This window comes from Rhineura floridana, chromosome 2 (assembly GCF_030035675.1).
Source record: "Rhineura floridana isolate rRhiFlo1 chromosome 2, rRhiFlo1.hap2, whole genome shotgun sequence".
NCBI lineage: Eukaryota > Metazoa > Chordata > Lepidosauria > Squamata > Rhineuridae > Rhineura > Rhineura floridana.
The window spans coordinates 170,763,931-170,835,604 of record NC_084481.1 but is presented as its reverse complement, the minus strand read 5'-3'; the positions used below and the strand labels follow the sequence as shown (position 1 = coordinate 170,835,604).

At 42.4% G+C, this 71,674-nt stretch overlaps 2 protein-coding genes across 9 annotated transcripts; both read left to right on the top strand.

The window, feature by feature from the left end:
* Positions 1-5,282: 5,282 nt before the first annotated feature.
* On the top strand, positions 5,283-21,585 carry LOC133377412 (small kinetochore-associated protein-like). Of its 7 annotated transcripts, none has more exons than XM_061611445.1 (9): positions 5,283-5,874; positions 6,839-6,917; positions 13,465-13,597; positions 14,468-14,536; positions 15,505-15,607; positions 17,763-17,877; positions 18,740-18,810; positions 19,134-19,208; positions 21,245-21,585. In XM_061611445.1, the coding sequence occupies exons 1-9, from the start codon at positions 5,713-5,715 to the stop codon at positions 21,377-21,379; spliced, it is 942 nt and encodes a 313-aa protein (XP_061467429.1). In that variant the 5' UTR covers positions 5,283-5,712; the 3' UTR covers positions 21,380-21,585. The 7 variants fall into 7 exon arrangements, with proteins under 7 accessions (XP_061467429.1, XP_061467432.1, XP_061467433.1 ...); XM_061611448.1 differs by having other exon boundaries at positions 5,799-5,878; XM_061611449.1 differs by lacking the exon at positions 5,283-5,874 and adding an exon at positions 5,884-5,958.
* Positions 21,586-30,513: 8,928 nt separating this feature from the next.
* IVD (isovaleryl-CoA dehydrogenase) lies at positions 30,514-64,628 on the top strand. Of its 2 annotated transcripts, none has more exons than XM_061611443.1 (12): positions 30,514-30,699; positions 38,416-38,505; positions 43,314-43,365; positions 45,017-45,186; positions 50,354-50,447; positions 52,106-52,242; positions 53,866-53,962; positions 56,232-56,325; positions 58,412-58,493; positions 62,976-63,080; positions 63,894-63,966; positions 64,224-64,628. In XM_061611443.1, the coding sequence occupies exons 1-12, from the start codon at positions 30,550-30,552 to the stop codon at positions 64,355-64,357; spliced, it is 1,278 nt and encodes a 425-aa protein (XP_061467427.1). In that variant the 5' UTR covers positions 30,514-30,549; the 3' UTR covers positions 64,358-64,628. The 2 variants fall into 2 exon arrangements, with proteins under 2 accessions (XP_061467427.1, XP_061467428.1); XM_061611444.1 differs by lacking the exon at positions 30,514-30,699 and adding an exon at positions 31,685-31,747.
* The last annotated feature ends 7,046 nt before the right edge of the window (positions 64,629-71,674 follow it).

Genomic DNA, 71,674 nt, shown 5'->3' with positions numbered 1-71,674 from the left:
TGGGGAACCTTTTTCAGCCAAAGGGCCGCATTCTGAGCGCCACATGCCAGTGGGGATGGGGCTAGAGGCAAAAGTAGGTGGAACAGCTACTGAACATTATAGTTTTGTACACTAGGCTTGTTCCTAAACACACTCACTGGTTGGAATTGTCTGTACAGTACTTCACGTTCGCCTTGAGCCCCAGGATCGGTCTCTTTCACACTGAACTATACATATAAGCAGCTATTTCCAAAACTGCTCCATCACAGAACATTGATACACGTAGCAGAAGGGGAAATGACGTTACTGTATGAAAGTTTTGGTTTGGTGGTGGAAAATAACTGTGCTTCTGTTGACCCACTTAAAAAACTGGCTGGAGATGCCTTAAAGCACAAAAGAGGGGAAGCACACAAATCTTCCAAATATTGAAATAAATAAATGCAAGTATTCCAAAATGTCAGGTTGCTGGGAAGGGTATAGACTTACAGTTCCTCAAATCATTATATCTATCTATTGCGAGAGAGAGGTCCCACACTGAAGAGGCACAGTGGAAGAGGACACAGGTTCTCTGTTTTATTTTATTGTTGAAAAGATCAAAATAACATTCACAAAAATGGTGACAGCAGAGACTGTATGCTGCTTTTGACTAAAGGGTTACACGTTTTTTAAAAGCAGATTTTCCAACTGCACAAATCCCCCATCAGCCCCTGGAAAAGAAAAGCCAAGTGAACATAAAGTGTGCTTTGCTCCTTGCTTACACCATGTATCGGTGGCAGTTTCTCCATAGGAGTCAGTAGTTCTTGCTATACAGCAACGATTCATTTATGAATTTGCCTTAGCTCAGTAACTAACAGAATAAAAAAGGAGTACCTTAAGGGTAAACAAGGATGCAATGAAGATGAAGAAGAGGGGGTTCCAGCCCTAAAGAAGAAGGTGTTTTAACATGGTTTGGGTAGTTTGTTTTAAGTACAGAAACGGAGCATATTCTGTTCATATGAACTGCCCTGGACCCTGCATTTGTCATCTGAAGCCCTTCTTCATGTGCTCCCTCCACAGGAGGCTCAGAGGGTAGCAATGGACCTTTTCAGTGGTGGTCCCTTGGCTGTGGATTGATCTCCCCAAGGACGTCCGCCTGGCGCCTTTTCTATTCATCTTTAGGTGCCAGGCAAAGACCTTCCTTTTCACTCAGACTTTGATACACTGTCTTAGTCCTCTTTGTTTGGGTTTTAAACTTTATATATTGTATGTTTTTAAATTTGTTTTATATTGTATGTCTTTAAAATATGTTGCAATTCACCCAGAGACCATTGGGTATGAGATGACTAACAAATTAATTAATTAAACAACAATATTAATGATACACATAATTTGTACACATGTTGTCCCTGACATTACCTGTCATTCAAGTGCTTAGTAAACATTATATGTCTAATGTGTCTAAGTCCCCACAGCCAATTTTTCAAGCTATGATGATGATGATGATGATGTACTGCCTTCAAGTCGATCCCGACTTATGGCGACCCTATGAATAGGGTTTTCATGGTAAGCGGTATTCAGAGGGGGTTTACCATTGCCTTCCTCTGAGGCTGAGAGGCAGTGACTGGCCCAAGATCACCCAGCGAGCTTCATGGCTGTGTGGGGATTCGAACCCTGGTCTCCCAGGTCGCAGTCCAGCACCTTAACCACTACACCACACTGGCTCTATACATTATCATATTTCCAAGTGCACAGTTTTTTTCCAATTTTTGTGTCCAACCTTAAAAAAGAAATATTTTTAAAGGGAGGGCTGCTGCTTGCTTCAGCTGCCCTCCTGGAGGTCTCCACTATCAATAATACCAAAGGCCCCTCCAGACTGGTGGTTTTTCTGCAGGTGTATTTCGTATGTCATTCACACAATCATAGTGCATTAGTGGGGGATTTATACTGGACCGTCCACATATCATTCTGCTTTATCCGTTGTTCCACGATGTTTCACCAGTGTTATCGCATTATTGCTGTCTGAAGGGGCACTCTTGTACTCTCATGCAACAAAGGCAGGACAACACCCCTCCCCCCCCCAACATTTGTGGTATGAAAAGTTACGGGATTTAGACAGGAAGTTAGGGACATGAACCGACTGGAAATGAAGCAGCATGTCCGCCCTGAAACTTTTGCAGGTGGAAACAATATTGAAATCAGAATAACATGGAACTGCCCTGAAACCATCAGCAGCAAAAATGGGGACGGTGTAAAAGCCGGAATGGAACGGAACAGGCCGGAACGGGCCCTTTATAAAAGAAATTGATGCCAAAAACACTGGGATGTGTTACAGACACTTGAGAACAACATTTAGGAACAAAAACCATTCCAATAGCATTTTTGATTAACCCTTTAACAACCAAAATGCCCTCTGGAACAGAATGAAACAGCCCGGAACGGCGACTTCCCAGCGAGCCAGACCTCCGAAATTCACCAGTCCCACATGACTACATGAGATGCATGCAATAAGACACAAAACTTCCACGCAAACCACATTCTGATACCCGTTCCGGGCTATAATACGCTTTTACATAAAACAGCATGGAACGGCGACTTCCCAGCAAGCCAGACCCACCAAATTCACCAGTCCCGGACTTCCGGAAAGGATTGCTTCGCTTGTGCCTGCCTCTGAGACAAGCTCTCGTCTCAGAGGAAGCTTTTTCAGTTTTAAAACCAGTCAAAAGGTTTTTTTTTGACTGGTAAAAACTTTCTCCCAGGCAAGGGAGAAACGAAGAGATCATCCACAAGCTTCGTTGTGTTTGTTGGGGGACTTGAATTCATTAGGATTGCCTATGAACGAAGGACCAGCCAGCAACGTCGGATGGAGCCAAGGAATTTCAAGCAAGCTCAAACTGATTAAGCGAGACGTTTTTCTTTTCTTCAAAGAAAAACAGATTTTAACAGGCAAGCATTCTTCTTTCTATCCTTATCATTTGGCTTAAATTGTTGCAGTAAAAGAGATTTGTTAAAAGAATCAGCAGTAAAGAATCCCTGGGTGAGTTATAACTTTTCTCTTTTATACACAGAATTAAGGCGGAAGGAAATCGAAATAGCTTATCTTTGTTTTTATTGCAAAAAGCTGGCCTGGAATTGAGAATTATAAAGATACAAACGGATGAGAGATATCTAATCTGAGGAGAAAAATTTTGATTTATATGAACTTTTGAGTATTATATGTCTGGGACTATTTTTTCTGGTCTACTTCATTTTGACGAATCTGCTTGTTCTTTATGCCACTAACTATTTGGATGCTGTGAACTAAATTTGTTTTGCATTCTTGGACACATAAGAGATAAGGCAGTTTGTGCTGTCTACATTATGATGTCATCAGGTTTGGAATATTAACTCCTTTGTTGCTGGAAAAAGAAATAAATTGCTCTTTGCTTGGGAATAGTGCTATATTGGAAATTGAAGGGTTTTTTTTTTCTTCTTGGTTTTAAAAATGACAATTAAGAAAGTGGCTGAGACCCTGGAAGTAAATATGTTTCAGAAAATAATGGATGAGATTGAGATAACGAAACAAGAACTTAGACATGGCAAACAAGAGATGAAAATTGAATTTGGCAAAATGAAGCAGGAGCTGAAAGAAACAGGGGATTTTATGAGAGAGGAGGTTGATGAGATCAAACATATAACTAGACAAGCAATAGAAGAAGAAAGAAAAATTAAAGGGAAGATGCAAGTCCTGGAGATTGGAACAGATATATCAAATGTGGAACTGGAAAAAGATTTGGAGTTTATGGACCTTAGAGATAAAGATTACTGTTTGGAATTCAGCGTTGTCCCTGAAGAAATTGATGAATATATCAGAGATAAAGCTATCAATGTTTCGAAAAAAATTCTGGACTGGAATGATGTGATGGAGCTTGAAATAGAGAATATTTATAGAATTAATTACAGATATGTGACAATGGAAAAACTCTCAAGAGATGTGCTAGTGCATTTCGTAAAAAAGAGGAACAGAGATATGACTTTACAACAACATTTCAGTAACACATTCAGAATTGATGGCAAGGAAATATTTGTGAGGAAGGAAATTCCCATCAGACTCTTATTATATGACTGTGACAGCAAGATTATTATGGATGCAAGGATGGAAGATGGAATTAACACTGATAATGGAAGAATGGCTATTGAAATTACTGGACCTAGCAGACTTGATGAGATGGATTAATCGACATGTTTATTTGGAGAAAAATCGATGGATATATTTCTCAAGGACTGGAAACCTCTCTTTGACTTTTTGCGGAAAGAATAAAGTGATGTTAATGAGATTTGATGATTAATTAAGATAACTACTGGAGGAAAGTGATTTTGTAATATATTAAGAGACAGGTTTGTTATATATTATAGACCTATAACTGATCTGCGACAAATCGGAAGTCAACATTTTATTTTATTGTATTAGTTATTAATTTGTTTTTGTTTTGTTCTGTTTTGTTTTGTTTTTTGAAACTTTGAATAAAAAAATTAATGGAAAAAAAAACAAATTCACCAGTTCCGCATGACTACATGGGATGCATGCAATAAGACACAAAACTTCTGCGCAAACCATGTTCCGATACCCGTTCCGGGCTATAATACGCTTTTAGGTAAAACACCACTTTTACGTAAAAGCGTATTATAGCCCAGAACAGGTATCGGAACGTGGTTTGCGCAGAAGTTTTGTGTCTTATTGCATACATCCCATGTAGTCGTGTTGGACTGGTGAATTTGGTGGGTCTGGCTCGCTGGGAAGTCGCCGTTCCGGGCTGTTTTACGTAAAAGCATATTATAGCCCAGAACGGGTATCAGAACGTGGTTTGCATGGAAGTTTTGTGTCTTATTGCATACATCCCATGTAGTCGTGTTGGACTGGTGAATTTGGTGGGTCTGGCTCACTGGGAAGTCGCCGTTCCGGGCTGTTTTACGTAAAAGCATATTATAGCCCAGAACGGGTATCAGAACGTGGTTTGCATGGAAGTTTTGTGTCTTATTGCATGCATCCCATGTAGTCATGTTGGACTGGTGAATTTGGTGGGTCTGGCTCGCTGGGAAGTCCCCGTTCCGGGCTGTTTCATTCCGTTCTGGACGGCATTTTGGTTGTTAAAGGGTTAATCAAAAATGCTATTGGAATGGTTTTTGTTCCTAAATGTTGTTCTCAAGTGTCTGTAACTCATCCCAGTGTTTTTGGCATCAATTTCTTTTATAAAGGGCCTGTTCCGGCCCGTTCCGTTCCGGCTTTTACACCGTCCCGCAAAAATGCATAAGAAAAAGGATGTCTGGAGGGCTCTTAGCCTTACGTAAACGAGTGTCGGGCTGTTGCACGTCAGGCAGGCAAGAGCGTAACAAGCTAAACCAAGTCAAGAAATAAGCAGGTTGTCTTTTTTTTATTTCTCCACTGAAAACAGCTGCGTGACAAACAGAAATTCAACAGATGAAGCTTTTGCTTTCACTGTATCGACTACGGAGGGGGAGGGAGAATAGCGGGCACTGCTAAGTATCAGATAGACAGGAAGTGCCAACGCCAGTATACGAGAGCCTGGCTTGTTATGTCCACTTGCCATCCTGCATCAGGGACGCATGTTCTGTACCTTCACAAGGGCAAGTTTCAGCAGATGTGGTTTCCCCTATCACCAAACGGGAGGCGATACTTGTCGCATATCTGCTTTCTCGAGAGCATTAAAGGTATAGAACCCCCTAGGCTGGGTGCCGAATATTCCACCCAAGTCTGCAATGCGAGGAGACGCACTTACTTCGGAGCAAACCCCATGGAAATTAATGCAATTTACTTCTAAACGGATACATACAGCCTCGCTACATTTGGTTTCGTCACACTGCAACCCCTTGGAGCAGCAGCCAAAATCCAAACGGCGAAGGGCAAAATTCGTCTTCAGGGTGGGTGAGTTGGTGCTTCCCTATCAATTCTGCGCACGCGCCAATACGTCTGACGGAAGAAGGTTGTTTGACGGGGAGAGCTGGGTATTTAGCGCCTTGCATGGCTGATTCATTTCTTGGCTTTCTACTCTCGCGCGACATCGCGGTGGGTGGAGGCGGTTCTGATTCAAACTGTGGCGGGACTGGGCGGCGTAGTTGCTGAAGAAGCGTCTGGGCGGGTGAGCTGGCTGATGCCAGGAGGAGAGGTGGTGGAGAATCGGTGCTGCCAGGTTTGGGGTTCCGGAGCTCAAGTTTGTTTAGTTCATTGCTCCTGAACCTGGGGTGGAGGGAAGATTGTTCTGCGACTCCTGCGGTTAATGCATTGCTCTCTGCATATGCACAGGAAAACTTACCTTGTTTGATACTTGTTACGCTTCCCTCAAATCTCTGAACGCTTGAAAGTTCCAGGGGCGCTGCTTTTACTTGGGTTTGGTCTGGAGGGAGGTCTCTGGAGGCTTATTGGTATGCTTGTGTGTTTTATTTACAAGTAGGTAGCAGGTGGTGCAGTATGAAAACTAATGGCCAAAGTCTACTGCATCCTCCTTTTTTCTTCACCTTTTAAAAAAAATGTTTTTAAAGATGTTTTGTAGTAATATACTTTAACGTTTGTTTTTATGATGTTTTAGAGTGTTTTTAGTGTTTATGTTTGCCACCCTGGGCTCCTACTGGGAGGAAGGGCGGGATATAAATCTAATAAGTAAATAAATAAAAAAGCCCTTAGTGTAGTAGGGAAGCTGTAAGAATAGGATTGGAAAGAGGGAATGACCTGCTGCTGGCCTCTTTGTTCTTCACTGCCTGCTAAAGGTTAGAGTGCTGTGTTTATTGTCCCTGAGATGGCCTCTTTTCACTCGCTTGTGCTTTATGCATCCTATGCACCATAGGTGTTAGTTAGACCAGTGTTTAGTACTTCTTTTCTGTCTTTCAGGCTTTAAATATGGAAAATGAGAACTCCAAGATCCCTGTCTATAGTTTCCAGCACCCCAAAGTGATCGGTATGCCAAAAGGTCTGTTGGGCTCTTAAGACAATTACTGTATATTTGTATTTTTCCTATGTTACAAAATATTTTTAATAAAATGTTTCAAGTTTTCATCCTAATAACTGTGGCAGCCAGGATGAACCTCCTATGGCAGGCCTGGGGAACCTGTGGTCCTCCAGATGTTGCTGTGGACTCCAATTCCCATCAGCCCCAGCTAGCACTGCCAATAATCGGAGATGATGTGGATTGTAGTACAGCAACATTTGGTGGGCCACAGGTTTCTTATCCCTGTCCTTGCGCTTTCTCATAAGCTGCTTTGTGTGAGTTGGTATCTGTTGTGCAATCAAAACTTAAGTTGGCACTGTGTGCCCAGACTAGGGTTACCAGATGTCAGGTTTTCACCAGATACTCCAGCTTTTGGGGGTCCTCTCCAGGTGAGTCACCTTAATCTCTGGACTCTCAGCTTTAATTTTTTTTTAAAAGTTTCTAGGTGGTCTGGTTCACTAGATATACACTAAAACATAAGCCACCCCTCCCCGTGACTGTTAATCTGTTTAACAGATCTGTTACAGCAGCCCATAGCTCTAACCCTGCCCTTTCTGGATTGTAGCCTGTAAGTAAAGCCAGGGTTGTGGTTTGTTGACCTCCATGCAGTGCGTAGACCTCATTGCAATGCCAGAAAATGGTGGGATTTTTCCTGTTTATCTGAAAATCTCATAAATTCAGTAAGTATATCATTTTCGGGTTTTTTCCCTTGTGTGCAAGAGTCAGATCCTGGGCTGTTGAAGAGGGCAGTGTTTTGAAAACCTTCCCAATGTGAAAGCTATAATCCAGTACTTGCTTTTCTGGGAGTGAAGCTGCAATGCTAAACCCACCTACCTGGAGTAAACCCCATTGAATTCAATAGGACTTAGTTTTGGGTAGACATGGTTAGGATTGTGCTGTAAATTAATGGGACTTTTGAATGAACATAGTAAAGAATTGTGTTTGTGTTGTAAATCTTTCTCTCTCCCTCCAGTCCTATTTTTTAAAACAATTAGGCAGGGCTTACATGGGTATCACAGCTTTTATTATGTAAGAAACTAATACTGGTTTTTTAAAAAAAGGTTCTGCAATAACCAATTGGCTTGACAATAAACTGTTATATGGGGTGTATGTAATTTTACATCTGCAGAGTGTGTGTGTGTATGGAGTCTTTCCAATACTCTTGTGAGGTAGGGTGGGTGACTGGAAACCAAGGCAGCTCACAATAAGAAATAAATCCCTTTAAAATCCAGTAACCATAAAACAAGTATAAACAGTTGCAAAACAGCTTAAAGTGGCATGATTCTGAATTTTGGCTTGGGTGAATGAAGTTTATTTATTATTTATTTATTGTATGATTTATATCCTGCCCTTCCTCCCAGTGGGAGCCCAGGGTGGCAAACAAAAGCACTAAAAACACTTTAAAACATCATAAAAACAGACTACAATATATTAAAACAAAACATCTTTAAAACATTTTTTTTTAAAGAAAAGGTTTAAAAGCATATTTAAAAGCAATTCCAAACAGATGCAGACTGGATAAGGTCTCAACTTAAAAGTCTTGTTGAAAGAACAAGTTTCTTATCACTTAAGGCAGTACCGCCCCTAGGCACTGGGAAGAGGGGGAAGTGCTTTGGGGGGGGCGCGCTTGGCGATCTGCATATATGGAGTGAGTCCCAGTCACTTCAAGATGTAGCAGCGCTAAGCAATCAATGAAGTTCAATGATGATCTGGGGAGGGAGGGCTGGAAGATTCAGCCTCTGGTGTTAAATTCAGAGAGGCAGGAACAGGTCAGGGCGCTTTTGTGAGTTGCACAAAAGGGACATTTCCGGAACCTGAGACAGAAGGCAAAAGGAAAGTTTCAGTTTTCCAGCTGCACAGAATTCAGCAGGGCTTTGGTCTCTCTGTCTCCCCTTCTAGACAAGGCAGCGTCTCGTGATTGTTGGATGTTGGATCGGGCACAAGCAGATGCCCAGGATGCAGAACAGAATAGTGACAGGCTAGATTCCAGTTGAAGCAATGAGCCAGACAAGTAATAAGTTTTAAGAGTCACTTTACTGACAATAGAGGTATAGAATACATTACAAGCTCTCTCTCTGTACAACCAAACTCCTTGACCCCCACACCGACTGGCCAGATCTGCTAAGTCTTATAGATAAGAACAGCTGGTTGCCTTGGATACTTGTCCTTGAGGAGCGCACGACCACTCCAGCCTTGTGAGCTACTTGGCCTTGTAACTCTGCCATGGAAAAATACTCTTAGGAACTTTTTACTTGCCAACAGTGATTGCCCTTATTCAAAGCTGGGGGGGGGGGCTTACATCCTGCAAGGGAGCTAATTGGAGAGCCTCAGCAAAATGCCTCCCATTAAGCCGTGAAACCAGTGGAGGAGGAGACGCACTGGTATTTGTCAGCAGTGAACCTGCTCTGGAGCCTCTTGCTTTTTAAAAGTATCTTGGAGGACTGATGTGAAACTGACAAACCGGTTGGGAGGGTAAGATGAAATTGACAAAAGAATTGCAGGCATTACATCCCCATCCCTGGGCCGCAGCTACACCTAAGGGATCTGAGGGGAAGATGCAGCACTGCAGAAGGAAATGTGCAAAAAACAAACGGAAACACATTAGTTGTCTCTTTGGCATTATTCACTCCCCGTCGGCTGCAGATCAGCCCAGCCAATAAACGCATTGACATTTGAGTGCTAATGCGTAAGCTGTCCTGTGGGGGCCTCCTTGATAGGATGAGGTGGCTGCCCCTAATCCCATATCTGGGCCATGGCTACTCAGCACTCTCTACATGCTCGGAGGCACTATGACACTTTATAAATGTTGAGCATAAGACAGCACATCACGGGTTTGTACAGCTGTGCTGAAATACAAACATGATGCAGGTGGGAGAGGATGAGTTTTCCAAGGCAGGAAAAATGGTCAAATATGACAAGACATAGTCAGCAAAGATTGTATGTGCAAGTGAGCTCACAGCAACGTCTTACTAGCAAGATTTCCCCACCATTTGCATTTTTGCATTATACATGACTGACACAAATGAGCAGTGTGTTTTGGAAATGTATGTATTTTTAAAAATCCACACTTGCACAATTTTCATTTTCTTAAAACTCTTAAGAACAGCTTCTTGGAAGAATGTTCCATTTAAATAAATGGAGCTAGCTTCTAAGTAAATGCATACAGATGCAAACATCCAACGGTGATCTTAAACCCGGATTAAGGCCATCTGAAAGCAGGTTTATTTCCTTAAAGGGACCAGTTGTCACAAAATTACTGCCTTCCCCCAAAATTAAATTTGTTGAAAAGGAACTCCATTTACAATATTAGTCTTAAAAGGCACATTTGGAAAGTTCATTTGCATTAGAAGTTCTTTCCACAAGCGAGTGCTGACCGACGCACTGCTGACCCTTACCAAGTGAGTGCCAACCTCTTGTTTGGCCTTATTTGGATAACGTGAGACAAACCCGGCTGGGGGTGTTCATTTGGCACCTGGGCTTGGCTCCAGAGTTTGTTCTCAGTGCCTCACCTGAGCGCCAGGGATGTGAAAGGCTTGTTGGGAAAGAGGGTGCCTCTGAGCACGTGTAAGACAGATGTCGAGAGACCAGTGGAGAAATGGATATGGAACAGTTGACTAGAGGCCTATTCCCTGAAGTGAAGGTAATCATATTTGTATTTAATAGATTGTTAGCCTCATATGTAAATTAAATATTATAAGTACATATATTCGTAAATAAAATCTCTCTCTCTCTAAATATATAATACATATAACACAGAGAGAAAGAATGGGGGGGGCAGCTATGCTTTTGCCCCGGGCCCCGCACATGCTAAGGGCGGGCCTGACTTAAGGTTGCAGTTCTCTGGACACTTCCTTTGAGTAAGCCCCATTGAATACATTGGGATTTGCTTCTGAGTAAACAAACATAGGATTGCACTACAAATATCTTTACGGGTTGTGTAAATAATAAACATTTGATAGTCATGCTTATATAAATATTTCTTCATATTGTGTCCCAACTATGGTTGTAGATTATTTTTTCCTCTACATTTTAAGTGTGCACTTCTTTATTGGCGTGGTCATGGTTCTCTGCTGTTTTCATCCTGAGGGGCAGATAGGCTGAGAGATGGTGAGTAGCCCATGGTCACCCAGTACACTTTATAGCTCATTTCCATTTTGAAAAATTAATTAAAACAATTTACATGCAGGCAAAGTTTAATAAGTAAATCTACACAATACATTTAGAGCACATCCAACTCACTTTTAAAGTGCATGACTTCCCCTAAAGCATCTGGGAAGTATAGTTTCCCCCTCACAGTTATAGTTCTCACCACCCCTAACATACTACAGTTCCCATGATTCTGTGGTGGGATTCATGTGCTTCAAATGGGTGTTGAATGTGCTTTAAATGAATGGTGTGGATCTGTCCTAGGTATGATGTGCATTCATTAGTGAATTGAAAAGAACAATGTTAAAACACACTTTTTTAAACAGGGGAAGGGTTGCAGCTCATTGGTAGGGCATATATTTTGCATGCAAAGGTCCAAAATTCAATATTTGGAAAAGAGTACTGCCTGGAATCCTGGAGAGCCAATGCTAATCTATGTCATCAGTACTGAGCTACATGGTACCAAATGGCCTGAGTCAGTATAAGGTAGATTCCTTTGTTCCTAAAAGTGGAAAGAGACTCACGGGCCACAGTGACTCCAAAATTTATTTATGTATTTTATTTACAACATTTATATACCGCTTTATGGTAAAAAAAATCTCAAAGCAGTTTACAGAAAGAATTAAAACAATAAAATTATTGGCAAAAACAGTTAAAGACAGGTATTTTAAAACATTCAAAATAATAAAACCAGTAATGAGTTAAAAACATATTTTAAAACACAATAGCTTCTACCTGCCTGGATAGGCTTGCCTAAACAAAAATGATTTTAGCAGGTGCTGAAAACAGGGGTCTGCCTAATGTCAATAGGCAAGGAGTTCCAAAGCGTAGGTGCTGCCACATTACAGGACTGATTTCTTACAAGAGCAGAACAAGCACTATTGTGGCCCCCATAACATAGAAAGCACACCTGGAACTTAGCCTGGTAGCAAATCAGCAACCAATGCAGATTTCAGAACAGAGGTGTTATGTGCTGACAGGATGTCACTCATGTCAGCAATTGTACCACAGCATTCTGCATTAACTGCAGCCCATGGGTCAGGTTGTGCTGCATGGGGATTTCTGTGACCTTGGCTGACTGGCTGCCAGGATTTTTTTAGTTTTGGCTTTTGGTTATGAATCCTGACTGGTTGTGGGATGCTGAGATTTCTGCCTTACTCAGGAATCTTGTTGTGGTTGGTATGGTATTGCATTTAGGAAAGGATCACTGTCTTTTGTCTTTTTCTGTTTGCATTTCATTTACCCATAGAAGCAACAGCAGTGGTTCCATGCGCTCAGCTCAACCCCCTAAAACCCATTGATGGTGCACCTTTTTGGTTGCATGACGGTTTGTTTCTTGCCCAATAGTGATAAAAGAGAATTCACATATTTGGAAATGTGGCTGCATTTGTTGTTCCCAAGCTGCTACCTGTGAAGGAAGACCAAACCATGTGTGTTTTCCCTCTGTCAATTATTACTTACTGGAATTGGGTTGGCTGTCAAAGTGAGATTTTGGCCACCCACAGGGTAGACAGAAAGGGCAGAGAATCTTCTTACTCATTTCTCAGATCTCTTTCTGAAGTGAAGGGTCAAATCTGTAAAGAAGTTTGGAGCAGCCATGTTAAAAGATAAGGGCAGGGCATTCCAGGCAGGGAGTTGCCAACCCTGCTGGATATGGATGTCTTTGCAGAGGGTCCCTAGTCAAGCTTTACCAACAGCACAATCCAGACTATCTACTCAGAAGTAAATCCTGTTGAATTCTGTAGGGCTTAGTCCCTTAGTGTGTTTAGAATTGCAGCCTTCAGGGGCATCCAGCTTTACTCCTGAGTGCTCCCATATAATATCTCCACAACACTAGGCTCCTTTCTTCTTACAATGGCCTTCTTGTGACTGGCCTGGCCTGAGGCCACTTAAACCTTCTTTGCTGAAAGCAAATAGGCTAGATTAAATGTTCCCTATCCAGGCTCCATCTTTTAGCTAAGATTTCTATCTTAAGATTTCCAGTCGGAGAAAAGTTTTTTTTTAATTGTGTGCTCCAAGCAACTGTGATTGATGCTTAATGTATCATACTTAATGACATCACTATGGCCTGCCCCGTGACATCACTTGGGCCCAACCCCCTGACATCACTTGGGCCCGCCCCTGAAATCTCAGATTTTGGGATGCTTCTGACCTGGCAATCATAGCCCAGACCTTCATTGAAGTAACATCAATCAAATAAAGGCCAAAATATTTACCATGTTAGCCTGGTTTGGCCGTGGGTTTTTATGAAAAGCCTGGGAGACGAGGTGAATCTTTGGATGTTGTTTAAATGTAGAGACTGAGGGAGATGTGGTCACTACCTTTGATGATTGAATTAACATTTTTTTTAGCCTTCATTTTTAAACAGATGCTTTATTTTCAGATACACAGATGTCACTTCATTCAAAAAAGCAATGTCTTAAGAAATCAACTGACCTGGAGCCCCTAAAAGTCCCTGATTTTGCTTTTGGGGAAAATGTTCATGTGCGTGGTGCCCTCAAAGACACAAATCAAAGGTAAGTAAAAATAAAGATGCGAAGGCCTGGAAAAAAATTATTTCCCCCCCAAAAAAATTTCCAGGTTTTTTCCCAGGCCTTCACATCTCTAGGTAAAAGTGTAGTTCTACCCCTGAGGTTTTCTATGGAGGCTCTACTCAGTGTGTCACTGACACGTGAGTTGCACTTGGCTGGGACATTGGGGGGTGGGGAGGGAGAAAGAGACCTTTCTCCAAGGCCATTCCTAGCTTTTGGACTCCTTACCAAGGAAGGCCTCTCTTTTCCCAGCTGATACATTGACATGTCAGGGAGACCCAGAGTGAGTATTTAATTCATGACTGCCTTTTCTCTATTTTATTATTAATGGTGCTCTCTCTTTGGGTTTTTTGTAGATGTGTAGACTGCTTTGAGCATTTCTTTTAATGGAAATGTGTTGTATAATGCTTTTAATAAATAAAGTGTGAAATCATGGTGTTCACAATAAACATGACTGCTTGACTTTTCTCAACAAATTTACTGCTTAATTGTGGAATCAATAAAACTAATAGCATTGGAGGTGATCTAATCCAGTCCCCTGCTTAAAGTAGGATCTCCAGTACAGGCTGCCATTCCAATATCACTGATAGATTGCCATCAAGCCTCTGCCAATGAGCTTCTTTTTTAATACCACTGCCTCCTGATGCAGTCTGTTCCTGTGTTGAACAGCTTGTAGTCTTAGGAGGTTTATCATAATGTTTTACTTCCCTGGAGTTCCTACTCTTGATGACATGTGCCAAATGGTATGCAGCAATATTGGATTTAAAAAATGAAAATGTTTGGAGGATCAAGCTGTTAGTTGGTTTGGTTTTTGTAATAAAAGCTAACAAATATCTATATTCAACTCCTGTTAAGGCTCATGAAGACAGCTAAGAAAGCAACACTGCCACCACCTAAGAAAGCAGCAATAGCAATTGCACAAAGGTGAGTGCCTGAAGGCAAAACTTCTTACCTAGTTCCTTGTTCTTTCTTCCTGTCATCCCCTACCCCTTCACAGCAATATACCATGCATGAATTGATTGCAATTAAATTAATATTTATTGAATTGTGATTGTGTTTTGAAAATGCTGACTACTATATAAATATCATGACGTATTTAAATGTTTTGATTGCATTATGATTTTTTTTAAAACCGCTATACAGTTCAACTGTGCAGATATACCAAATTGTTGTTTTATGCCTTCAAGTTGATTATGACTTATGGCGACCCTATGAATCGGCGACCTCCAACAGCATCTGTTATAAACCACCTTGTTCAGATCTTGTAAGTTCAGGTCTGTGGCTTCTTTTATGGAATCAATCCATCTCTTATGCCAAATTAGTACTGCTGAATCCAGGGTGGCCACAGGAACTTCCAAGAAAAGTAAATAGCATGGCTGCAGACACTGTTTGTGCTTCTTGATTAGGGCCCAATGTGGGGAATATCTTAAACCAGGGATGGAAAGACTCTATCCTTGGTGGATCTGCTTTGTGTTTCAACCATAGCCTGGTGCAGAAGCCATACACTTAAATGTTAAAAGAATTTTAAGCCCGGGAGTTTGATGATCAGAACTAAATAGAGCTCACTGCCATGCCATACAAAATTACACTCTAGCAGACCCCCCAAAGCTTTCTTCGTTTGCAGTATAATTTAGAATGGGGGTGGGGGGGAGGGAGTGACTTTGCTGCTGCTATTGTTAAACAATTGGGAGTCAAAAATCCTTACCTGGTTAAATCACTTGGAGAGTTATTGGTACATCCAAACCCACCTTCTGCCTATCCTGTCTTAAACCCAGGTCATGTATATTTTACCTCTTTCTATCTACAGTGTAGCGAGTGCTCTTATTCTGAATGTTCAGTGCAGATAAACTGCCCATCCATGATGCATCAGTGAGATGTTTTTGATTCTGTAGCCCTATGAACAATAGATACAGACGGGAGGCTGAACTCAGAAAAAAGAACAAGCTATTGGAATCTGCTAAATGTGAATTGAGCTTAAAGTTGATGGAAATGCAGGTAGGGAGCAAACTTGGTTCGGGTTATCATAAAATGATCTCTACCATGTGTGGTTTGCTGCTTTCAAGGAGATCTCATTCCACATTCCCATGTCAGAACAGGACTATTGTTAAGTAGGATCAAGCTTGTATCTTGCATTTGTATAGTATTATTATTATTATTGTTGTTGTTGTTGTTGTTGTTGTTGTTGTTATTTATTACATTTGTATACCACCCCATAGCCAAAGCTCTCTGGGTGGTTTACAACAATTAAAAACATTAAAAACAAATATACAAATTTAAAAACACTTAACAAAAAAAACAATTTAAAAATACATCCTAAAATGCCTGGAAGAAGAGAAGACAGGATACAAACAAACCACAACGCATGTTCAATAAACAGCGGGAATTATATAACCTCTTCACAAACTTTGTGCAAACAAATAATGGTGAATGCTCAAAAAACAGGTTGTCTGGAAGTGATGAGGTTTTGACTGCATTCCTGAGTCCTGCTAGATTAGGCAGAAGAGTCCATCTTGGCCTGTATCTTGTTTCCAACAGTAACCAGGCTGCCAGGGAAGGCTGGGGAAGAAAGGATGTGGGTCGGGTGGGAATGTGCCCCACCCGTGGCATAAAGACAATGGCCCTTCCCTGTTGTTACCCACCTGCAACTGATATTCAGAGGCACACTGCTTCTTAGCTTGGAGGCTCTGTTTAGTTATCAAGGCTAGTAGCTGTTGACAGATTTATCTCAGGGACTCAAAAAGGAAAGATAGCACTACTCTGAAAACTAGTATCTTTTGATAATGTTATAAACGCTTTGACAATGACTGTTGTGGCTACTGTTTTCTTTCTGTCAAGCTCTTATATGCTGTACTGAGCACAAATGGCATATATGCTGCTCAGAGGGTTTCAGTGCAAAGTAGGCTTAATGGGGCCTAGAAGAGGAAAGACCCTAGGACATTTAGGATAAAATCAGAACCAGGTTGCATTATTCTTTGGAAAATATTTTGCATGTATTGCTGAATATGGCATGTGGCAAGGGCTAGACAAATGGGGACAGATGCAGCACACATTGTCACTGAAAGCAAAATGGGATTGATGCTCCACACAGATTGCCATTCGTCCATAGCTGTACTGGAATGCTTTTCAGTTTGGGAGTGATAGCTGTATTGTACGTATCCTGTATTCCTGGGCTCCTTCAGGGTGGAAGGGTGGGATATAAATTTAATAAATAATAATTTATTCCTTTTTCAAAGTTAATACTTTAGGCCTGTTGAGAACTATATTGTGTTGTTGGGTTCATGCAGTCTAACGAGTAGATGCAGGCACAAAATACCTCTTGAAACAGGGTCAACTATATGCGATTTCAAGCATACGATTGGTCCTGTTTACTGGAGGAGACTGTCTGGATTGTAGTGCGGAGGGGAGATGGTTTTGGTTAGCTTTCCCCAACCTGATGCCCCCCAGATGATGATGGGGACCGGGTACAACACCCATCAGACCCAACCAGTATGGCTAATAATTAGGGATGATGGGACTTATAGCCCAGGAAAATACCACTCTGGGCTCCTACTGGGAGGTAAGGGCAGGATATAAATCTAATGAATGAATGAAAATCTGGAGGACACCAGGATAGGGAGTGCTGGTTTGGCCCTTTGTCAGTGCCACAATCTGAGTTTAGATTGTCTGTCAACCCCAACTTCCTGCCCCCAGGCATGGATGCTACCACTTTCCTTTGGGACATATCAGCAGGAGAAAGGGGTCTGGATCAGGACTGGCATGGGATCAGAGGGTAAAATCTTCTCCCTTCATGCCATTGACCTGATTGTTCTCATCTCCCCCCATTACTGAGGTATATTGTGCCTGCATCTGCTCGTCAGGCTGTATTTGCACAATGGTCCACAGTGTGTCTGTATCAAAACTATTTTTCAGACCTGTGAGGTTATCTAAATATGTTACCAGATTTAAACGGGTTTCATAAAGGCAGTCCAAGAAATCAGCTTGTAGAAATAGAGTTAATGAATACTCATGTCAGTAGTCTGCTTGGGGGGGGGGAGCCTACTTCCCTTTATTGGGCAGTTTTGTCCCTCCACTAGGCAAGCAAGCAAGCTCCCAGATGCTTGAAGGCCTAGCAGAAACTGGTGCTCTGCTTATTTGGGTTCTGTACTTGCAGAAAGATATGAAGGAAATGAAGGAACAGTTTGATAGTCTGGAACAAGAAAATCAGAAGCTGAAGAAATTTCAGGAAAGATGCATGTTGATCCTGGAAACCAGGAACTGTGGCCCAGGTATATATTAACCACCAATGGTTCTCTGCTGTTGCACTGTACATACTTCTAGTATTCTCTTCTTTCCATTTGAACTTTTTTCCTACCATTTTCCCCAAACAGCTTCATGGAACTGAAACCTCTCATATCAAGGTTCCTATGATTCTCTCGTTTTTTTGCATGTTCCTACACTGAACACATGAAGGGGAGAGTGCAAACATGTAGACCCTCCATGCTATTGAGACTCCATGTGATCAGGGATCCTGGCTGCACAGAGCCTACACCTACACATTTACAACTGTACACTTTTAGGTCGTTCTTGCAAGATAGCCCAATAAATGTGTGGCAGTATCTAAGGCAAGGCCAGTGTGATGTGGCAGTGTTGGGACCAGGTGTAGCCCTTTTCTCAACCCCTCAAAAAACAAATTGCTTTATTGTATGCATAGAGAAATTTGTGAAAAGGAATATGAGCTGGGTTTCAAGACAGGTTAAATATCAGTGTGAACATTTGAAGATACCTTCATTTTGAGTTGGACTATTGGTCCATCTAGCTCAGGATTATTTACTGCCAGGCAGCCACACTCTTAAGGTCTAGGGCAAAAAGTCTTTTCCAGTTCTGCTTCTTCAGCTGAACATGCCAGGGGTTGAACCAGATGCATGCACAGCATATGCTTCACCACTGAGCTTATGGTCCCTGTCAGTATGATCACACTCTGATCCATGTGATACGAAATCTTTTAAAGTCTGAAACTGATGCTTTTAGGTTGCTTGCAAAGGATAGGTGACACTGCAATCCCGAAACAGCTTTTAAAAGTATGGGATTGAGGCCATGCTTCTACTAAATTGAGGGCAAGTGTACAGCTGTCTTGTTATTTTATTGCAGTCCAATCAGTTACAGACGACAACATTCTGGAAGAAAAAGAAGAGAACAAGAAGACACAGACTGAAATAACGGTGAGAATGAACCTGTTTTTCCCTAGGAGACAGCTTCCCTAATTCTTTCCCTGCACCCCATCCCCAAAAGTTCCATTTGGTTTTGGGGGGGTTTCATCTGTATTAGTTAGTTTGGACCCATGACTAATAAAGAACTACCTTTTGAGTAGTACAAACCCTAGGAAAGAGTGGGACAGAACTGTCTCTAATGCAGCAGTAGTAAACGTGGTGCCCTCCAGATACAGCTGGACTATAACATGCATCTTCCTGAAGCAGATGAGAGCTGCTGGGGTATATCTGGAGAACACCACATTGGCAACCTTTGCTCATGCCTTTCCTTTCAGGACTTGACAGAGAAGCTTAATACTGATCTTGAACTATTCATCCAAATGGCAAGAGAGCAAAAGGAGAATCTGCAGGTAAAATTGTCTTCCTTTCCCATTATTGCTAAGATACAGAGCATTTAAGCCTCTCTCTCTCTCTCTCTCTCTCTCTCTCTCTCTCTCTCTCACTCTCTCACTCACTCTCTCTCACACACACACACACACACACACCCTAGTTCTTCAGATACTATGTTTGTCTTCAGGTACACATCTAACACCACATAACTTCCTTTCTTCTAATGGTCTTGTGTTTTTGTCCTCTGCCCATCTGATACTACTTCATAGCTTGAGAATAAAGCTAACCACCTCCATATATGTACATAAACATCTGATTTCTATTTGGCAAGAGGGCAAAGGACTGAACTAACAACCACATGGCACTTCATATGAAGGCTGCAACCCTACCTTCCTGTTCATCAGCTCCCACTAGTGGTACACGCCCTGGTCACCTCTCGTTTGGACTACTGTAATGCGCTCTACGTGGGGTTACCCTTGAAAACTGTCCGGAAATTGCAACTGATACAAAATGCGGCGGCTCGACTACTTACGAATAGTTGCCGCCGAGATCACATCACACCAGTGTTGTTCGACCTACACTGGCTACCAGTTGTTTTCCGAGCCCAATTCAAGGTGTTGGTATTGACCTTTAAATCCCTACACGGTTCCGGCCCAGTTTATCTCACGGAGCGCCTTCAACGCCACCAATTATGCTGCCCGACAAGATTGGCCACACAGGGCCTTCTCTCAATCCCGCCAACAAAAACAGCCACATTGGCGGGTACAAGAGAGAGGGCATTCTCAGTGGCGGCCCCCACTCTTTGGAACTCCCTCCCACAAGATCTCCGGCACGCCTCTTCTTTAAATGTGTTTTGGAAAGCCTTAAAGACCTGGCTCTTTCAGCAGGCCTTCGGGGTATCCGGGGAGGGTTAATTGTTATAACTGAAATGCCTCCTGCCCAGTTTTAATATTGTTGCTGCAAATGTGTTGTTTTTATATTGTATTACTGTATTTATCAAATGTATTTTAACAATTTTGTAAGTCGCCTAGAGTGGCCATTGGCCAGATAGGCGATGATGATGATGATGATGATGATGGAGATGGGGATGGGGATGGGGATGGGGATGGAGATGGAGATGGGGATGGAGATGGAGATGGAGATGGGGAGATGGAGATGGAGATGGGGAGATGGAGATGGAGATGGGGAGATGGAGATGGGGAGATGGAGATGGGGATGGGGAGATGGGGATGGGGAGATGGGGATGGGGAGATGGGGATGGGGAGATGGGGATGGGGAGATGGGGATGGGGAGATGGAGATGGGGAGATGGAGATGGGGAGATGGAGATGGGGAGATGGAGATGGGGAGATGGAGATGGGGAGATGGAGATGGAGATGGGGAGATGGAGATGGAGATGGAGATGGAGATGGGATGATGGAGATGGAGATGGAGATGGGATGATGGAGATGGAGATGGGATGATGGAGATGGAGATGGGATGATGGAGATGGAGATGGGATGATGGAGATGGAGATGGGATGATGGAGATGGAGATGGGATGATGGAGATGGGATGATGGAGATGGGATGATGGAGATGGGATGATGGAGATGGGATGATGGAGATGGGATGATGGAGATGGGATGATGGAGATGGGATGATGGGGATGGGATGATGGGGATGGGATGATGGGGATGGGATGATGGGGATGGGATGATGGGGATGGGATGATGGGGATGGGATGATGGGGATGGGATGATGGAGATGGGGATGGGATGATGGAGATGGGGATGGGATGATGGAGATGGGGATGGGATGATGGAGATGGGGATGGGATGATGGAGATGGGATGATGGAGATGAGATGATATGATGATGATGATGATGATGATGGCACTGTGCAAGAAAGCCTCTTTGCAAAATGATACTGTATCTGCTAACTGAAAACAAAAAATGTTAGGCTAGCGTATGTATTGTGGCATAAGCTTTCATGGGCTCTAGTATTTTTGTAGTCTAGTGTTTTAGCTGCCTTTCTAGAAACTGAAAATGCAAGTTAAATTATTTTTCTTTCCCTGCAGAAGACCCAGATCAAATGGAAGCAGGTAGAGGAGGAGCAGGCCCACTTCTTAGAACAGCAGCAGTCTTTTCATAGAGAAATGGAAGACTTGTTTGCCATCTTGGATCAGGAAGACAACCTCCTGAATTCTTCATAACTAGGACTGAGCCATGTATTTAGAGTGTGGTGTGAACTGGTTACTTGATGAATGACCTGATTTAACTTACAAGAAAAAAATACTTTTGATCAAATTAGAAATAGGATTTATTCTGTATCTATTCAATGAATCCACTCTTGTTGCTTAGCCTCAGTGCAAGTATTCATTTTTTATTTCAGGATAAATAAATAGTTATTCTTTCTGTATTTAGTTTCACTTAAGTGTTGTCCTGTGCTATTTCAACACTAATAATGTTTGTTTATTTGTTTATTTATTATTTAATTTGCATCTAGCTCTTCCTCCCAGCAGGAGCCCAGGGCAGCAAACAAAGCGCTAAAAACACTTTAAAACATCATAAAAATAGATCTTAAAATACATTAAAACAAAACAGCATTAAAAACATTATTAAAAAACATATTAAGCAATTCTAACACAGACGCAGACTGGGATAGGTCTCAACCTAAAGGCTTGTTGAAAGAGGAAAGTCTTCAAAAGGCGCTGAAAAGATAGCAGGGATGGTGCCTGCCTAATATTCAAAGGGAGGGAATTCCACAGGGTAGGTGCTGCCACACTAAAGGTCCGTTTCCTATATTGTGCAGAACGAACCTCCTGATAAGATGGTATCTGCAGGAGGCCCTCACCTGCCAAGCGCAGTGATCGACTGGGTATATAAGGGGTAAGACGGTCTTTCAGGTATCCTGGTCCCAAGCTGTATAGGGCTTTGTACAACAAAACTAGAACCTTGAACTTGGCCCGATAGCAAATGGGCAGCCAGTGCAATTCTTTCAGCAGTGGGGTAACATGTTGGCGATACCCTGCCCCAGTAAACAGTCTCGCTGCCACATTGTGCACCAGCTGCAGCTTCCGGACCAACCTCAAGGGCAGCCCCACATAGAGCACATTACAGTAATCCAGCCTGGAGGTTACCAGTGCGTGGACAACAGTGGTCAGGCTATCCCGGTCCAGAAATGGCCGCAGCTGTCTCACCAGCCGAAGCTGGTAAAAGGCACTCCTAGCCACTGAGGTCACCTGGCCCACTAGCGACAAAGATGGATCCAGGAGCACCCCCAGACTATGGACCTGCTCCTTCAGAGGGAGTACGACCCCATCCAAAGCAGGCAACTGACCAATTATCCAAACTCTGGAACCACCAACCCACAGTGCCACTGTCTTGCTAGGATTCAGACTCAGTTTATTAGCTCTCATCCAGCCCACCACTGAGTCCAGGCAAAGATCCAGGACTTGCACGGCCTCTCCCGATTCAGATGTTACAGAGAAATAGAGCTGGGTATCATCAACGTGCTGCTGACACCTCACCCCAAAGCTCCTGATGAGTGCTCCCAACGGCTTCATATAGATGTTAAACAGCATGGGGAACAAGATGGTACCCTGCAGCACCCCACAGCTCAGCTGCCAGGGGGCCGAAAGACAGTCACCTAATGCTATTCTCTGAGAGTGACCTTGGAGGTAGGATCAGAACCACTGTAAAACAGTGCCTCCAATACCCAGCTCACCAAGTTGGCCCAGAATGATACCATGGTCAATGGTATCAAAAGCCGCTGAGAGATCAAGTAAGAATAACAGGGTCGCACTCTCCCTGTCCTCCCGATAAAGGTCATCCATCAGGGCGACCAAGGCCAATTCAGTCCCATAAACAGGCCTGAACCCAGACTGGGATGGGTCAAGATAATCTGTTTCATCCAAGAGTACTTGCAGCTGCTGCGCCACAACCCTCTCAATCACCTTTCCTAAAAAAGGGGTATTTGCAACCAGTCGGTAGTTGTCACAAACCAATGGGTCCAGGGTGGGCTTTTTCAGGAGTGGTCGAATCACCGCCTTTTTCAAGGCAGCTGGAACCACTCGCTCCTGCAATGATGCGTTGACCACACCCTGGATCCACTCCAAGGTGTACATATTGCTGTACATGTAATGTTGCTGTACATATGGAAGTCCTCATGGAATTACAGGCTTCTGTAGTCTTGTTTCTGTAAAAGCTGAATTTGTAAAACTGCACCTGTGCATTCACATCTTAATGTCTGACTTGTTTAGTATGCCAAAAAGGGGAGGGGTGGGGGAAGCCTTATTTCAGGCTGGTGAAATGGCCAAGTTTAGCTACACTTAAGCTATCAAGCAAAATGGGTGAAAATAGTGGAAAGTTACCATTGGCCAGGTAATATTTTTAAAAATTAAAATCCTGATGGTCATGGCAAGAAGAAAGGTAGTGTAAGACTAGGTATGCAAAAGTTGTCATATGTTTAAGCAATTATGTGCTCGTCAAGCCACTGGATAGGAAACAAACAATACCAGATCACAGCAGTACAGCTCCATGGCTGCTTCCATGATTTCGTTGTAGATTAGGGCCTGGGGGAAGCCAGGCCAGATGCACTCCAAAAGTAGACTCTTACTTTCCAATTGTTCCTCTTCAACTAGAACTGTGCAATTGCTGGAGCGCTGGCCTGGGGAACTCTCCATCCTCCAGTTTTTTCAGCCACATTTGCCTGTCCTTGTATTTCTTCAGTTGCAATAGGCATGAATAGATGCTGATAAAGTGAAAGCCCAATATATACATCATGCACCAAACACCTAGCATGATGCCACTTGAACACTGAGATTATGGTGATGTCAAAAGTTACAATTTTCACATAAGTGGTAGATTTGAGGCAATAAAGCTGGCAAGATACATTGTAAGGGTATCCCCGCTCCCCTTTGAACTAGCCTTAGTCTTAAATGCAAGCTGGATATTTTTACTATTGGCTACTCACTGCAGTGGCTTGCAACAGAAGGGCAAAGGGCAAGAGGAACTATGAAGTGAAGGGAAATGCTGCTTCAGCTTCCCACAGTTATGCTCTAATGCAAGGATGAGGAACTTGTGTCTTTCCAGATGTTTTTGTACAACACCTCCCATCATCCCTGTTCATTGACCATGTGGGCTGGGCTAGTAGGAGTCGATTGTGAACATTTTAAAAAAGAACTATTTGGTGTGATATAGATAGCTGCCCTTCATTTGGCAACTATGTACCAGGCTGTTAGTAGATCCAGGAAGAGCATTTCACTGACATCATCAGCTACTTCTTGTGCGCCTGCTCCTACCATGCAGAGTCTGTCTTTATCCTGCATCACTGGTGATGCAGTGGCTGTTGTGTAAATTTGTGTAAGTGTTAGCAGAGATTGTCAATGGTCTGAGATGCATGTGTGCCAGTGTGTGTGTTTACCTAAGTAGCAGGCTTTTAGATCACTGAGATTTAATAAAATAAGAAAAGCTACTTTATTTACAGAAATACATAGTAGATAGTAAAGGCATACCTAGTTCTAACTAAGTTGGAGGCACAACACCCAGATTTGGGAGTTGCCCTCATGGCTCAGAAGAGAGAGAGCAGAGACAAAGGTGTCTCTCTGACAGTCAAAGAAGAGAAGAAGAGAAAGGGCAGAAGGAGGAGGGGCAGATAAGCTTCCCTAAGATATATCAGTCGAAGGACGGAAGGATGTCAGTCAGAGCATCACACGTAAAGGTAGCCAAGCCTACCCGTCTAGAGGATCCTAACTCTATCCCCCTTCTGCAACATAAAAAGAACAGAACAGGTTGCTCTTGCCCCACTTCCAATAGTGGCAAAGTATATTGGGAACAAAACTTTGCTCATGTGAGAGGAAAGCACTGCATATGTTCAGGTGTGCCCATTTCTGTGTTTAGAATTCTGTGCTAATAATAATAATAAAATAATAATAAATTTAATTTTTGTGTCGCCTATCTGGCCGAAGCCACTCTAGGCGACGTACATATTAAAATTCAATAAAATACAATATAATTACAGAATAAAATACAATGCAGTCAACACTAATGCAGGTGTAAAACTATGTAGGGCAATCAGAAACAATCACAGAAAAATTAGCCCACCCCGGAGATCCCAAAGGCCTGTCCAAAGAGCCAAGTTTTTAAGGCTCGGCGAAATGTATCCAGGGAAGGGGCATGGCGAAGATCAAACGGGAGGGAGTTCCAGAGAGTGGGGGCCGCCACTGAAAATGCCCTCTCTCTAGTCCCCACCAACCTAGCTGTTTTCGTTGGTGGGACTGAGAGAAGGCCCTGCGTGGCTGATCTAGTCGGGTGGCTTAATTTGTGGTACTGGAGGTGCTCCTTCAGGTAAACTGGGCCGAGACCATATAGGGTTCCTGACAAATTTTGGGTTAATAGCTTATTGCTGTGCCTCAGTGTTGGTCAGCTATAAAATGGCATCAGCATCTCAAATGATATAAATCATTTTGTATGTGTGTTTGACTTGTATAGGCTTGCCACAATGCTCCTTTCATGGGAATTCAGTCACATGCAGGGATGTGTGCACCAGCCCTGGCCATCCGATCCTGGCCTTCCTCCACAGAGCAGCAAGATCTGAAGGGCGTGGGGGACTGTAAGTACATGTCGCTGAATTCATTCACAATCTTCCTTCAGATTTTTCAATATGACAGAGATGGCACGGGCACAGCTTTGCTTCCCACGTCAAAGGGACTTCCTGGAAGGGGCTTTTGAGTCCCTGCTTTCTCGGTATGGCATATCTAAGTCTGGATTCTGTTGATCCATGTTGAAGCTATGATCTTGAGTTGTTAAGGACTCTGCCCCTAAGCCTCACCTAATGTCATGTTATATAGAATGAAAAACTTCCAGTCCTTCTGCCATGCTTAAACATGCTTCCTGCATACCTCTGGAGGCCTGTCCCATACTGGACAGTTGTCCCCATCAGATGATTGTTTGAAGAGGAGTGATGATCTGAGAAGATGGAGACCTACTCTTGTTTTCATGAAGTTATCTGTCTGGTTTTTCTCCAGTTCTTATTTTTGTTTTGAAAGTATAACAGGACCCTCTTTAAAGAGTTTCACAGGAACTGACAAAATACTCTTAAACTGCAATCCTTGACCATAGGGGTGGGGAAATGGATTGGCCAGACACACGCACATGCACAGGTGAAGATTGACAAGTGAGCAGAGTTGCCCAGTTGTCCGTCACTTAATGTCAACGTGAGATGGCCTATTTTGCCCTTAGAGGGTCTTGCAGAGCACTTTGTACATTTCAGTCAGTTAATCCTCTTTCCAAGCACTCTGTGTTTACTCCCAATTAAGTCCCACTGAACATGAGAGAACTTCTGAGAGATGTACAAGAGTGCACACAGAATAGTCGTTACTTCATGGGGCTTATTGGGAGCTACCTACCAAATGCATTAGTACTTAAAAATCACCTTCCAGGTTAATCTCATGTTTTGAAGCGTTTGTTTAACCTCTTGAGCATGGCTTTAGAAGTAGAAAAGGGGCATAAGTAAAGGTGAAAAATAAAAAAGCTTCAAAAGGTAAAATCTGAAACCTAACAAGGAAAATGACATGAAGGAGAAAGTTGGGAGAAAGCCAACAATTAAAATGCTAGTGTAGTTTAAAACTACCATCTCTCATTAGAATGTAAGATCTTGCCTAGATTAGCTCAAAGGCTAATCCAGTTTCCCACAGTCAACCACCAGATAATTTAGGGAAGTCTACAAGCAGTTTACAAGGACAAGAGCATAATGCAGCTCGTGTTCCTGTGGAACTGGTATTCAGAGGCATGCTGATTCCAGTGCTGGAGGTGGAACATAGCTGTCATGACTAGCAGGCTTTATTGTTATGTGCCTTCAAGTCAATTACAACTCATGGCGACCCTATGAATCAGCAACCACCAACAGCATCCATTATAAACCACCCTGTTCAGATCTTGTAAGTTTGGGTCTGTGGCTTCCTTTATGGAATCAATCCATCTCATTTGGTCTTCCTCTTTTTCTACTCCCTTCTGTTTTTCCCAGCATTATTGTCTTTTCTAGCGAATCATGTCTTCTTATTATGTGTTCAAAGTATGATAACCTCAGTTTCATCATTTTAGCTTCTAGTGATAGTTCTGGTTTAATTTGTTCTAACATCCAATTATTTGTCTTTTTCGCAGTCCATGGTATGTGCAAAGCTCTCCTCGAACACCACATTTCAAATGAGTTGATCTTTCTCTTATCCACTTTTTTCACTGTTCTGCCTTATCTTCCATGAATTTGTCTAATCCCCTCTTAAAACTGTCCAACTTGGTGGCCATCACTGCATCTTGTGGTAGCAAATTTCATCATTTTTACTACATGCTATGTGAAGAAGTAATTTTGTCTGCCCTGGATTTCTCACCATTCAACTTTATTAGATGCCCCCCCTTTAATATTGGGGGGGTGAGGAGAGATTATGCACATCATACATAATTTTATACACCTCTGTCATGTCCTCCTTTACTTGACCTTTTTTCTTAAGTAAAAAGCCACAAACATTGAAATCTTTCCTCATAGGGGAGTTAATCCAGGCCCTTAATAATTTTGGTTGCCATTTATAGCCTCCAACTGTAATATCCTTTTATAACACTGGTCAACACTAATTTTATTGCCAATGATGTTTGATTGGTTTTAGAGTAACTTTGTGTCACTGATTCCAAATATGGCATCGGTTTTGCTAGATTGGCTCTAATTTTTGAGATAATGGATGCCCTCATTGAAAAACATAACAAATTTAAAAAATTTAATGGTCAGGCATAGCCTACCCACAAATGACATGGAAACTGTCTCAAATCATACAAAAGAAAACACATGAAATACCTAATGGCGTTGTATTCAGTACAATAACATTAAAACAAAGTAAGCTGATTCAGATAATCACAATTAATGCATAGAAAAACACTGTGTGTCCGATTTTCTTTTATGTGGGGCATCAGGACAATCACGTTGGAGGCTCCAGCAGTAGTCTGCCATCATGTGTCTGTCCCATCTGCCTTGATACCTTTCCTCCATCACCTTTATATCCTGATGGAACCTCTCCCCTTGTTCCTCACTAAAATCACCAAGATTATCCGGAAATCTGTCTAAGTGGCTATGGAGATAGTGTGCCTTTATGCTCATATTAGTCCCCAAGTGTTTAAAGTTAGCGAGCATGTTTTGCACCAATTCTTCATAATTGTCTGCTTTGTGGTTACCCAAGAAATTCTTGACAACTGAGACATAACTGCACCAGGCAGAAGCTTCAACATCATTCATAAATTTAGTGAAATTCAAATCATTGATGAGTTTACGAATTTTAGGACCATCAAAGATTCCTGCTTTTAGTTTTTCCATAGTCAGTCCAAGGAACGATCTACAAATGTATTTGAAGCAATCACCATCTTTGTCCAAGGCCTTAACAAATTGCTTCATCCGTCCAAGCTTGATATGGAGTGGTGGGAGAATGATTTTTTCTCTGTCAACCAATGGCTTGTTAATGATGTTCGCTGCACCTACAGTCATGTGTTCCCTTGAAGGCCATGTCACTTTTTTCCAAAGATCTCGCTTTGTCCTACTAACCCACAAGCAGATGAAACAAGGGTACTTCGTGTATCCACTTTGCTGCCCAAGCAAGAAGTTCACCATCTTTAGATCACCACAAATAGACCAGTGGTGCTCATGATAGCAGAGCTTCTGCAAGACCATTTTGATATTTTCATATTCTTCTTTAAGTTTTGTTGAGTGAGCACTTGGAAGAGATGCATAGCGGTTACCATTGTGCAATAAAACACATTTCAAGCTTCTGGTGGAGCTGTCTATAAAAAGCTGCCAATCTTCTGGTTGATATTCCGGTAGTCCCATTTGGAGAAGTCCGTTATTGCAGTATACAAGTTCTTCATCTTGGCTGAAGTATGGAAGAAGTCCCTCCTCTCTTGTCCGATAAGCTGTTATGTTAGCTTCCGGCTGTAGACAGTTCTTTTCCATTAGCCTGGATGCTAAAAGTTCAGATGCTTGCTTTGACAGACTGAGGTCTTGTATCAGATCATTGAGTTCTTTTTGGGAGAACTGCTCAGGTGTTGAAAAGCTTTCTTCATATCCACTTCCAGGGCTACCACCTGTGCTACACTCCACGTCCAGCATTTCTTCAGCATCTGACAATGGAAGGTCAGGCAGTGAGGTAAACACTGGTATGGGAACGTCTTCGCTGTGTGGCACAGGTCACCTTGCTGAGTCCAAATCAGGATACTCCCACTTATGTTTCTTGTAGCGATTGAAGCCTTTCACATTCACAACACAAAATTAACAATCATCATGATGGTTTTGCGGCTCTCTCCACACCATAGGCACACCAAAGTTTAAACGTTTCCTTTCTCCATTTTTCCACTGTCGTAGGCACTCTACACAGGTTTTGCAAACCTTATGGGGAGCCCAAGACTTATCTTGATCTCCAAGCTTCACTCCAAAATAAGCAAGATATGCTTGTTTTACAAAGTCAGTGATGTTTTTTCTTTGTTTTTGCAGAGTGCATTCACCACAAATGTACGGTAGGGCCCCGCTTCCCGGTGCTCCGCTAATGCGGCAGCTTTCGTTTTCAATTTTAAAGCCGATTTTGCCGCATTTTGCGGCATTTTCGCGTGATGCGCCCCATTCAACTCAATGGGGTTCCACTTTATGGCATTTTCCGCTTTACAGCGGGGGTCCGGAACGGAACCCACCGTATAAGTGGGGCCCTACTGTAGCAGAATGCATTAGGATTGTTTAAGCAGCCTCTTTGTGATGAACTCATATTCCTCTTCAAAAAAAAAAGTATCAATATGATATTATATGCAATGGATAAACTTGCAAAACAATGTTCAAGAGTAAAAAGACAGACCAAACCCTGCTGCATATGTCAGCAGCTACAGGTCGTACTGGGGTACAATAGTCATTTGAGGGGTATCCATTATCTCAAAAACTAGAGCCAATTCCGCAAAACTAATGTCATTTTTGGATTTAGCACCCCCAAAATACCCTAAAGTCATTCAAACATCCTTGGCAACTAAAAATTTTGTTGTTGTTGTTGGGCTGTGTAATGCATAGTGACCGGAATTGTACTTGGTGTTCCACATATTAAAGCGTCACAACATTGGCAATTTTCGATTTTTCCCCCCCAGTTACCCCCAAATTTGCACGATGACCCATCAATCTTCGGATTTTCCCTTGGTGCAAAAGGGGACGGGAGAGAGAAGGCAGTTTCTGGGCTGCGATAACGCTGTAATCTTTGCAGCGATTGGCTATTGTTTCTCTCCCTCCTATTGGACAATCTGCCCCCACCTCCCACAGTTGATTGGTAGAGAAGGCTTCTAGGGCGCGGCCTTGGTAATTGCTCGAGGAATCGAGATGGCGGCTGCCGCGATAATGAGAAAGGGGGTGTCCGGCTGGGTCCGGACTCGGACCCGCTTCTTGGGAGGACTGTCACAGCGGCGCCGAAGTTGCGCCGGAGTCCCACTGGATGATGCGGTTAATGGGCTGAGCGAGGAGCAGCAGCAGGTACAGCGGCAGCGTAGCCCTTGCTGGGTTAAAGGTCGCCAGTCCGGGGCCCTTCTCTAATCAAAGCCTCCTTTGCTTGCTTCGTCCAGCCCCCAATGTGGTCGCCCTTCCAAACTTAGCTTGTTTTTCCTCATCGCTGTTCTTTGAGGGGTCCCGCCTCTTTGGATGCTCTCCCACAGCGGTACCTGGAGCTGTTCTTAATGCCGGGGCTCTGCTGTGGACCATATGGAGTAGTAATCGGAAAGACGCGAGTGCCCCTGAGCATCTGCAGAGTGCCTTTCCCTCTCTTCGTCGTTGAGCCACCTTAGTCACATCCCACTTTTCTGATAATGCAGAAGGAGGGCTTCTCCGTGTGAAAGGGTAACTTGTAGGCAAGCTTGGCCCCATCTTATTCCCTCCCCCGAGCAACTTCCTTTGTAGACGCTCAGTAGTTGACACTGACCTATTATTTGAAAAGGCTGCTCTTTATAGTTCCACAGCTGTAAACCGGCCAGGATATCTTTTATTTTAGAGCTAGGAAGGGGATCTTCACGTGAGATCAATCAGTTATCTTTCTTTTGCTGCAAACACAAATTTGTGCTCTTATATCCTGTTAATTGAGAGTAGCTGTCATTTCTTGGTTCTTTATTTACAGTCACTATATCGTGCAAGAGCATCTTGACATCACATCTGAGTGTACTTGGGAAGATGATAAACTAGATGTACTGAGGTGGTTTTCTTTCTCTTATGAAAGGCAGCTCTAGAGGTTGTGATTGACCGTTTGCTTTCTTCTGGCTTTTCCATTAATTCTCACTCACACATTTACTTTAGGAAAGGGAATGACTGTTAACAACCAGCAGCCACCTAGAGAGGAAAGGGTTAACAACCCTCTCTGCCCTGCCCTGCCCCTGACAATCCTCTGTTTTAGATTGCAGGAACATTCCTACCTGAAATACCTTTGGGTGACAAACTGCAGCATTGCATGTAGTTTAGCTCTATGGTAAGGCTGTTTTTTGCCATGCTCGGTTTTGAGAAACCCGTTAAGCCATTAGAATCCAAAATGGCTCGGGTAAGCATCTAACTAACTTTTCTTCTTGGACTCTGTGTAGGCAGGATAGCTCTTCTTTCAGTCAGGGAATAGGATGAACCAGGACTAGCCTGTTTTCAAACTATTAAAAATTTTCTGAATAAAAGAGGATAATTTCCATTGTCCCGCTCTCCTTTCTAAAGCACCAGAGAAAAATAAAGTGCATTTCAGGAAACGAAAAGAGGTCAGTTTTCCTGTTTCTTTTTGCTCTTTATGCCTCCCTGACTGACTGTGCTGCTAGCCTTGGAAAGAAAGGTGTGTCTAAACCTCAGGTAGCAATTGGTAGCTGGTTGCAGCCTTAGTGACACAATTGCAAGATGAGGAGGGGAGTTTCTAAATTTTAGCTCGGCTGCCTGCTGACTTTCTCTGGCACCACTGTCCTGACACTTGGGATGCAATTCTAAGTATGCTTTCTCAGTATATTGTGCTGGAATCAATAGGATTTCCAAGTAAATGTGTTGTTTGTTTAACTGAGTTATTTCTGTCCCACTTTTTAGGGCAAGCCCTCACAAGGCAGTTTACAATAAGACTTGAAAACAATACAATGAATGACAATATAACTTAAAAGTGGCATCCAATAAGAATGCTTAAGGAGTCAGCAATCAATTAAAAAAAACCTTGTGTTTGGGAGAAGTATTTAGGGTCAATTTTCAGGGCCACAAGAAGGTGGCCAAACTGGGTTCGGGGGCGGGATTCCACAAATGTGTTCCAGATCAGGTTATCTCTTGTGTTCTGGGATCATTGTTCAGTGGTAGAACATGTTTTATTTATTTATAATTATTTATAAAATATTTGTATATTGCTTTCATTAAAAACTTCAAAGCTGTTTATGACATGTTTAAAATGACAACAAAAAGAATAAAAAACATTAAAAATACAATAAAAACAAACGTTAGTTGTTGCAAAAAAAAAAAGAGCAACTTGTTAATTGCCTGCATAAGCCTGGCAGGTGCTTAAAAGTTACTACAGAAGGCACCTGCTGAAACTGTTGGCAGAGCGTTCCAGAGAACTGGGCCAATGACACTGAAGGCTTGATTCTGTGTCAATGTTAAATGAGCCTCACCAAAACAGCTGCTCCTGTGATCAAGCTGATACCTTGGACCTAAGTTGGTCAAGGGTTTGTAAATTAATACAAGGACCTTGAACCTGGCTCAGTAGCAGGTGGGCAGCCAGTGCAGGTGTTTCAAAAGTGGTGCCACATGTTGTCGGCCATGTGCTCCTATCAGCATTCTGGCTGCCATATTTTGCACCAGCTGGAGCTTCTGAACAAGGGCCAAGGGCAGCCCCACATAGAGTGCATTGTAGGAATCTAGCCTCAAGGTTACCAAAGCTTGGACTATAGAGGTCAGGTTATCCCTGTCCTGGAATGGCCGTATCTGACGAACCAGACAAAGCTGGTAAAAGGCACTCCTAGTCACAGAGGATACTTGGGCCTCTAGTGACAAAGGTGAATTCAGGAGTACCCCTAGGCTATGGGCCTGGTGCTTCAGAGGGAGCACGACCCCATCCAAAACAGGTAACTTATCTTCCAGATATGGGAACCACCTACCCAAAGAGTCTCTGTCTTCCCAGGATTCAAGCACAGTTTATTGGCCCTCATCCAGTCCATTACAGCATTCAGACACCAATCCAAAGCATTCACAGCCTCTCCTGATTCAGATGTTTTGTATGCATGGGTTGCCAGATGTGATTTTGGTTCTCAGTGCTGGAATTCTCTCTGCTGGACACTTGGAAAGCCACTGTCAGTTCAGACAGACAAATCTGGGCTAACTAGAAAGCTGGTCTTAGTATATGCTATCTGTAGAGTGCAGCACCAATTTACCAGTATAACCAGTAGAGTCCAGTAGCGTTTTAGCTTGCTTATCTGTGCCAGTCACCGACCGAAATAATAGACCATCAGCCAAGTCTTTAAGAAAACAAAACTTTACTGTTTTCACACCGTGCTCCGTCTCTTGCTTACCAACCAACTCTATAATGCTTTCCTATTACCCCCACACCTCTGTGTGCTCATTGAAGCCTTTTTATTGCTGCTTCACTTATCAGTTACAGCTGCAGCCTGACCTTGGGCGTTTCTGCCAAGTGCTGTTAATTAACGGCTTCACTCTTCCCTTAACTCCTACCGTCCTGTCTGGAACTGGCTGTGTTGCCCACCTAAGCCTGACAGCCCCCAACTTCCAGACAGACATCGTGAGTTACAATCCATTGCGTGTACAAGTATACAGTTTTCAAAGTTACATTGCTTTACATTTTTACATTTGTACAGTCTTCAGGCATGTTAAGCAATTCCAACATTCGTTTATACTTTTCTTCAGTCACAGGCTTTGTCATAATATCTGCTAGCATTTGGTCTGTATTGCAGTATTGCAGCTCAATGAATCCCTGTTGCACGCACTCACGAACATGGTGATAGCGTACGCTTATGTGTTTAGTTCTCTTTGTGTGTGATTCTGACATAGCCATTCTGATGCATGTCTGATTATCCTCAAACACTCTAATCGGGATCTTTATTTCCATGTGTATTTCCTGTAACAGATGCGCAAACCACGTAAATTCATTACAAGCAGTGGATAAGCTCACGTATTCTGCTTCAGAGCTTGAAATAGCTACGACTGCTTGTCTTCTGCTATGCCAGTCAATAACAGATCCATGCAGGAGCACAACCATACCAGATGTGGATTTTTGGCTAGATGGGTCTCCTGCATGGTCTGCATCAACGTAACATTCTATGCCATCTGTTTTCTGTGTGGTCAGCCTTATACCCCTGTTATTGGTGCCTTTCAGGTATCTCATCACCCGTTTTAGTCCTTGCCAATCACATTCAGAGGGACTTTCTACCCTTCTGCTGAGTATCCCAACAGCATTACATATGTCAGGTCTTGTGACCTTCACTAAATATTGCAATTTTCCAATGAGTTGTCTATATAGTTCAGGCTTCTCGTATAGTGTGTCAGTTGCTTCCTGTTGGAAACCTACAGTCATTGGTGTTTTCACTGGCTTACATTCTAACATATCAGAGGCTTCCAACAGCTGCGCTATTTTACTTCCTTGGCTTAGAGTAAAACTACCGTCCTCATGCCGTTTAATGTCAGTGCCTAAATAATGCTGAACTGCACCCAATCTTTTAGTGTCCACGTGTTTTGTCAAGGTGTCATAAAATAATTCCTCATCCTTATTGTTATTGAGCAGGTACAGGATGTCATCAACATAGACAGTACAAAACGTTTGGTTATTTTCCTGGTTTTTAACGTATACACATGCATCTGCAATACATTTTTTGAATCCCATGGATTGTAACACTTCATCTATTTTAATGTTCCAGCATCTGGCACTTTGTTTCAGTCCATACAACGACTTATGAAGCTTACACACCTTGCCTGGCTCTATAACAAATCCTGGGGGTTGTTCCATATAAATATCTTCGTGTAACGTGCCATGTAAAAATGCAGTACTGATGTCATAGTGGAACACTTGCATACCTCTCACTGCAGCCAGTTTCAACATCAGTCTCATTGATTCATGCTTAATTACTGGCGCAAATACCTCATCGTAATCAGTGCCATATCTCTGCGTGTAACCCTTTGCTACCAGGCGTGCCCTGTATCGCTGCACCTTTCCTGTGCTAGCTCTTTTCTTTTTAAAGACCCACTTGCACCCGATGGCTTTCCTGTCAGGAGGCAAATCACCTAATGTCCACGTGTTATTCTTGTTTATAGCCTCAAGCTCCTCTTGCATAGCAGAGAACCAATTGCTCTGTTCATGCTCTGGCAAATCTCTTATGTCATTAAAGCAAGAGGGCTCCTTCAGACGCTCATCCATTGCAGTTATGTTTGCAGTAAAAGACCTTGGGGCCGCTAACGGGAGTGTCTGTGTGGACGTGGTTATGCTGTTTCTTATTTCTGTTTTATGTATAGTACCACCACGCCTCATGACGCCTGGTCTAAGGTAAAGCAATGATTTCACCAGACTTCCTTGTAAACACACCTTTCCCTTTTTCATTATTTCACATTTCTTGTTACTAAATAACACGCTATAACCCATTTGCAATAGTTTTGAAACTGACAGAATGTTGTTAGTTAAATTAGGCACAAATAAAACATTTGTCATTATTGTTTGTAAAGCACATAACTGTACAGTACCCTTACCCATCACCTGTTGTTTAGTGCCATCAGCTAAACTCACGTCTTCATTAGCTGGCACCATTGTTTTAAATAGACTTTTATCTTTTATCAGTGAATGGGTGGAACCTGAGTCCAGGACCCACAAACTATTGTCTCTGTTAACAAAGTCTTTTTCATTCTTTGTCTTTGCACTCACCAACTGCACGTGTGAGGGTTTTCTTCCATCCCTCCTCCTTCTCAGTAAGTCACAGTCCCGCCTTAAATGATGCAAGGAGCCGCAGTTGTAACAAGCTTTAGTCCCAAAAGCCTTTATCTCAGTCTTTTCTTTTCTTTCACTCCTTTCGTTCCGTCCCTCTTGCCTTTGTTTTGTTTCTTTTCTTCTCTCCCACTCTTGCTTTAGTTTGTCTGCAACATATCGAAACGAAAGTCCAGAATCGGGCATCGCTTCAAGTGCGCTGATAACAGGATTCCAAGAGTCATTAAGTGTTGAAAGAGTGATATAGATCTGCTGCATTTCAGAGTGTTCCACTCCCCTTTCTTGTAATTCTACAAACAGGCTTGTAATGTTCATTAAGTGTTCTGACATAGTTACTTCGTCAGTTAGCTGCATTCTGTATAGTTTTCTCGCAAGACTTATTCTACTGCTAGCTGTTTCTTGAACATAATATGCTCTTAAAGCAGTCCACATTTCTTTAGCAGTCTCTTTACCTCTTAGAAGCAGTAGTTGCGAGTCTCCAACAGCCAAGATAATTAATGACTTCGCTCTTTCATCCAAGCGTAGCCATTTAGCAGGTGGTGGAACGGAGGGGGGTTGTTGGTCAATTACCTGCCATAAATCTTCTCTGTTTAGATAGGCTTGCATCCGCAGCCGCCAGCATGAGTAATTTCGTTCAGAGAGACGTTCCAGTGGAATGCCAGCCAAAGTTACTGCAGTCATTCTTGCAGACCTCTTATCACTTTGGTTTCCAGGCAACACGGTTCTCTATCTCTGCTTTGCCGCTCTCCCACAGCTCACCAGCTCTCTGGCTCAGCTTCCTTCGGTTGTCCAGCGTAGCACAAGCTTGCTCACTGGTTTTAACTGGGTGTTACTGGTTTGGAACTGGGCCCATAACCCTTGTAGAGTGCAGCACCAATTTACCAGTATAACCAGTAGAGTCCAGTAGCATTTTAGCTTGCTTATCTGTGCCAGTCGCCGACCGAAATAATAGACCATCAGCCAAGTCTTTAAGAAAACAAAACTTTACTGTTTTCACACCGTGCTCCGTCTCTTGCTTACCAACTAACTCTATAATGCTTTCCTATTACCCCCACACCTCTGTGTGCTCATTGAAGCCTTTTTATTGCTGCTTCACTTATCAGTTACAGCTGCAGCCTGACCTTGGGCGTTTCTGCCAAGTGCTGTTAATTAACAGCTTCACTCTTCCCTTAACTCCTACCGTCCTGTCTGGAAATGGCTGTGTTGCCCACCTAAGCCTGACACTATCTTGCTGTAATCTTATATCCTAACATCTTTATAGTGTGTGCAGCACTGAAGTAGATGAACCTTTCTAAGCTTCATAAGGAGGCTGTTCTCCATCCAGAGAGTTGACTTTAAGCCTGTCATGCTGCGTCATTGCATTTAGTGCCATTTAAAAATTTGTTTGTTTTCTGTAAAATGCGTGGCTAACGATACTGGATCATATAGGTTAACAAATTAGGTGTTTTTTAATAGTCTTTTTTTAAAGTCTTGATTATTCCCAAGTGATAGATGCTTATCACTGTAAGTACTAAAGCATCTCATTCAATAGTAGCATTAGAGAGGAGTCCTAACCCCTAAAATCTGATGGTTGAAGGAATTAGGAAGGGGCTGTTGTGCCCTCTGCTGGTGGGCCTGCTGAAACCTCAATGGATGTAAATCTCCCACCAGTGCAGGCCCCAAAATGGTGTTTCAGAGCCAGAGGTGGCCAAGCCCTTCATATTCCCAAGACACCTCATGATGAGGCTCATCAGCATGGCTCCATCAGTAGTCTTTGGCTATGCGTTGTGTCAGCATTATTTGGAGTGGCTCTGTAGTTTCTTGCTAGCTTGGGAAGTCTTTTTTATGCTGAAATGTCAATTGTGTGCTTAGTTGGACTTCAGTATGTCCATGGTTGGTATGTTGCAATGATAGGCCCAGGGGTAGCTGAGAGTTTGTCTGGACTTTCCCCCCATTTACATTCTTTTAGTATACTCCAACATAAACTATCTTAACCAGAATAAAACAATGTTTCCTGCTACTTGGCAAAGGATAAATGTTAAAAGCAGATTAGTCCACAGTGTATATCTATGGTTTTAGACAAAGTACTTTGTTAATAACTTAGCAGGTGTCAGCAGTCACCAGAGTTGACACTAAATTATTATACAGTACTGATAATAAGTAGGAATTTCATGGAATATTCTATGCTTGTCTTAAGATGTCAAAGAAAAACTGCTGGAGAAGCTTTTTTATAGCAAAGGAAGGAATGTAGCAATTATTATTTATATTATGTGTTTTTGCATTTTCATTTCTAACAGCTTAGGCAAACTATGGTCAAGTTCTGTCAGGAGCATTTGGCTCCAAAGGCCCAAGAAATAGATCAGCAGAATGAATTCAAAGGCATGAGGGTAAGTGTTTTCAATATTGTGCACCTTTCCTCAGCTGCACAGCTAGTATTTTCCAATAATCTACTTGCTGTGTTTCACCTCTTTGGGAGATGAATACACACAGTTTCAGCATGCAAATATAGAGGATTTAAGAAATTTATGAAAGGCTTACCTATTAGAATGAATAAACTTACTTAAATCAATGAGGAAAGGGGGCATATATTTTCTCTTGTTGAAGTTCATATTAGGCATGCAATATACATTTTTGGTATTGTTTCAATCTCATTGAGAAATTTCAAAGATTTCTATCCTGATCATCTGGAAAGGCACACAGCTTCTCTTGAGCATATAAATGTTTTCTTGGAACATTTGGAACATTTCAAGTTGTAAAGAGTTCACTATTCCAGATGTTTGATTCCTAGAACATGGGATTCAACATATTTCCTCTAATATAACTGGCAAATGAGCTAGAGGTATTTTTATGGGACTTGTTTTTGTTCACTGTTGCATTTTACAAACCCTGCAGTACCTGAAAAGCTCATATCTACTAGAACTTTTATACCCGCTGTGTTTCACAGAGAATTACTATAAAATGTTTGCAGTAGTCTTTTATGAAACCAATTTTGGGTGCTGTAGGGCTGTGCAATTGAATTATATGGTATTCTTCAGCAGGCTACCTTGGAATGGTAACCAGCAATACAGAAAGTAATGTTGGTTACTAATGCACATGTGTGACATGAATACAGTGATCAGCAATTGTACCATTTCAAGAAGTTCAAACATGCAAAATCAGTTAAATAAATAAAAACAAAAACATGCAAAATAGATTTTTCAGGTAGTCAGTAAATAAATCCACAAAATTTTCTAGGCTGGAAAAAGTTACTAGCCTTGTGAGGACTGGCAGAGGAAGGATGGTGAGCTCTGTCCCTTCTCTGGCATGCTGTTTACTTCCCCATGTGCAATTTCATACACTTGCCTACGTGTAATTCTTTGTTACCTATGGCTATCAAGTGAGTGCTTAAATCAGGGCTGAGAAATCTTTGACCCATGGGCCCAAAGAGGCCATTTTCGCCAAGCCACACCCATCTCCACAGGTGTGGGGCTGGTAGAGTCGCAGCTAGGCCAAAAAGGGATTTGCGGGGTGCTTTGAAGCCCTGACAATCTGCTGATTGTCAGGGCTTGAAGAGAGCCCTGCAGAGCAGACAATTGACTGATTGTCTGGGCTTCAAAGTACTGTCCCACTAATCAGCTGGGATTAGCTGACTGGCAACCTCCTTTGAACTTTGACATATGTCAATCACATGACATCTTTATGACATTAGGTGACAAGTGGTGATCCAACCTACCTGTGAAAGTTGGTCTGTGGGTGGGGGAGATGGCCTCATAGGCCCCTTCCAACTCTCCTAATCTATGATTCTTTGAGATAAGGATCTGGCCTGCTGGCTGAATCCTATTTTCCACCCCTGGCTTAAATAAAAGGCTACAATAAGGCAGTAGGCTGTTACAATGACTCAGAACCTCAGAGCTCTGGTCTTTCTTTGTCTCTGAGTACTCTGCATTGTAGCAACCTTGAAAAATAGTTATTAAAGTGGAATCCATCTGCGGTTCCTTCCTCCATACCTTTTTGCTTCCTCTCCCCATGGCTTACCTGTACTTGGGTACCACCACCCATTCACAGCAGGAAGGGCAATGTAGAGGTCCAAGCAGGTAATCCCGAGGAGCAACCATGGTTGCAGGGTGGAGGAATGTGTAGGAAGAGCTGCTATTACTGGGAGGTAGGTGTTGGTCAGGTTTTGCCTTTTGTCTGCTTACTTGGTATCTATAGCTGTTCCATCTTGGCACATGAGAATATCATCCTGCACCTTTGGAAGTCTTAATTTTGTGCTATGTGACCTTGTCTAGAACTATGTAATATCACTGCTGTTCACTGGAGGGGAAGATAACTACCAAAATTACATCACAATGAAACATTTAGTTTCTTAAAGTCCACTTCCTGAAAGTTTGCTTTGTCCATTAAAGCTGAAACCTTTGCAGAGAAAAAATTGAAAATCATAGGATTAAAAGGCCCCAGAAGGTCATGTGCTCATACCCGCTGCCACAAATTGGGGCCATCCATCTGAAGGTCGTCCAGGCACAGAGAGCAGTAAGTGCTGCAGTAAGGTGTTTAGTTGGAAAACCACTTGAGGACTAATGCAGTGAGTCAAGGTATACAAGGCAGAGGTAGGTAAAGAAAGTCAATTCCCCTTCTTCTCCCTGCCCCCATTTCCCCAGGATAACAGCCCCTCTAATCTAGGAATTAAATTTCTTCCTCACTTTGTATATGGTAATCAGTGAGACCCTGAGCCCAAGCAAAACCCTTCCAACAAGTTCCTCTGAACAGAAGGACAGTAGCTCAGTGATAAGCAGACGATCTTGGATTCAATTCTTGGTGCCTCCCACTAAACTTGAGCTGCTCAAGGATCCCAGATAGCAAGCCTGGGGAAAAGCTTTACCTACAACTTTGTAGAGTTGCTGCCAGTCAGAGTAGACGTTATTTGGCTGGATGGACCAATGGCAGCTTCACATGAAATTCAGTTGGGCACATCCCATGCTACCAAACATCCTGTCCTTCATTGTTTCACATTCTTGCTGGACAGAGTGAAACGGGAGAAATTAATGTGAGATGTGCAAGCGGAATAAACTCTTGCTGGACTGCAGCTGACAATGACAGAGGTGTGTCAAAGGCCGAGAAATCGGCAGCTGTTTTATAAAACAAAAGTAAAGTATCCTGGTTTCTGAGCTTATCTCCTGATTAGAAATGCCTGGTTCCTAATTTGAGATGGTTGGGGCTCATAGTACTATGTTTCCTTGTCACCCGTCAGTAAGAAGCATCTGCTGGTGAGTAAAAATCTGTCACAGTTTTCGATGTGTCAGGGATGTCTCTGGAAGATGAAGCAGCACTGAGGGAGGGACGGTGGATTGGTGGACAATATGTTCATTCTGGGAGACAAGGAACGCAGCTATTTAATTGGTTTTTCCCGTGTCAAGATGGTGACTCAGAAGCAGAGGTTGAGCTAAATGGTGATGGGCAGGGAGCGATAGGAAACCTCCTTACACTAAGTGTGGGAAACTGCTGGTGGAGTTTAATCAGACTCTAGGCACGTCTTCTTGTAGCGAGATGCACTTAAGAGAGTGTGTTTCACACTTTTTGAACTTTGCCCCCCCCATATAAAGTTACTCTGCTTCTCAGGCCCCCTTCCATCTCTTCAGCAAACAACTGCTCCAGATCCTTCCTTCCAGCAGCCACATGTCTGCAGTCCAGTGCTGTTTGAGTAAGGATGCATGGATTGATCCAACACTGGCATTAAAAGAATAGGGCATCTCCAGACTCCCTTCTAAAGCCAGCTAGCTAGCCCGGAAAGACAGGAAGGGGCCTGTTGTGGCCAAAACCTCGCAGATGTTTTTGGTATCTACGGTTCCATCACCATTGGCTATATAGTCCTGTCCCTTCATGCCTCCCCACTACCACCAGTGTCTTGTCCCACCCCACAGTTTGAGGTAGTGCTGCCTTGCAAATAATTATGGCCCGGCTGCCCCTTCCTCCATGCCCCCTTCCTCCTGCTCTCCACCACAGTGCTAACCCAACAACTGGCCTTTGCCTTGCAAAGCTGGGATAACATGATTGAACTGCCCAACCCAACCAGGGGAAAGAGTGATCCAGTGCTGTTAACTGTGTTTGCTTTCCTGGCCTTGGGAGGGAGAAATAGCAATAGGGATCATAAGACAGAGCAGTAGAGAGAGGAAGCATTGATTTCCCACTCATCTACTTGCCAGAGTAACAGTTGCTCCATCTCCGAGGTGAGCAGTGTGTGGCAAATGGCTGTCCTGCTTTGCTGCAACTCCTTTCTGCAGCAGGGGAGCGCAGGTGTTAAGAAAGGGCTGTCCTAGCTGAATGCAAGCCACAAGAGGGATCAAACAGCAGGAAAAAATTGGCAGGAAGAAAAGTCAGGGTAACGGACCTACTTTGGCCTACTTCGGAATGGTGACTGACTTAAGCAGACTGAATGTTTCTGAGCTGAATCTCTCAAAATAGACTCCATCCTTGGAAAATGGGTTCAGATCGTTGCTAGCCCACACAAAATTTGATTAGTTCACCTGCTTGCAAGGTAGTCATTTCTAGTCGGGGGGGGGGAGGAAGTCAACATTATATAAAGTTTTCCTCCCTGACTGTCTGGAGGCAATTCTTAATTTGCCACAGGTTAACCAGGAGAATAACTGTTTACAAGTATAAAGTGGGGATGTAATTTTGCAGAACCTCTTGTGTTTTAATGATTATCCAGTTCAAAGACTTTGTGATAGCTGACGTATGGCACAAGTTTTGACCAGTTGGGATCACCTCATGGAAGACAGGGATGTCTAAAGACTCCTCTGATCTCAGGAAGCTGATTATTCCCTGCAAAATGACTGCAGAGGGCTGGTTTGGAGCTTGCACCAGGGATGCTGTCAGGTGGGATTGCTGAATATTCCCACCATATTCAAGCACTTATCATGCAACTGAAGCCACTCACGTGTTAATTTACTGAAGACTATAGAGTGCATTGTTCTGAAGGCTCTAGCTGGGTAGCAGCATGGAAAAATAAGTAAATAAAAAGTTAGTGCTATTTTTTTTATGAAACAAATATTTCAAGGGTATGAGGTGCACACCATGTTCCAAGGCGATGTTTATTTTGCCCAGCCCTTTGTTTCTGTGGGGAAATTAAACTGATACGTTCAGAGGGATCATAAAAACTGTTTGCCTGGCCTCGTGAAAGATGAGGATCTCACTAACAGCTTTGCTCTGCTCTTTGTAGGAGTTCTGGAAGAAGCTGGGGGAGCTTGGCGTTCTGGGAGTAACTGCTCCAGGTGAGTGTGTATCTAGCCCATCCTTCCCCAGCCTGATGCCTTCCAGATACCTTGGACTCCCAACTTCAGTCAGCCCCAGCAAGCATGGCCAATGGTCAGGGATGAGGAGGAGCTCTAGTCCAGCAACATCTGGATTGCACCAGGTTGGGGAAGCCCAATCAGACATATCCAGAAATTGCCATCTCCCACTCCTGGAGACTATAGTCAAGTAGAACTTTTAAAGAGATTTAAATACCTATTATGACTTGCTGCGCCTGCAACAAAACAGCCAGGATACAATGGGGCAATTATACCAGTTAAGCATTAAACAGTAGTTGCTTGTGGTTAGTTGGCTCTTCCTTCTCTTCTCACAGTTTTTAGGCCTGTACATTTTTCTTTGTCCACATCGATCACTGCCTTGCTGGAACTTTAGCTGTAATCTTCATGCGTTTTTTTAAACGATGTAAGTTATTTCAGCTTCCTCCTCTTAGGTCTCTTGATTGCCTCTCGGTAGATTTCAACATGTTGACATTGCTCTGTTACATCTCAGTCTTTAGACTTGGACATGTCTGAGTGACGTCCATCTCTCCCACTAATTTGCCACCCTGGGCTCCTGGGAGGAAGGGTGGGATATAAATTAAATTTGATGATGACAATGTGGATTTGCTTCACCCCTTTCCTCTTCCCCCACCTGCAGAATTTGGAATGTTGACACAGGCATTTCTGCCCTCTGGGGCGGTCTTTGTGATTAGATTTAATTGCATCGGGTGTTCGTGCAGGTTTGAAATATTTATTTTTATTATTATTTTGTTATATCCCACCTTTCCCCCAAGGTGGCTTAGAAACATGGTTCTCCTCCTCCCAATTATATCCTCACAACAACCCTGTGAGGTAGGCTAGGCTGAGAGACAGTGACTGGCCCAAGGCCTCCCAAGTGAGCTTCATGGCTGAGCTGGGATTTGAACTCTGGTCTCCCAGGTCCTAATCCAACACCCTAACCACTGTGCCACAGTGACTCATTTTTTATATGGGGAAAATGCTGCAGTTACTAACTGTGGTGGATAAATAATTTAAGATTGGGGAGTTGAGACTCCAGAGAGAGAGGAAAGCAGACCTGATCAGTTCATTGACAACTGGTCAAAGACCAAGGCGTGAAAGGCTGATTTACGTATGACTCATTTTCTATATGGATATTGTCTCTGTTAGGAAATTTTGTCACATGTGGCAAACATATATGTGTCTATGATGTAGCATGTGCACACAACATGAAGCCCTATATGGTTCTTTTTGTGTGTGCCAGTGGGTGTTAGTTGTAGCAGCATCCACAATTTCCATCACTGTGGGTGGTATTCAATGCTAGTCCTGTTCAGAGTAACCCCATTGAAGTTAATAGACATGACTAACTTAATTTCTGTGGGTTTACTCTGAGTAGGACTCAGGTGAATATAATCCTGTATGTTGTTTGCTTTTTGTGTCCCTCTGACCTCTCCACTTCCCCATCCCACCTTCCAAGCAAAGTATGTGTATATGCCTGCCAATCTGGGAGTGTATTTCACGCATATATTGAAGTGGACTGTAGTCTGTGAAAACTTATGCTGTTATCAATTTGTGCAGTCTTTAAAGTGACACAAGGCCCTTTATTTCTAGTCTGTAAATCTTCTCTCCTTACCAGCTGAATATGGTGGATCTGCAATGGGATACCTGGACCACGTATTGGTGATGGAGGAGATATCTCGGGCCTCGGCAGCTGTTGGGCTAAGCTATGGTGCCCACTCTAACCTTTGCATTAATCAGTTGGTGAGGAACGGCAATGAAGCACAGAAAGAGAAGTACCTGCCCAAGGTATGTGGAATTGCAGAGTCTGATGTATCAAGGGAATAAAGAGCCTGAAGCGTAACGGCTAGAACAGTGAAAATGATGTTCAAAAATTGGACACTTTGCCTCCATCATTCTACTTAAAATGGAATTTTATATTTGTACATATGAAAAAATCGAATTAAATAAAATTCTGAACTCAAGATCTTTTAAAACTTTCCTGTTTGTTTTATAGCTATAAATAAAAGATACACTTCTTGGGAGAAAAGACAATTGGTCTGAAATCCAAATGTGTGGTGCAGGCCTAAATATGTTTACTCAGAAGGAAGTCCCACTGAGTTCTGTTGGACTTAGTAAATATGCTTAGAATTGCAGTTTGCTGAAGTAAACTATAGCATCTGCCTCTCATCTTTTAAGGTGCAAGCTGGAAAATTCTGCATTCCTGGCATTAGTAATCTTCTGCCTTTTTAAGAATTCAGTTGGGGAATAATTACTCCCCATACTATTCAGCATTAGCATGGATAGCATCTAGAATTCCATAAGGTTGGTTCACACATGCATGTTGATCACTTGATGAATGAGCCATCAAAAAGCAAACATCATGCTTCAGATTTCACAAAAATGTCTCTCATACCCTCAAACACAGTTTACCTGAAAGAGCGCCTCCACCGCCACCAATTATGCCGCCCGACCAGATCAGCCACGCAAGGCCTTCTCTCAATCCCACCAACCAAAACTGCTAGGTTGGTGGGTACTAGGGACAGGGCTTTTTCTGTGGTGGCCCCCACTCTCTGGAACTCCCTCCCATTTGATCTCCGACATGCCCCTTCCCTGGATGTATTCCGCAAGGCCCTGAAGACGTGGCTATTTCAACAGGCCTTTCAGATCTTTGGGATGGGTTAATCTCCATGATTTTGTCATCTATTATATGCTGTATATGTAAATGTTTCTATAAATGTACTGATGACTGTCCAGTATTTTATTTATTGAGATTAATGTGACTGCATTTGATACTATTGTATTTTATCCCATTTTAATGTACGTCGCCTAGAGTGGCTATCTGCCAGATAGGCGACACACAAATTAAATATTATTATTATTATTACTTTTCAGTTCATATATCCAGCACTGAGTCATCATTGTGTCAAATTGCCTTATGTGTTTCATTGGGTGCAGAAGAAGCTGTTGTCATGTCTGTCATAAAGTACCAGGTGTACATCAGCCCCCTGTAGTGGGCCCTAATTTGCTCTGTTGCAAATTAAAAACTTCAGAATATTCCAACAGATGCTCCAGGCAAGGATATTTGCTAGCTTGTCTTGTAGTTTGTTATTTGCCACCATAGATGACCTGTGGCATGTGTAGGGAAGAAAAAGAAGCACTTAAGAGACACAGGGTGCTTCCACTGGCTGAGGGTTGTATTCAACGTAGCACTAAGGAGGTTGTTCCGTCAGTGCAAGCATTTCTGCTTGCTTGTTGGAACAATTTCCCCTCCCCTCCCCACGCGTTGTTCTGGAGATTCTCCTGATCCTCCAGAGCAGATTTGGAGGGCACACAGTGGGAGGAGAGGAGAGAACATCCTGTGGTGCTAGCGGGAATCCTTGCACTGGCTTCCGCTAGTACAACGATTTAGTTGAATACCATCCTGAAAACGGATTCCAAAAGGCCCTCGCAGCATCTTCCTCTGTGTTTCCCTTAAAAACAAAACTGCAAAAAGTTATCTCAGCCTCTCAGATAAGAATGCTTTTTTCATGGTAGGTTTCACTATGATAAGATTCTCCATGGCGCAGAGTGGTAAGCGGCGGTAACGCAGCCAAAAGCTCTACTCACGGCCGGAGTTCGATTCCAACGGAAGGAGGAAGTCGAATCTCCGGCAAAAGGGGTCGAGGTCCACTCAGCCTTCCATCCATCCGTGGTCCGTAAAATGAGTACCCGGCATACGCTGAGGGGTAAAGAAAGGCTGGGGATGGAACTGGCAATCCCACCCCATATATACGGTCTGCCTAGTAAACGTTGCAAGACATCACCCTAAGAGTCGGAAACGACTCGCACTACAAGTGCAGGAACACCTCTACCTTTTTTTTCACTATGATGAATTTTACTTTATTTTATTTAAAATATTTTTACATAAGGCATGGGGGGCTGAAAAGGGTAGAGTGTTGCAACGATTGTTTTTGATAAAGATTCTACAGAGGGGAAATCACACACACACCCCAGTGTGATTTTGTCCATGGGTTGGAGCACCTCAAGTGGGGCAGATGGATAGACTATGGCCCTTCCCTTATTGTGGTGGCTGGAAGCAGTGCAGGGAACAGTGATGCTAAGTTGTCCTCTCCCTAGGCTTTAGTTGGTACTTTACTGCTCCAGCTGCTGCTTTTTCCTGGTCCCACACTGGCTACAGAGGGAAATAGGCCTCCCACAGAGCTGAGCTACCAGATTCAGGTAACTCCAGTTATTTTGGTCCCTGGGAGAGAGGTGCCACCTATTGGGCAGCTGGATAGTCTGCGGCTGCTGGGTCTTTCTAGCCAGCAGTAGGGAACAATGATATTAGAACTGTCTATGTGATGGCCTTCCCTGGTTCTCCCTGTCAGGTTCCCACCTGCTTGTGGCTACTGCCTTTCACTAGGCACCACCAGGGACACCACCAGTCAGGACCGTCCTTTATATGGTTTCTTGCTCCGCTCTAGCACAGATCTCACTAGATCCCACTGCTAGGCAGCACCACCAGTCACGTCCTGTAACCAATACTCCCAGAGACTTTGCCTGAGTCTCTCTCTAGCTGGTTACTTTTGTGACTGAGTGCTTATGCTGTTCCCAACCCCCTTGTATCTTTATATAAAAAGCATACAACTCTGTGTTGCTCTGGATACTTGACTTGTTACAATGTCTCCCTTCACCGCTGCCACCATTAGATACTGTTTCTGTTCAGCCTTGGTAATTACCTTGCCCTCCCTTCTGGTCTGTATATTCCCCAGCCAAGGATCAGGCCTTTGGTAAACTAAATAAGTATTTATTTACTAATAACAGGAAATAACAAGATTACTTTAGGAATGTTTCACAAGCGTATGGTTTCATATATGGTTACTCTTTATGTTTCTGTTCATATATATCCTCTTTAAATATCAGCCAAATCCAATCCAAACTTCCCTCAGAACTCTGCCAACCAACTCAACAACCTCTCTCCAACCGACTCTCTCCCACCTTCCAACCGACCCCCCAACCAGCTCTCCAACTCTCTCCATTTATACCTTCAGCCAGCCAGCCACTCAGCCAATCATCATCCAGCACACTTCAGCTTCTCACCCATGTACTCCCCCTTTCTCTCTCAGTCAATTCCCATACATCACCCAATAGACCCGCACTTACCATATTTACAGATGCTACCTTACAGGAACATCACAGTCTACTCCCCAGGCCTTAGATGTACTGATAAGTCTGCAAGCTGCTTGTGATCCAGTCCCATAAATTTAATCACTGGGTTGAGTTGCATGAGGGCAAGTGTTGCAACTGGAACTGGAATAGGCCCTTGTCCCTGAAATGATGGCCCTCCACCTATCATGCTTGTACAGCATGCTGGGTCAGAGCAAGTGTGCGGAAACCAGTAAGGAAGAAGTTGCCCTCATTGCTCGTCAGAAATGTTCACAGTTCTAACATGTGAGCTGCCTTTAGCAGAGCTGGGGAAAGACTGCTTTCTCCCACCTCTTTTGCCAAGGAAGAGAGAATTGCTGGTATGATTAGGCTTTTGATGCGATTAGATGATGCAGCTTCCAATCATCTCCATTGCAAATTCCATGGATTCTTAGAATAGATCTCATCTTTGCACACCACCAACACTGCAGTGAGAAAGCCACAGTGACTGTCCGACTGACATTGAAAGTTAAATGGCCTCTTCATTGCTGTTTCCATTCAGTGCTCCTAAAAGTCATGTTGCCTGCTTGGCTTGGGGTGTTGTTTTTAGTATTTTCTTGTTAGTTTAAAAAGTCCTTTTAAAAACCCTTGTGTTTAACTATCTATGAGCCAGAGTTATTCTAGTAATTTCCAAAAATACAATTTCAGCCTCCCCAGTTTGGTGATTGTTTGATGAAAAAGGTATCATGAATCTTAAATGCCTTATTTGTTTCCCAGGAGGGGTTAGGGGGGGGAGCAGGGGGAGAGCTCTTGGTGGATCCTGGTTTCTGCCTTTTGGTTTCATAATGCTGACAGTCACTAAATGTTTACACTGTTAATGCTGTTAAGCAGAGTTTAACCTCCTAAACGTAAGTTGAAAGTTGTGTGGTTTGAATCTCAGTAATCTGAAATAGTCTTCCTGAGACACTTGGGTTCAACAAAGATATGAAGGCCCAGAAAAAAAATGGGGGGGGGAATGTTGCTTCTTCTTTTTTTCAAATTGCCCAGTTTTTTTCTTGGCCTTCCCATCTCAAGTTCAACATCCTATTATATATTTGAAGTAATGAAGCAATATTAATTAGTAGAGGAATGGTGTAGCTGGACATTCTCTCACAGGTGATTGGTTATGAGATTTTTTTCCTGTGTGTACTGAAGACATTCTAAAAGATAATAGTTTTTAGGAGGGGCAAAGAGAAAAGGACAGGAGGAAATTGACAGAGAGGGGGAAATGCTGTTTCTATGCCAGAGAGTGCCATAAGGGAACACCGAAGGAGGGTCACCATCTGCTATTCCATTACAAGGGTCAAGGGATTGTGGAGGTTTAGTTTATTGCCTGACACTCTGGCGTCTCATCCCATTCCCCTGATTCTTTCCGTACTCTGCAGATTCTTGTTTTCAGTGAGCTGGCCTTTTCCCAAGTGTGCCAGAAGTGTCTGCCCCTTCTGGTCATTCATTTTCGAAGGGAAGCACAGGATATGGAGTTAGAGGGATGTATATGGCTACTGGCATGGTTCCCTCAGGACTGTGTCCTAGCCAAATAAGTGAACTAAAGCGACTGCTGCGTTGTTCATTTGTCACATCCTCGTGGAGCTGCAGTGACTTCATTTTTGTGCCACTTTTTTTTACAGTAAACCTCTTTGGAGAATTTTGCCAAAGGTAATATCCCCACTTGCAGTTTTACTGTAGCATAAAAAACTTTCAGGTTTATTGTGATCTGTTTAAAAAAATAGAAGGCAAGAGTGGGAATGGCTGCAGCTAAATACTTTGCTTTTGCATCTTTTTTGTCACTTCTTGTCCCCCCCCCCCCAAGCTCATCAGTGGAGAGCATGTTGGAGCACTAGCAATGAGCGAAGCCAACTCTGGTTCTGATGTTGTTTCCATGAAGCTAAGGGCAGACAGACAAGGTAAATGCTGTTGTGCATGTGATGTGGAAATTGCTTATAAAGACATGCAGTGGGCCTTTGGATGTTGCCGTTTAAGACTTTCAGATCCTCTGTACAGTGTGTTGTATCCACGCATTACCAGCACAAGTCCTGAAGTGTTTCTCTGCATCTCCCAAGCAGAACTGCTGGAAAATGGAAAAGGATAATCCAGGCACAAGGTGGATGTGAGCAGAAGAGGCAGGCAGACTGCCGCAGATGTGGAGGCTGCAGTTCTAGCTAAAGCAAGGGCTGACAGGGAAGATGGAGACCCATCGTTAGGCACTGCAACTCTCACTGCCTTTACTGTTCCCGCAGGATCTGCTCAGGCCCCCTGCTTCTTGTTTCTATATTTGGACTGCCAGCCACATCTATACAGTCATGTTTGCAGTGCTATAGGAAGGCCATTTAGCTCCATTATCCACGCCTCTGTTTGTTTCTGCTCCATGTTCCCCTCCATCAGATTTCATGTGATCATCTAGGGGAGTGTATGTCAAGCTATGGGACAACTCATCCTCGGTTGGGGGACATGGGGCATCACTGTGTGTGGGTGGGGGGAACTGAACAGTTTGTGTCATCTTGATAGCCCACACTTGTTTTATAGCCCTGTAGCAGGGGTGGGGAACCTTTTTGGGCTCCATGGCCCTTTGGGCCCAACTTGATAGGTGGTCAGGACCACCCACTTGTCAATCACTCGATGTCACAATGATGTTGAATGATCTGGTGCTTTAAAGTTCCTCACTAAAACAGGCAAAGAGGTTTGCTTTAGCAGGAGTTTCAATGCAATGGGTTTTTCCTTCGTTCTAATGGCTTTCAGTGCGCACCCCTTCCTGATTCAGGAAGCAGTTTGCATTGAATCCTGCTGAACTGAGCAGGATTTAATCACCCACTCATCAGCTGATGAGCAAATCTCTCATCCAACACAGAACTGAACCTTAACCTCTGCCCATCAGCTGACATCATCCAGTATGACCTGTCCATTGGAGCAATGTCAACTGATTGACAGGTGGGTGTTTGTTTGTTTTTTAAAATGGCCTTGTGGGACAAACTGAAACCTCTGGTGGGCCAACATTGGCCTATAGGCTGGAGGATCCCCACCCCTGCCCTATTGCATCAAACTGTTGATTGCAGGAGTGGAGATGACATTAGGGTTTCTGCAGGTTCAGTTGCCTTAGGCTAGAGATTAAGTGGCATTTGGAACATGGGAGTGTTGGAGCTAAGGGAGAAATGCAATTAAAATCCATGTTAAGAGACAAAAAGGTAAAGTGTGTGTGAGAGAGAGGGAGGGAGGGATGGAAATTATAATATTTGAGACACACCAATCTTTGGGCAAGGCATGCTATTTTGTGATTTATTTATTTTTATAATTCATTTATATTTTAACATGATTGGGGCAATTCTAGCTTTATGTTTCATGAGAACTGGCCATTGTAAATGAAACCATCTACAAAGCTGAACTGTGTAGTATCTGTGTTTTTAATATGAGAAATGAGCAGATCTAGCTCTACCAGACAGTTCCTTTCTTGATATGATGGACCTAGAAATGGAGGAAATCAAATATCCAGAAATGCAGAAGAATCACTTGTGGAAATCTCAGCTGTGTTTTGGAGTCTGCTGATGAGCTCTTGTTCCATCCTTTCTAGGAGATTATTTTGTTTTGAATGGGAGCAAATTTTGGATTACCAATGGGCCAGATGCTGACGTTCTAATTGTTTATGCGAAAACAAATCCAAGTGCTGTTCCAGCTTCTCAGGGAATAACTGCATTCATTGTGGAGAAGGTAGGTTTATGGGACAGTGATGCACTCTGTTTCCTGAAGAAGGATTTTTTCCAGGTGGTGTCTTGTCATTTGGCTATGAGGTGACTTTTTTTTTTCTTACTCCTTTGCTTGCATTTGAAGTACGAGTGCAGGCTTCTGCCCTGCTTAGTGAAGCTACAGTTGTTGCTAAAATAAATGGTAGACAGGAGATAAATACATTGTTCAGAAGCTTGCTGTGCTGTTCTGTGGACCATTTTGCATAGGGAAATGAGAGTCTCTGTGCTGATGTTCCCTGACGGTTCAAGGAAAGTGCCAAATTTGGGTCCTTTCTGAGCAGAAGTTTCTCCAGGACTGGCTCTACAGAGATAGTAAAGCCTGGCATTTGCCAGGACACCAGGACCAGCAGAGAACCTACCATCTGGTGCTTAACATCTAGAAAAAGACACTGGGACTAAAGTCTGCCTGGAAGCAACAGAGTTCATAATGATCAGGAAATTCTTCCCCTAATCTCTGAAGTGCTCAACTTAATGATGAAGGAAATGCACTTGAACTTCTTTGTAGGCACTTCATGTATTCTTATAGTGAATGTTTTAATCCTCTTCCTGCTATTCGTCTGAATCATCAAGTATTGTGCTATCCTTAGAACTGCTTTCCTAGATCAGACAGAGCCCATCAAATCCAGGGATGGAGAATTTGTGGCTTTCCAGATGTTGGACTCCAACTTGCATCAGCCACAGCTAGCATTGCCAGTAATCAGGGATGATGGGAGAGCCACAGGTTGCCCATCCCTGATCTGATTCAAAGTTCTGTTTCCAACATAGGCAAGTTAGATGCCTTTGGGTGCGCACAGCAAGGGCATGTAGGTGCTAGCCAACCCCTATTTGTCCTCAGCATCTGGTACTCTGAGAACTGTACAGAGATAATCCATTTATCCATCCCAGCTAATATAGATGTGTTGCCCACTCTATATTCCCAACAGGTATCAAAACCCAAAACAATATTTTTAAATATCTCAATTTATTGTTTAACCTCATAACTCTTGTCATCCTATAATGATAACATTTGTGAGGACAATAAAAGGAAATTGAAATGTATGTAACCAAGGTAATGCATGGTGAGAAAAGACTGAAACTCGTGGTCATCCCTATTTAACTGTTTCAGTTTTGTTAATCTGTTATCAACTATTGCAAAACTAAGGGCATCATATTACATGCAAAAATGCAAATTTTATATAAATGCCATTATATTAAAAAAACACTGTCCAACTTTTTTTGCATGTTTGTTTTTTCCCATATTTTTTGTTTCAGATTGTTTTTGGCGGACTTGGTTAGGGTCATTTTATTTTATTATTATTATTATTATTAGATTTTTATCCTGCCCTTCCTCCCAGCAGGAGCCCAAGAATCCAAGAATATTGATAGCACTAGCTTATTTGCTAGCACTGCACCGTCATGCACATCTCTTTCCTTCATGTGATGCTCCCATTGACACACCTGTTCACCCACACAAGTCATGTCACTATGATGAACTGCTAGCCCCTTCTCAATGCAAAATGGCTAACTTGGAGGCTTTAACCATTATGGTCTGTTCTGGCTTCTCTTGAAAAGGGATTTCTCCAGTAGTTTTTCCTCCCCTCTTTTTCAGAATATGCCTGGTTTCAGCACTGCACAAAAGCTTGATAAACTGGGAATGAGAGGATCCAATACCTGTGAATTGATCTTTGAGGACTGCAAGATTCCCAGTGAGTGATGTGGAAGTTGCTCTTCCTCCCTCAGTACATGGCAACTCTTTCCTCTTTCTCTTATGTCTTCTAGTTATTGAAATATTCAAGTATGTGTACAAAGAAAATTTAGAAAAATAAATCCAACATGAAAACTATATGTTCTTAAAACAGTTCAAGCAAGCAACATATAAAAATAGCAGGCGATCTGGTCAGTTCATTGTTAATATCACAGAACAAAAAATTAATCTTATAAAGCCCGCCCAAGAAGGAAAGGTCTTAATTGTCACTTAAAAGAGGCCAGCTCCTGGACCTGCTGTGCAGTACTGGGAAGGTGGACCTGAGACAGAACCACCACTGCGATTGGGGGGATTTTCCAGGACCATGAGTTAAAAGGTTTTGGCTAGATTTACATTCCCTGTGGCTGATTTCTCTGTTGAGGGGGCAGGGAATAATGGAAGAGATCTGTTTTTCGGTTTTCTTTGTGGAACTGGAAGTTCTCTCTTTTCTCCTCCCCCCCCCACGAACCGCATTTGCAGTTCTTACTGAGAAGCACCAGGATTGATTGCTTGCACACTCTTTCCCAAGTACAACTACTCACACTTTGCAAATTTACAATCTTGTCAGGAAGGCCAATGAAATGGATGCCAGGCTCACATTTTTCTTAGAGTGTGCTTCTGTTCCTGCCATACGCTTTCATGGCCACAGGCTCCCTGAACTCAGCTCAGTGAAAGAAATCAGAAACAGTACCAAATAACCAGTGTTATTTTTTGAGGCACCCCTGATCTACCAGGACCACTTCAGTAGTTGCTCAGTATTGAATTGCTTCAGTAGCTTCTTCCTGCATCCTCAGCAAAATCTTTCCCTTGGATCAAAGTGCACTTTGAGCGTTAACCACCCTGTCAGCTGTATTAGGGTATGGCTTTGTGTCATCAGTGCTCCACTGAGGGTTGTGCGGGTTCCTTTCATAGTGAGAACTGCCCCCTGGAGTCACACTCTCAGGTCACGTTGCAATGGCCAGAAGCAGATTTGGAAGTTCATCTTGTATTTTGCCTGAGGCGTGATTGTTCAAGGTTGCTCTCTGAGATACATTCTGGGAATTAGACGCAGCTCTCCTTTTCTTTTTTTGCATTTCACAAGGAATTATTTCATACCCATGCTATTTGCCAACTGGCTTCTATTGTTACATTTGTGTTCTCTCCACCCTCGCCACCCCCATGACCCTCATGTTTCCTTCCCTGGGGTTGGGAGGGGAGAACACACTTCCAAAATCAGCAAACACAGTTGATGTGTGCTGCAGAATGACACCACTGGTGCAAGTCCCATTTGCAGTGCAGAAACAGATACTGGCCTCATTCATGCAAGATGGTGAACCATAGTTGGGGTTACCCATAAATGCACCTATCTTGACCACTTTGCTCCTCGTTGCCAGTGCATGGAGGAAACAACTATGAGCACCAGCTTGGTGTTATGTCTGAAGCAGGGATTGTGTTTCATTCCCCGCTGTCTCTGATCTATAGCTAATGTTTGCCCTTGGCTTGTTGATCATTGATGGTTGGAGGGAAACGAATCACAATCTCTGTTTTGGACATAATGCTCGGTCAGAAATCGTGATTTGTTTGCGCCGTGTGCTAGCAGGGGGCAACCAAGTGGCCAAGATAGGCACATTCAAGGTAAACAACTGAATGAATGCATATAGTTTTGTCAGATTTTATGGTGAATGTTTTAGCTTAGAATTTGTTGCAGACCATTTACACAGGAAGGAAGAGTTAGCAGGAGGTCAAAGGACAGGTATAGCCTAGGTATCAGGAGGTGGTCTCCGCATCTATCCTTTTTAACCCCATGCAGACCCAACCCACCAGTTCAAGTTGAACCACATATTCCAACAGAATTCACCATCTCATGCCTGTAGCAAGCACCTTCAAACATGCCACATTCAGAACCCTTTGATCACTAACATATTTAAACAAGTTTCCATTGCAGTTAATTTGTTCATAATTTGATTTGCCGCTTAGTAAAAATGTCCAAACGTGGTCCACAAACACCCTTTGCTTTGCTGAGCAGGGTACATAAGCAACTGAGATCATGTTGCTGCTTTTCTCTTTTTTTGTGTTGCTTGAAAATAAAACTAATGTTTGAGTATAAGGTGTAACTGTGTGTGTGTGTCTGTATATCTGTGTATACTGAGGCTGCTGCTTCCCGTGCTCTGGAGCCCTAGTAAACTGTGGACCTCCCATTTAGAACAATTGTGTAGGTACACCAACTAATCACCTTTCTCTCCTTCTCACAGCTGCCAATGTCTTGGGGCACTTGAGTAAAGGAGTCTATGTACTGATGAGCGGCTTGGATCTTGAGAGACTCGTGCTGTCTGGTGGCCCCTTGGGGTAAATTTGGATTTATTTATTACTTTAGTGACATTCCTTATCATGTTTCATTGGTTCTATTCATTTATGGGGGTCATTCTTTGCAATATGCTGAAGTTCATCACAAGAGGAAATTAGTTCAACTGAATAAGGGCCTGTTCCTACCAACAGCAGCCCCCAAGTAATGGTCTTGAAGCACCACTAGTTCATAACTAGTCCTATGGAGAGTGACTGCAGCGTTGCTGACCAAAAAAAATCTAGCAGATTTCTGTGAACAATTCTGGACAATAATGATGATGTTGCCAAAAACTCAAATATATTTAATGGGTGCATTTTGAGAAATATTTGTGCAAAGTGGGCATATTGGCTCTCTTCTATTCAACACTGGTTAAATGTCTTCTGCTTTGGTATCTTGTTTCCTTAACAATATTATAGCATGTAAACATCATAATATAAGATGAATATATATTTATTCTGAGCATAGTAAGCTTCTGAGTATTTTAAAAGGCTGCATTAAAGCCGATAAGTATCCTTGGAAATGGAAAATAGAACAGGAGGTAGTGAATGTTTAGGGTAAATATTTAGGAAAGCCGTCTAACTTGGTGGGAATTGGAACAGAGTGTTACCAAGACCATTATGTACATCTTGCATGCTGGCTGGCAGTTGACCTCTCTGCTCCTTGGAACGGTGGTAGAACCTCACTGCCACCTTGCACTACTTTAGTGTAGAGATGCAAATACATCTTGCCTAATGTTCCCATCCTGGACAATGTTCATCAAACCTCCAGACAAATGAAGCCATTTCCCACTTGGCTGACAGGAAATCCACTTTTGGATAGTAATGGACTCCCTGCTGCCACCCAACCGTATGATTCTGACCCGCCCTACAGTACTTAAAAACAACAACATTGTAGTGTTGTCCTATAGAACCTTGTATTTATACCATATTAATTTCATCTTGGGCTTTTTTCAAGAAGGGTAAGAGATATCAGTGCATGCAATTTACACTATTTCATCATTCACCAAAGTTCCCGATTTGTGCTAGGAACAGAGCCAAATAACTGCTGGCTTTTATATTTTCAAAGGGAGAGCAATCATGCTTCTTTGTCGCTGTAGCAGGGACTGCTCCCTGTGCTATTTTGTACCAAGCATGGCCTAACCATATGTCTGCATAACACTTCCCCCTATTCCATCTTATCTCTCTAAGGGTCCCTGACCAACTTTGCCTCTGGTGAGGGCATCTTTTGCTCTAGTGAGAGTGCTCCATTCCCTTGAGGTTAGAGATGCCTGGGGATCTTCCCTGGTACTGAGCTGGCTTGAAGACCATTGAAAAGCAGTAAGCCCTGGACTGGCTATTGAGGCCAGCCAAAGTATATGGACCCCTGGTTAATACTATTGCTGACTGCAGCGCAGAGCACTGCCATGCCTCTGGCGTATTTTTGTCCACCCCTCTTTGTTTTTGTTTTAATATCCACCCTAACGAAGACTTCTGATAAAATCGAAAGCTTGCTCACTTCTCTGTAACTTCTTAGTTCTAATAAAGGTAGGAATATCGGAATCTGTGTTAGACTAAGGTAGATTCTTTGTCCATCTAGCCCTCTATTATCTACTACTCAAACTAGCAGCAGCTTTCCCAGATTCCCAGCAGAGAGGACTTCCCATCACCTGAACTCTGATCCTTTTAAATGGAGTTGCCAGGCTACCACCAAGCTGTGGCCCCGCCTCCACCCTATTATGCCTTCTGGATTTATTTATGTATTTTTAATGGACCAACAGAGCTACATGCAGTTGTTATAATGTACAGATCTCTCTAGGACAAGAAATGCTATCCTATCCATCCATCCATCTCAACACACCAAAGTGGGTATTGCAACCTCGTAATTGGCGCTCAGTTTCCGGTTTTTCCCTAATTTATTGCACCTCTATCTGCAGGCTGCTTTTTATTGTCCTTACTGCTTTTGTTGCTCTTTTAGTTTTGGGGTTTTATTGGTTGTATTTTTATGATGGTGATTATTGTTTGATGTTTGTATTGGGTCTTTGTAAGCCACCTTTATAAAGACAGATGGAAATCTTGAAAATAAATAAATGAGTGTCTCTTTCCTTCGCAGGCTCATGCAGGCTGTCCTAGACCATGCATTCCCATATTTACATGTCAGAGAAGCTTTTGGACAGAAAATTGGCCATTTTCAGGTGAGATCAATGAGACGGGTGCCAATGAACATTTAGAGCATATTTTTATAGTTTGGCGAAAGACTGTTTCCTTTGCAGTTGTCATATGCATTATAAGCCTGGTTTTGGATCAATCTGTCTTCATCAGATAAAATGTTTGCATCAAAGTTATGCTGCTTATTTCCTAACATGCAATTCTGAAGCAAACTATTTCCAGTTCTTTTTAATTTCTGGCTGATTTTAAAGTAACAGTAAAAGGTCTCCTATTGCTAGAACCACACGATAATGTGCATTCAGGAATTTAGGGCTGAGAGAAATCCAGGGATTGGGTTGGATTTGCTCATTATGGCACTTGATGATAGCTTGAAGTAATTGATCGGTTAACTAATTCAGCTTTGGAATTTTGGAATCAAGTATGCTTTTGCACTACGGGTTTACTGCTGTACAAATAGTGTTGCAATCTTTCCTGTTACTGTAATATGCATTTTCCCTTTGGTAATCACTACTCCAATGACATTTAGCTAATGCCAACATCAGTAACTCTTGCTTCTAGTTCACCTTACACTGAATATAATAATAATAATTGTACTTGTAGTTGTGGGCTGCCCCAGGAAGTAAACTAGTTACTTCTTGTCTGTCATCCCTAAGCAAATTATGGGGCAAAGATATTTCTCTCCCCCCCCTTTTTTTTGGTTCATTTTGGCTGGTATGAGGCAGGGTTGTTGCTAGTTTGGGGTAGGGTGAAGCAAATGTGGATGCCCCTAACTAGTGACCCAGGCTCCTTCCAACTCTACTATTGTATTATTCCATGCTAACTATAACTGTTGGAATATAAAAATGAGAGGTGGCATTCTCTGCACTTGCTAGATATCTAGTGAAGACCAAATAAATGAGAAGTAAATCCAGAAAGGAGGCAGGTAATGGTTTGCGCGTGTTTGAATATTATGCTTAGCTTCAGGATTGATTCACGTGTTTGGGAAGCTGGTATGTGCTTTCCACCACAGATAAGGATGCAGATACAGAGAAGTCATTTTATAGAACATGTTTGGTTCCCCCAATGTGTAAAAGCCCTTTTAGATGTGTGTGGTGAGGGGCACCATTTACCAAAAAAAGAAAAAAAATTAGCAGCAGCCTCTGGCATAATATTCAAACACGCGCAAACCATTACCTGCCTCCTTTCTGGATTTACTTCTCATTTATTTGGTCTTCACTAGATATCTAGCAAGTGCAGAGAATGCCACCTCTCATTTTTATATTCCAACAGTTATAGTTAGCATGGAATAATACAATAGTAGAGTTGGAAGGAGCCTTTACAGCCATCGAAGGCTCAATGCAGGCATCCAGCTTAAAGTATACCTGATAGATGGCTGTCCAGCTGCTGGTTGAATGCCTCCCCAGGCAATATTATGCTTGTCCTCTTTGCGAAATTCACTGTTTTGTTAGGATTATTTTTTATTCATTTTATTTCCTCAGATTTGGCCTCAGTCTTTCATGCCCCATCCATTTCCAGGTTAGAGAACTGTAATGCACTTTAGGTGGAGCTGCCTTAGAAGACAGTTAAGAAACTGATCTTGGTCCAGAATGCGGCTGCCACAACGTTAGCTTGAGCAGGCAGATCAGAACATGCCATGCTGATAGTTGTATCAGGTACATTGGTTGCCAGTTTGTTTCTGGGCTCAGTTCAAAGTTATGAAGTCAGGGATCAGAGTACCTTCAGAATTTTTTCCACTCATATGAATCAGTGCTGTTATGGTGTAGTGGTTTGAATGTCAGACACTAGGGCCTGGAGCACTAGGGTTCAAATCCTCTCTCAGCCATGAAGTTCAGGGATAGTGACCTTGGGCCAGTCACTATCTCTCAGCCAAACCTACCTCACAGGGTTGGTTGTGAGGAAATGGAGGGGGGAGAACCATGTATACTGTTTTGAGCTCCCTGGAAAAAAGGCAGGATGTAAATGTAGTCGTAAATAAATAAAAATCTGCCCACCCCATGAGATCTTCCTCAAGGTCCTGCCGCCATCTGAAGTACGGCCAGTGAGCAAAAGTGATGGGGGCTCTAAGATGTTGGATAATCATACCAAAGGAAATAGGTGCTTGTCTTTTTAGTGGTCAGCCAAACCCTATTTATTTATATTTTTATATATAAAAATCAGGCATTTTTAGGTCTGGGTTTTTAAAAATGGGGATTCTGAATACTGCTGTCTGAATGTTAAATGTAACTTTTTTGGTTTGGGGCAGAACTAGTATAATTCTTTTTTTTTTTCAATTAATTTTTATTCTAATTTTCAAAACCAAAATAATACAAAAAGAAAACAACACAAATCAATAACTAATACAATACAAAAAAAATACATATATCTAAAAATATTGACTTCCGATTTGTCATAGTTCAGCTATAAATCTATAATATATAACAAACCTATCTCTTAATAGATTATAAAATCACCTTCCTCCAGCGGTTATCTTAGTTGGTTTCAAATCTCATTAACATCATATCATTTTAATATTCCACAAAAAGTCAAAGAGAAGTTTCCAATCCTTGAGATATATATCAATCAATTTTTTTTCTAAATAAACATGCCAATTAATCCAGCTCATCAAATCTACTAAATCCAGTAATTTCAAAACACTATAATTCAACTATAAATCTATAATATGTAACAGACCTATCTCTTAATAGATTATAAAATCACCTTCCTCCAACAGTTATCTTAGTTGGTTTCAAATCTCATTAACATCATATCATTTTAATCTTCCACAAAAAGTCAAAGAAGTTTCCAATCCTTGAGATATATGTCAATCGATTTTTTTTTCTAAATAAACATGCCAATTAATCCAACTCATCAAATCTACTAAGTCCAGTGATTTTAAATCGCTCTTCTGTCATTATCCATATTGGGTCCATCTTCCATCTTTACGCACCCAAAAATCTTGCTGTCATAGTCATATAATAAAAGTCTGATAGGAATTTCCTCCATCACAGATATTTTCTTACCATCAAATCCAAACGTAGCACTGAAGTATTGTTGCAAAGCCGCATCTCTGTTCCTCTTTTCCACGTGATACACTAGTACATCTCTTGAAGGTTTTTCCATTGACACAAAACAGGGATTAATTCTGTTAACTTTCTCCATTTCAAGTTCCATCAGATCCTTCCAGTCCAAGAATTTTTTTGAACCGATAATATCTTTATCTCCAATCTCTTCAATTCCTTCAGGGACAGCGCTGAATTCCAAACTGTAATATTTGTCTCCAGGATCCATCACAGCCAGGAAATCCAAATCTTTTTTCATGTCCATAATTAAGCCAATCTCCATAGTTTGAACCTTGCCTTTAATTTCTCTTTCATCTTTTTTTTGTTTTCCAGATCTATCTTTATTCTCCTTTCTCATAGGATCCTGAGTTTCTTTCAGCTCCTGTCTCATTTCGTAAAATTCAATTCTCCACGCTTGTCTATTATTTCTCAGTTCTTGTTTTATTGAGTTAATCCCATTCATTATTTTCTGAAACATGTCTAGAGATAAAGTCCCTTCTTGTACATCCATGGTCTTCTTAATTGTCATTCTTAAAGCCAAAGGAACAAAACTCCTTCAATTTTCAATGTCCCAAACAAAGAGCAGCTTATTTCTTTAACCAGTTACAAAGGAGTTAATTTTTCCAACAAACTAATGTCACACGCTAGACAGCCCTTATCTCTTATCTGCCTGAAAGTGTAAGAACAGCTTTAGTTCACAGCGTCGAAATAGCTAGTAGCAGAGAGAATGAGCAGATTCGTCAAAAAAAAAAGATCAAAAAGTAGTCCCAGCCATAGATCAAAAAGATTTCTTATCTCCTCCAATCAGAAATCTCTCGCCCGTTGTAATCTTTAGAATGCCATTTTCCATGTCTGCTTTTTGCAATAAAAAAAAAAGATAAGCTATTTATATTTTCTTCCCCCCTAGCTCTGCGAACAAAAAAAGGAAAGTCTTACCTCACCTAGGTTATCTCAGTTGCTGTTACTTTGACAAATCTCTTTAGCTGTATAGATAAGAAAATGATGAATGTAGACAGGAGGATGTTTGCCTGTTAATCCGTATAAAAAAAAACGGGTCACTTATCCAGCTGAGCTAGCATAAAAATCCTCGCTCTGTCTGAGCTGCTGGAAGACAGACAATTCTGACGAATTCCAGACTCCAACAATCAAAACAAAGCTATGTGGGGAATCTCACGTTTCTTCTTTAACCGGAAGAAATTATTCCCAGTCAGAAAAGAGCCTTCTGACTGAATTTAAACTGGATGAGTTTCATCCAAGACGGGAGCCCGTCTCAGAGGCTGCACAGGCGTAGGGATCCTCCTGGGAAGTCCAGAACTAGTATAATTCTAACTTGATAATTTGGTTTCTTGGTTCAGTTTATGTATGCTTCTTGCCGTATTGAATGTTTGTATATTCAGGAGGGCAGAAAGGGTGGTCATAATGCTGAAATGAAATTCAAATATTTCCCTCCCCTTCTTATATTACAATTAGCTCATGCAGGGTAAAATGGCTGATATGTACACGCGGCTGATGGCATGTCGACAGTATGTGTACAATGTGGCAAAGGCCTGTGATCGGGGACACTTAAATGCAAAGGTGAGCTTATGTGTGGTTGCCTGTGACCCTTGTATTTACTCCTTCTGTATCTTGCTCAGGTGGGAGGATTGAAGAATAGGTAATATAGGAGACTTGTCAGTGGTGGAAAATATATAATGCTTGAATACTCTCTTAAAGGAGAAGGATACTTCTTTGCCCTCCTGGCAACTGGTTTACTTTTACTAAATAGTTGCAGTATATGAAATTACTGTGGTCCTAGAACAGCTGTAGTTCTCCCTTCTAACTCACACATCATAACTACATGTGGAAATGTGACAGACCGTTAGAATGCTGTCTCTTATCTTAAATTCCATGTGTACCCAACCTCAACATGGCATTATTGATTGATTGATTTTATGTACTGTTTATATGCCAAAATGGCTTCTAAGTGGTTTACAACATTAAATCAATTATAAAATACATACATCATTAAAATATTACCATTGAATTACAATTCAATTAAAATATCAAAACTTCCTTAATCAAAATAAACAGTAAAACAAAAACATGACAATTAAAACAGTAAAAAATGAACTATTATTGACTGATTGATATGAAGCTGTGAAAGTTGTTGTTTCTTTTGTGATGTGGAAGATGGTGGGGAGGGAATTCACAGCTTAGGGAGGCATGATGGTGTCCTTGCCTCAGACAAAAAGTTGGGTGTTTCTCTGTTGGTAACTTTTACATGAATTTGAAATCTGGTGTAGCTGGAAAGGAGAGTAGCTTAGACAATTGTACCGTTTTGGGGGCTAGAAAAGCTGGGCCTCTGTCTTTGAAGTTCTTCAGTGAAAATGATATTTTGTGCTCCATTAGGACTGTGCAGGTGTGATTCTCTACTCTGCAGAATGTGCTACTCAGGTCGCTTTGGATGGAATTCAATGTCTGGGTAAGATCATAGATGTGTGCAGTTGTCTCACTGAGAGGCAAGCCAACCTAGAAGACAGTTGCATAATGGCATAGTTATTGTGTATTAATCACAGAATTGTAACCAACTGGCTAACGACCACTAAGTTGGGTGATTTCCATTTCAACTGAATCGAATGTTCATCATTCCACAAGCTCTCTATGCTAGCCTGTAGGATCAGTCTGCATCCAGGAGCTCTATCTCTTGTTAGACTTCAAGGTCCTTTTCTTACATTGCAGGTGGAAATGGCTACATCAATGACTACCCCATGGGTCGCTTTCTGCGTGATGCTAAACTGTATGAAATTGGGGCAGGAACCAGTGAAGTGCGGAGAATAGTAATTGGCCGGTCATTTAATGCTACCTTTAAGTAGCGCTGCCATTAAAGAAGAATTGCACTTCAAACCGGGAGGCCTTTTATTTCGAAGACTGTAAAGTTCACAAGCATTTTTCTGTTCCTGCTACCAGGATGACCACCTCCATTTGGCTCTTGACTTTCGGTTCTCCATGCAAACCCAGCCAGATTTTCTAAGAACATGTGATTATGTTACAATTACAGTGGAACAGAGTAGGCAGTTCAAGTGGAATATGTGGATATCTGCCATCATGCCTCATTCTCAAATGAAATTTTGTCCACTTCAAAAATTGTGTTGTGTGCATCATTGAAGTTTATTTTTTCTTCCTATTTTTTGTTGTTTTCTTAGTTAATGGAATTAGCAGCATGACGTTCCATTGCATCATGCCTCCAGAATGCTTGCTGACTTTATAAGAATCTTTGATTTTCAGTTTTATGGGATCAGCTACACAAGCAATATTAAAGCTGCTGTTACATTGCTAAAATGTGAGGCATGCATTTTTGTTTGTTCCTATTCTCTCTTGCTTCTTACTGAGGTATATTAATACCATCCAAAGCCTTCATTCATTTGATGGACTGCCACCTCATGCTTGATTCATGTGGTGATGTCAACATCTGTAATCCTGGAAGCAGTTAAAATGTCAAAACACTACATTGTGCCAGCTGAGAGTGAATTGAGGAGGAGGAGGAGGAGGCAACAACTTGACTAGGGAATGTTTGGTCTGCTTCCCCTTGATGGACATAGTTGCATACACGTCTTGCTCTACCTGCTAGAAGAAAGAAAGCATAGCAGATGTGGAAACTGTAAAAAAAATAAATCTAATAGTGCTTTGGAATGGCATGCATGCCATCCTATGAAGACTGAAGATATGAATTTGTTTTCTACTGGGTGGTAAACAGCATGACTCAGTTTCCAAAGATCTAAAGCAAAAATAGAAGTTCATTAGGATTTAAAATAGTTGTTGGTGGCCATATGGTTGTAGTAGTAGTAGTAATAATAATAATAATATGTTGTTTTTGTTGTTGTTATTATTATTATGATTAATAATAATAATAATAATAATAATAAATATCCTGTTACAGAGAGAGAGATCCATGGATGCTATCTTGAACTACTAGGCTGATCTACTATCCACATAAAGGATGGAAAGGGAGGCATTATAATAAAACCCAGCAACTTTCAGCGCAGGAGTGTTATTAATTTAAGGACAATTCTTGAAGGAATTAGTGCAGACTTGAATGTAAAGGCAAACCACATGAGGTTTCAATTGGAATTTTGACCAGCTTTTACCATTTCCTACTCTTCTTCCTAGAATGTGTTAAATTATCTAATGAGATCCTTACACTGAACATTACAAACAGACTCACTTATGTCAGCCAGGCTTTATTTTCTTTTCTAAAAATATATCAGTTTTCACCAAGTGATTTTGAAACAGGCGACTTAGGTTCTTGTGTGCCACAAGCAGCAAACAGGACAAAGCATTGTGAACCATGCCAGAGGTGCTTGTGGAACCAAAACCACCACCACCACAGCTAGCTCAAATAATCTGTGCAAATTCTTCAGCACAGGGCAGTCCAGCTGATAATTTGGTTATCAGATCAACTTATTCATACCCAAGACCCATCTTTAAATACCATGTCCAACATAGGATTGACAAAAACATTTATTACGTATGTCCAGCTTTCCCCCTTTCTTCATAATAAAATTTAAAACAAAAGAAAGTGGTGGTGTTGGTCATCTAATCCAGTAACAACACAACGATTGATGTTGATGGGTGAGCCACATCCTGAATGTGGAAATTGCATGACCACGGGCAATCTCCCTGACAATCCAGAATGAGATAATGCTTTTGAGAATATAGCATATTGGCCTTTGAGGCTCTTTAAAGACTAGAGATACCAACTTTTGTTTTTAAGGATAAATATCAAATTGACAGAGGTTTGAAGATGTGATGGCGAAAATTGGCAGTATCACACGCTGTCAAACAAATTGCCCAGCTCTGCCCATCTGAGCATACATGTCCCATAAAAATTCATGTAATTTTGGTATCTCCCAATTGCATCACAGCCTCCTTCCTTCTGCCTCCATTTCAGAAAGTATCAGTTAAAGTTCTCCTTGGTAAAAAGACACAGAAAGAGAACAGGTCACAAAAGTACAATGAAATATATTTTACCCATTTTGAATTCTGAGAAATCTGAATTGCAGGAGTGTCCTTTAAATATCATGAAATGTGGTGGCAACTTGGGCCAAGGCTCTAGTGAAATGAATGTAAAAATGGGATAATCCAAAGGATTATTAACACACTCAATCAAAATGGAGCCGGTACACTCTGGCTCTTAAATTTGCTACCTGACATTTTGGGTGATCTTCCTAATCCATAATGCTTTCAAGAGACTGTTAATCAAACTCTGAATGTATCCATAAGTCACTGTGATTAATATATTAAGTGGTTTACTCAAAGGGTTCTTTCTGGTGTAAAATGAAACATGGGGAAGTTACTGGCTAACTGATGGTTTTGTGAGTGTATTAACGTTAATAAAATTATTGCAGTACAAATAAAGAAATGTCCTCTATTAACTTGTTCTGTTATGCCCAGCAGGAGGCAGGTAGAAACTTCATATGCTTCTTTACATTACATCACCACAGCAACAAAGCAGACTCCTCTCAACCAGCACATCCTGTGTGGGTGACACTGGTGCAGAGTTTTTTGCTCTTTGCAGAGTTTTTTGCTCTTTTAGCTACAATACTTCTTCCTTCAGCTGATTTACTGCCCTTGTCTTCCTTTCTCATTCTCATTAAAAAGTTCATGGCACATTGGGCAGATACTGCAACCTTTGATCACTGGGGAATTGTAACCAGAAACAGACATTATATAAGGCCATAGTACCCAAACATGTATTTCTACTGTTGCATTACATGGATAAGTGAGCATTTTACTAATCGTACTGTGGTTACCAGTTGTGCTGTGTTTCACACAATGCTCCTTCATAATTGCTGTGTTCAAGAGTACAGGGCCGCAGGGAGATGAGAAGATAATGCCAGTCTTATGTAATGGTTTTTACATTTATGGCTGGTCCAAAGCAAGAACCTGTAGCAAAGCCTTGGGCCTGGATTCAAATGCTTGTTCCCGCATGGGGCAGTGTTGGGCAAGTTGCTAGCTCTCAAGAAAAAATCCTCTCTAAAAAGGGGATAGTAATGACCTATCTCATAAGTAGGTTCCTTGCTTGTGATCTAGAGTTAAAATTACCAGGATCTTGCTACCAGCACATGGTTAGCCCTGTACTGCTTTGTAAACAGCCCCATAGGCTGATAACACTTCAAGCTGTTTCTAAATATTATGATAAGGTCTGGCATTTGCTTCTTGTTATTCCAAGAATTTTTCACCAACTTACTACAACAAGTTGGTGGTGATTATTACACATAGATTCACTCCACAGAACAGAGCAATTAATATTATACTGGCTACATGTATACGCAGTGGTGGCAGGTGACCCCTGGAACTGGTAGGGTGGAAGGCAAGGATGTCAAGAGGAAGTGAAGCAGATCCAGTGACAGGCAGAGCCAACTAATAATTTGTCCCTATCCTTCCTGCTGAGTTCTACAAGAGTAACAAAGACGAAAGAGGAGGAAGCTGACACCCCCTGGACTGGATGCAAGTAAGAAGGCAAGCAAGTGGGAGCTGGCTAAAGACAAACTGAATTTGGTGGGGTACTACCCATTTGCCCTAATGGGCCAGCCACCACTGTGTATAGGGTATCATTGCTCACCATCGTTCTCATTTAGCAGTATTGTACTATACTCTGTACTTGCTACTGTAAGATGTAGATGTAGTGATGGCTATCAGCTTGGGATGGATTCATACATATTAATAGAGAGTAAGGCTATATACACTGTTATAGGATTGGGGGGTTGGTATGGATGATGTCTAGGTCCCTCCCAGGCCTGTAATATTCTATCTGGAAATTTGGGATCTGCAGTAGCAAACCTTGCTGAACTGGTCAAGCCAATTTCTTTTAAGTTTATCGGTCCAGCCAAATCTGTCAAGTGTCCTCATTAACAAGTCTCATGTAAAGACTTGGTCAAGAGCAGATGTGTTGCCACCGGAACAAATGGCCAGGGATGCTCCTAGCCCCCATCCCCACCTGGCTAGGGCCGGGAGGTAGCCTGTGTGCTTAGTTGGTCTGATGTCTGATCTGGAAGCTAGAAAGAGAGAGGCTTGCTCTCTGTGCTGAATCGCAAGCTATGACTTTGGGGACTCCCCTAAGCACCTAATGGGAAAGCAAGGTCTGTTGGAGTGTTAATGCTGTGAACCCCTCCGTCTTACACTCAGGTTGTATATATGGAGGGGTGTACTCATCCAGGGTCTCGGGGTCTTAGACCCCTTTTTTGGGAGCAGGATCCCTATGTCTCCAGCATCCTGTGAGATGATCAGTGTGAAAGGGGAGTATGTTAGCCACTAAGAAGAGTCTTCTAACATGCTTCCTTGCCCTTTCCTACTGATTGGAGCCAATCCAAAGTGAAAGGAGATGAGTCAGCTAACACTCTCCCCTTTCATGCTTATTGGCTCCTAGGGCTGTTGCTGTGGGAGAAGACATTAGCAAGGATCTCATTCTCAACCCAGCAGCAAAAAAAGGGTGAGGGGATGTGGCTATGGCTATCGTGAAGGGACCCTGCACTTCTGAATTTGCCACTACACTATTGTATATATGTGTAAATAAACCATATATAATTAAGACACCATGGTCTCCAGTCACTTTCATTTTTGGAAACCAAACCTGACTAAGCGTTGGAATGCCTGGAAGTCTCTCACCACTTGGAGATTGGGGTGCATGCAATATTATGCAATTCCCCTATGTATGTAGGGAAAGAGCTATAGCTCAGTGATAGAGCACATGCTTTGCATACAGTAGGTTCCAGGTTAAAGGCCTGGCATCTTCAGCTAGAAATGAGAGAGACTCCCTGCCTAGAACACTAAGAACTGCTGCCCATCAATGTAGACAGTACTGAGCTAGATGGACCAACAGTCTGTCTCAGTATAAGGCAGCTTCCTGTGTACTACCTCTAGTGTTGAAGATAGTTGTGCATCTATATACTGGGAGCTGCTGGTACTTGCAAGTGGGGAGAAGATTGGGTGCTTCTTTATGGAAGCGGGAGATGACTGAATGGACAGGCTAGTTTGTAAACTAGAGAGAAGATGAAACCCAAATTTGAAGTCTAGCTGAATCTTTTGAAGCAATCTACCACTAAACTTTTTAAAACTTCAGGTTGTTTTATTTTGAGGGGCAATTTTTTTAAAAAAGGTGGCTGTTAATTTTATACGTTTTAATGTTAAAATATGTAACTTACAATTCAGAGTATAAGAATATAAGCCTTAGTTAGAATTTCCTTGAGAAATTGGTTCACCAAATTAGCCTGAACTCTACTGTCAAAGCGGCAGCAGGGAGGAGAGATGCCAAGATGAGAATGAGCCCTGAGCAAAGCCAGGAGCAGTGACAGAGATACGCTGTGCACTATTATCACTGAATTTATGCCCTCAACCATCCACACATTTTCTTTTCTTCACAATGATAAGAGGTAGCAAAAGAGAGATCCAAAATGATACAATTCTGCTCTGATTGCTGCTTTCCAACACAGTCTTAGTAATTAAGATTATTCAGGTTTCTCAGAGCAGGTACGAATACCTTGTTAGTGGAACTTGGGGGCCCATTGAAATCAACAGAACATGACTAACTTGTTCCACTGATTTCTGTGAGAGCTAACTTCAGCTTACTTAAAATTCTTCTGAAGATACTGAGTTTGTGTAGCTCAGCATAGGATCAGGGAAGGGCTCAGGAGCCCTGCCCCTCTGCTTTGAGCAACATGGGAAAGGTGTCTTCTGAAGAGGGAGTTAGGTTGCATCTGTCCCACAGCATCACACATGCAACTGAATGAGGTGGTAGCACAGTGGCGTGGAACCTCAGGTCCAGGGGTCAAATGCAGCCCTCCACAGGCCACACAGGGCCGGCCCTAAGATAAACAATGCTCTGGGTAAGGAATGCCTTTGGTCCGTGTGTGTGCGCGCACACTCGCATGCACACAGTGGTCAGCTTTGCAGGGCCACCCGGAGGGTTTATGGGGCCCAGCTCAGGTGTGATGATGGCACCCCTGCTGCTGCCCCCTACAAGGACTGCATGTGTGTACAAATCTGGGGGCTGCATGCAATAATTATTGCATGCATATTTGTAGTTAGCAATCAAACAACCTGTAGAACCTTGAAAAAACTTTACACAGCACACTAAAAGCACAGCCACTGAGCTCAGCTTGGTGCCCCCGTCAGCTCGGCACCCTGGGCATGTGCCCAGCTCACCCATACCTAAGGCTGACCCTGAAGCCAAACCCCCTCACTGGCCCTGCTGCACCCATTCCTCAAGGGCTTTGACTCATGCCTTTTGCTTGCCTGGAATGGAGAGGGGTATGTATATGTGTAAAGAAACCTCTGGCTTTTGTGTGGCTAGAATGTCGCCTAATGTAAAAGGAAAGAGTCACATCCATTACCCCACACACTTTTCCCTCTGACACAACCCACCTCTAGCATGCACCCCCCTTAATATAGGATAGCATTCAGAAATCTCACCTCCAATCTGAAGTTGTCCACTCCATTCTCCAGAATGTGCCCTAGAGCTATTAGGTTGACCATTACAACAACAACAAAATTAAAAAAATTACTTCCAATGAATCAGACAGATTTTAACAATTTGTTTCTTTAATAAAAACTGAATAGTAGGTGTATTCTTGGAAGAGATGTTCCCTTTGTTGTGGAGATAGGAATGATTCTGCTAAGATGGAGCTTCTCATGAAGTACACCTAAGTGTGCAAAACTATTGCTTTTGAGGTAAGGTGGTTGAAAGCCCTCCTACCACTGCGTCCTGCTGAATATATAGACCAGACCTGTTACCAGCTCTTATCTAGTTTGCTAGCTGTGTCCTTTTCTGGAGAAATGGGACCTAGGCTTACTAGATGACTGTAATGTGTTGTATATGGGACTGCTCTCAAAGATTCTCTGGAAGCTTCAATTGGTTCAGAATAGTGCAACCAGACTTCTGTCTGGGGTTAGCAGCACAGCCCATATCAGGCCAATTTTGCGCCAACTTCATTAGCTTCCAATTTGTTTCCAGGCCCAAATCAAGCCCTGGTTTTGGACTTTAAAGCCCCAAATAGCCTAGGACCTCAGCAATCTTCTCCTTTCAGCAGATCTCACAGATATGTGCTCAGTTTCTGAGACCTTCCTTGTTGGTCCTTTGCCAACAGAAATGTGGCTGGTGGAGACAAGAGAGGGTGTATTTTCAGTTGTGGCAC

Coding starts and splice junctions, on each gene's coding strand:
- LOC133377412 (XM_061611445.1), top strand. CDS start 5,713: ATGCGAGGAGACGCACTTACTTCGGAGCAAACCCCATGGAAATTAATG. Junction 15,608..17,762: donor TAAAGTTGATGGAAATGCAG/GTAGGGAGCAAA, acceptor CTGTACTTGCAG/AAAGATATGAAGGAAATGAA. Junction 19,209..21,244: donor AGCAAAAGGAGAATCTGCAG/GTAAAATTGTCT, acceptor CTTTCCCTGCAG/AAGACCCAGATCAAATGGAA.
- IVD (XM_061611443.1), top strand. CDS start 30,550: ATGGCGGCTGCCGCGATAATGAGAAAGGGGGTGTCCGGCTGGGTCCGG. Junction 38,506..43,313: donor ATGAATTCAAAGGCATGAGG/GTAAGTGTTTTC, acceptor TGCTCTTTGTAG/GAGTTCTGGAAGAAGCTGGG. Junction 63,967..64,223: donor GGATGGAATTCAATGTCTGG/GTAAGATCATAG, acceptor CTTACATTGCAG/GTGGAAATGGCTACATCAAT.